Here is a 72,089-nt window from a genome sequence, read left to right on the forward strand (position 1 = left end):
TCCTGAGAAATCAGTACCCAGAACAACCACCCCTCGCCGTAATAACGGCCTTGATACGCCTGGGCATTGAGTCAAACAGAGCTTGGATGGCGTGTAGAGGTACAACACGATACCACTGTTCATCAAGAGTAGTGACTGGCGTATTGTGACGAGGCAGTTGCTCGGCCACCATTGACCAGACGTTTTCAATTGGTGAGAGATCTGGAGAACGTGCTGGCCAGGGCAGCAGTCGAACATTTTCTGTATCCGAAAGGCCCGCACAGGACCTGCAACATGCGGTCGTGTATTATCCTGCTGAAATGCAGGGTTTCGCAGGGATCGAATGAAGGGTAGAGCCACGGGCCATAACACACCTGAAATGTAACGTCCACTGTTCAAAGTGCCGTCAATGCGAACAAGACGTGACCGAGACCTGCAACCAATGGCACCCCATACCATCACGCCGGGTGATACGCCAGTATGACGATGACGAATACACGCTTCCAATGTGCGTTCACCGCGATGTCGCCAAACACGGATGCGACCATCATGATGCTGTAAACAGAACCTGGATTCATCCGAAAAAATGACGTCTTGCCATTCGTGCACCCAGGTTCGTCGTTGAGTACACCATCGCAGGCGTTCCTGTCTGTGATGGAGCGTCAAGGGTAACCGCAGCCATGGTCTCCGAGCTAATAGTCCATGCTGCAGCAAACGTCGTCGAACTGTTCGTGCAGATGGTTGTTGTCTTGCAAACGTCCCCATCTGTTTACTCAGGGTTCGAGACGTGGCTGCACGATCCGTTACAGTCATGCGGATAAGATGCCTGTCATCTCGACTGCTGGTGATACGAGCCCGTTGGAATCCAGCACAGCGTTCCGTATTACCCTCCTGAACCCACCAATTCCATATTCTGCTAACACTCGTTGGATCTCAATCAACGAGGGCAGCAATGTCGCGATGCGATAAGCCGCAATCGCTATAGGCTAGAATCTGACCTTTATCAAAGTCAGAAACGTGATGGTACGCATTTCTCCCCCTTACACGAGGCATCACAATAACTTTTCACCAGGCAACGTCGGTCAACTGCTGTTGGTGTATGAGAAATCGGTTGGAAACTTCCCTCATATCAGCGCGTTGTAGGTGTCGTCACCAATGCCAGCCTTGTGTGAATGCTCTGAAAAGCTAATCATGTGCATATCACAGCATCTTCTTCCTGTCTGCGTCTGTAGTACGTCATCTTCGCGGTGTTGCAATTGTAATGGCCAGTAGTGTATGAGTTTTTGATGACATTTCTTTGTGAAAGAAAATTTGATATTGTAATATCCGACTTAGTAATGTAGGTAAATTGTCAGCCTCAAGAGAAATAAGAATTGATCATCCTTTGATTTGCGATGCACTGAAGTAAACATGTTCCAGACTGATTTTTTTTGTACAAAAAAAAAATGTTCTTCCAAAATTGCAATTCAAATTAGTTTCGGCGCATTAATGGGTCCATATCATTTTGTATATTTGAAGCCACATCTATAACACGAACAAAAATGTGATGTTTTAGGAAGCTAAAGTATTAGAAATGTGAGAAATGTTAAAAAATGGTATGTGCAGTGTTGTTATGTCTCGTTCTCGATGTGGTGACGTTTGTATGAGAAAACACCCCAACATGTTTTTAATGAAAGGGATGAATGTCCCTCAAACCAATCAAGTCAGTAGTTGAGATGTGGAAAAAAATCAGTGACCCATTGATGATGACACCAACGCCTTGGAAACTCGTTTGGATTAGGAAACTTAAAAGAACTTGTTATCTGAAAAACAAGTTTCTGTGTGCGCAGTTCGGGTCCGCGCCTAGACTTTTCGTGAAAACGTAGAAAGAAAATTGTAACTAGTGTTTCTTATTAATACGTGACTTAATTATAAACTTCTTCATTACAGTGGTTAAGCAGAGTGGTATAATGGCCACACAAAACGGGGTGAACATGAGTAGAAACGAAAAACTGCAGAAACGGATTGTTGACTGCAAATTGTGGAAGAAAGATACTACGTGTGACCGGAAATGGACGATGTGGGTGCAACAACAAATCGTCCCCGAACACAGTATAGAGTTGTATCGTATCTACGTCACAACAGACGTTCAAAATGACCTCCATGGGGTTGCAGGTGATAGGGACAGTGGTTGTTATGCAGGATACACATAATCAGTGCTTTTTTTTCTAAAATAAAGTTTGAGGGTACTCCGACATTGGATATAATGCAGCTAAAATTACTTATAACTGAAAGATGGGATACCACCCGTCTACTTTTAGCCATGACGTCATCAACATGTCAAACTAAAAAAAAAAAAAAATGGTGTCGTTCCAGAGTCCAACACTCTGGACGATCATTTAATTTTCTATCATGATCACGTTCGTTCATTGCATTTTCTCACGTAGGTTCAGTGCTCAGGTTTACAGTTTCACTTTCGTCATCCACTGATGTTGAACTTCCTGGCTTTTCACTCGCACACGGATTATTGACAGTTTTTAGTTTTTTAGATGGAGGAGAACAAGTAAAATAGTTTGTTAGTTTTCTGCTTGAAACAGTCAATGACATCGCTTTTATCACCAAAAACGGCACTGATATAGTTCGTATTGCAATTACCAACACGAAAAAATGTAATAAAAAAATTACGTCCTTGGAATAAATCTTTGGCTCTCTTCCAAGTTCTCAACATCGTAAAAAAATTACTTTGTCGACGAAAAAGTTTAGGGGTACGCGACCCCCAGCGTTCCCCCAGAAAAACAGCACTGCACATAATCGTACGTTGGCTTACATCTGGACTTTGTACTAGGTTTCGTCTCGATACCCTGCAGAATCCGGTCCTCCAAATCTGGTGCAGGCAAAGACCGCCGCCTCCCTGCACGTGTCTGTCGGAAAGGACACGTGATCATACAAACGCCAAAAATGAGCTTCAAATGTCGCGTGATGTGGTTGGTGTCTGTGAGGGTACATGTTTTGATATAGCCATCCTGCCTCTCGACAGTTTCCATCTCCTTGGCCGTACACAAACACCATCTCAGCTTGTTCCCGACACGAGTACCGGACCATTCTGCTGGTGCTTACAGTTCGCTGCGTCAATCACACGGCCTGCAACACACAAGGAACACACGGCACGCCGTCAGAAGAACTGTCATTCGCCGGCGCCGTCTACCGTGACAGCGATGCATTTCCGGACCGATGTTCATAGTCATAGGACTTTTTTCCTTCGTTTCCAGTCACGAATCCATCCCTGCAGTTTGTCGCTTTTATTAACGTTCAGCCTAAAGATAATCACAAGTTTGGGCCGTCATAGGCTGCCGTATGCCCGGAGGGCCTGCTACTCGCTCTGCGCTGTTTTATCATTTCCTGTATTTCCACGCTTACTGTAGGTCTCGCATTCGCTCAATAATGCTCTTTTTACGCTTTCTGGATTCTTTTCAAAAATGTTCAAACGTGTGTAAAATCTTATGGGACTTAACTGCGAAGCTCATCAGTCCCTAAGCTTACACACTACTTAACCTAAATTATCCTAAGGACAAACACGCACACCCATGCCCAAGGGAGGACTGGAACCTCCGCCGGCATCAGCGGCACAGTCCATGACTGCAGCGCCTGAGACCGCTCGGCTAATCCCGCGCGGCGATTCATTTCAGCGCGAGCTTTCTTCTGACTTGCGTTTTCCACAGTACCGAGCATATTATTTTACCAGTCATATAAGCCGACCCGGCCGTGGTGGCCGAGCGGTTCTAGGCACTACAGTCTGGAACCGCGCGACCGCTACAGTTGCAGGTTCCAATCCTGCCTCAGGCATGGATGTGTGTGATGTCCTTAGATTAGTTAGGTTTAAGTATTTCTAAGTTCTAGGGGACTGATGACCTCAGATGTTAAGTCCTATAGTGCTCAGAGCCATTTGAGCCATATAAGCCGATATCTTCAATTATTTTTGTAATTTACCGTATGGTACTGATTTTCGCTTAGTCTCTGTACGTCCATCTTTTCTGAGATGGTTGTGAGACCTCGACTGTCCAGCACAGAATCACCAAAAAAACGCCTTTCAGCCGTCTAATTTACAAACTGTAATTTTATTTGGCTACCAGTTTCATTGATATATTTCTCCAGCTTTGGCTGGTTTGGTTTGAATGTTTATCTAACAGTCGGCAGATGATGTTAGAAGTGATCGCTGTATCAAAACTTCATAGACACCAGTCCTTAAATGCTGGTCCCTATTCTGACCGGAACCGAGGTTAGAATCTTCTTACATGTCGGTCAGGGGGGCCTGAATATGGCGTAATACATCGCCGAAACTGATAGCCCAATAAAATAACAGTTTGGAAATTAGACGGCTGAAGGATGTTTGACGTGGCATTCTGATTTTCACTTATGTTCCGACGAATAGCTGTACTTTTTTCTAATTTTGAAACATTTTGTTAACAGGGAACCAGGATCTTTAATACATTTCTTAAGACATTTATTTATGATTCTGTCAACAGTGTCACTATTGGTATTAGGCGATGAGTTTCGAACTTTACAGGTTCATTTTCAATCCAGGCCTACTGAGGCTGCACCGAGAGTGCCTGATCTTAATAATAAACCTCAAAGTGGCAACACATACTTTATAAAGGTTTGCAGAGTGAATGCCAAAATCCACAGGTGTCTCTTACTAAGTAAAAATGAAACTAAAGAGAGTTTGATTTAGACTTGGTAAGAGGCCTTGTGCGGATTGTGGCATTCATTCTGCAAACATTTATAAGATTTATTACTAAGATCAGGCACTTTCGGTGCAGCTTGAGTAGGTCTGACTTGAAACTGAACCTGTAAGATTCGAAACTAATAGCTTAATATAAATACTGCAAATGTTGACAGAATCGTTAATCAACGCTTAAAGAAATATTTTTATTGTCTCACTTTGGGTGCTACTAGTTAGTGCTTCGCAATCGCCTCGCAATGACACCCGTATCAGTGTCCTAGATAATCTCTTTTCTATGCTACGGAAATGTACAGCTTTAGGCAAAACTAATTCATAACAGTCACAAGTCACAACAGTACACTGGTACGAAGACTTCACAGGTAAAACACCTAGTGCGCGATAACACGTACAGGCGTCATCAGTATGTTGTGGAATCAGCCACTGTTTTCCCAGTACTGGTGCCGTAATTATTAGTACCTGCCAGGGTAGCCGACTCGGGTAGGCGTGGCGGCCCCGGATCGAATCCGCCCGGCGGATTAACGACGAGGGCCGGTATGCCGGCCAGCCTGGATGTGGTTTTTAGGCGGTTTTCCACATCCCGCTAGGTGAATACCGGGCTGGTCCCCAAGTTCCGCCTCAGTTACACGACTCACAGACATTTGAAAACGTTCGCACTATTTCATCACTTACACTAGATGCAGACAGGGGGGTTTGGGGTGGCGTCAGGAAGGGCATCCGACTACCCTCTGCCATTAACACTGCCATATCTGTACTAACAAAGCCGACCCCACATTGGAGTTGGACAAGGCCCCGAGAAAGGAAGAAAGAGAGAAATGGTCCCCGCAGAGGTAGGAGTCCTCCCTCGGGCATGGGTGTGTGTGTTTGTCCTTAGGATAATTTAGGTTAAGCGGTGTGTAAGTTTAGGGACTGATGACCTTAGCAGTTAAGTCCCATAAGATTTCACACATATTTGAACATTTTTGAACAAAGAAAGAAAAGTGCCGTAATTATTAGCGATTCAAGTTGCGGTCATTAAGGATGGAGCACAAGCTCAATTGGATGTGCGACAAGGAAAGCACCGACCTTCATCTTGGAAATTTCGTTCGCTTCAAATGATTCGTGGGAACCACGGAAGTCGTAAATCAGGTTGGTGGCAACAGAAGACGGCTTCATTTTTTTACCGGAAAGTGAGCTTGGGGCAGCGGTGAGGTCAATGAAAGTGTGTGATTCGACTGTGGCGATGCTCCCCTGCAGAAGGTGGAGGCTCCGACGGGACACAAACCTGTTCCCCGCGAGGCCGCGCCGAGGTCGAACGACCAGCCGTTGCCGTCGCCGTCGCACCGCTTACAGGAATGCCGCAGTACATAGCCGAGAGGGCCAAGCAGCGCCTAGTACTGCACGCACTCTCCGTTCTTGAAGGAACAAGACTGTCAGATGAGCAGGTAACTTCAGAAGTGCGGCAACAAGCCGCTAGGGCCGCTAGTGTTTAAGTTACGTGCAAATGGCAGAGTACTCAACGGCCGAAGGGGAGACAAGGCTCTTGGAGTTGACGACATTCCCTCAGAATTATTGACTTCCTTGGGTGTGCCAGCCGTGACAAAATCATTCCACCTGGTGTACAAGATATATGAGACGCGCGAAATACCCTCGGAATTGAGGGACAGGGGCGTTCAGTTACTAATGAGACACATTTTTTTTGTGAAAGCAGGTTGATTTCGTTCAGGATTCCAATATACCATATTTTTCTCCTCACTTTTGGTTATAAAACTCTGTTTTTCAAAATAATCTTCGTTCATCAAATTCTTGTCGGGTTTCCAGCCAGATCAAACTGTCATCTGAGCACAATATTTCAGTGGTCCACCTGGCCGCCATCATCAGGTGAGAAAAGCTACGCTGCTCTCGTCGATAACTGATTCCATTCGCAGATGACTGCACCTTTATATGCATCGGAAGTACAACAGCGCATCATTCCTGCCGCCCCCTGGCGCAAAAAGAGTTGCAGCCCCTCCGGTGGTGAATACTGTTGAAAACGACATATCGTTATAAATGATTATTCATAGCCGGCCAATTCAGATACCGTTGTTTCTTCATATATGATAAAACAGGATTCCACGTTTTACTTAGCGGGTATTCATTATCACGATTAATGATATTATCTGCTAGTGTGATTCCGACAGATTCTTTTAAAACACAGTCGCAGTACCGCGAAGCATTTACAACTACTTGCGTCTCATTGTATAGCATCCTGTGTCCCTCTATAAGGCAATGCTCAGCCACCGCTCATTTATCTGGTTATAATAATCGCGTATGGCGATGATGTTCAATATACCTGTCGTTGACAGTACGAATAGTTTGGCCAATGTAAATTTTCCCGCACTCACACGGTATTTTGTAAACGCCAGGCTTCCTCAAACCTAAATCATCTTTGACAGAGCCAAGAAGTACTCGAATCTTAGCTGGCGGTCGAGAAACACATCTTATCTCATATTTCTTCAAAAGTCTACCTATCTTGGTGGACATATTCCCAGCATACGGAGGAAAAGCCACAGACCTAAAGGTGTCTTCAGAAGGTTCAGGTAGAGGTCCAAACTCAAAGGACGTCGAATTTGTCGGTCCATATAGCCGTTAAAAATTGAACACGTCCTTAAGATGTTGCAACTCCTGTGGAAAATGCTCAGCACGAGACAGCATATGCTCGTTTAACCAAGGTCCGAAGGACTCCTGTACGTCGAAAAGGTGGATGGCAGCTAGTAGCATGTAAATACCTGTCGGTATGAGTCGGTTCCCTGTAAACACTGTATCCAAGAGTAGCGTCTTCTTTTCTATAAACTAGTACATCCCAAAAAGGTAACTTTCCCTCCTTTTCAATTTCCATCGTGACTTTGGTGTTCGGATGAAGACAATTAAAATGGTCCAATGACCGGTGCATAGAGTCTATTCCATGTGGCCAAACAAGAAACATATCGTTAACATATCTCAGAAAACACGAAGGCTTCAAAAAAGATGTTTTCAGGGCCATATCCTCAAAGTCCTCCATAAAAAGATTAGCGATTATGGGGGATAAAGGACTCCCCATAGCCACACCGTCGGTTTGGTTCAAATGACTCTGAGCACTGTGGGATTTAACTTCTGAGGTCATCAGTCCCCTAGAACTTAGAACTACTTAAACCCAACTAACTTAAGGACATCACACACATTTATGCCCGAGGCAGGATTCGAGCCTGCGACCGTAGCGGTCGCGTGGTTCCAGACTGTAGTGCCCAGAACCGCTCGGCCACCCCGGCTGGCTCCGTCGGTTTGTTCAACATATTTGTCATCATCAAATAAAAAATAGGTGGACGTCAGAACATGACGGCAGAACTTCGTCATTTCCGTATCAAGTTTTTCATTAATGAAAATCAATGACTCTTCAAGAGGGACTCGAGTAAAAAGTGACACCACATCAAAACTAACAAGTAAATCAGAGGGACCAAGACGAAACAACTTTAAACGCTGAATAAAATCCATGGAGTTTGAAATTTGGTGTTCACATTTACCCACATGAGGGCTGAGAGCCGACGCTAAATATTATGCCAAGTTGTAAGTTGGTGCACCCAAATTAGAAACAATAGGGCGCAATGGGACCCCATCCTTATGGATCTTTGGCAGACCGTACAATCTAGGTGGAACGGCTACACCAGAACGTAGTTTTTTGACGGTGTCCTCAGGTAAGGAACTCTTCTTCAGAAGTGAAATCGTAGTCCGTTTTATGCGATCCGTGGGATCCTTCCGTACTATACGATATGACGGATCCTTAACTAAATCATACATCTTATTCACATAATCTGCCTTTGAGATTAAAACGGTAGCATTACCGTTGTCTGTTGGTAAAAATTAACAATTCAGGGTCCTCTTTAATATACCGAATGGCTGCTCGTTCAGCTGAAGAAATGGTACTTTGTGGGGGCCGAGCCCGACGCAAAAGGTGAGAAACCTCCTGTCTAATCTCTTCCGCCTGTTCTCCGGAAGACGGAACACAGCTTGTTCAACACAAGAAATGAATGCCATGGTGGGAATGCTTCTAGGTGTGGGTGCGAAGTTTAAACCTCCTTCCAACACTGAAACAGTGACATCATCCAGTTCTTTATTTGTAAGATTAATCACAGTCCGTCAACAAGTATCATTTCCCGATATCAAGTGTTGACGACAAAGACATTGAAATTTAGAGCACTGCCGCCGGCCGTTGTGGCCGAGCGGTTCTAGGCGCTTCAGTCCGGAACCGCGCGACTGCTACGGTCGCAAGTTCGAATCCTGCCTCGGGCATGGGTGTGTGTGATGTCCTTAGGTTAGTTAGGTTCAAGTAGTTCTAAGTTCTAGGGGACTAATGACCTCAGATGTTAAGTCCCATAGTGCTCAGAGCCATTTGAACAATTTTTTTAGAGCACTGCCTACTAGAAGCTCTAATGTGCACCCAATCTGATAGAGCCCTGGAAGAGAGATTAACCCACTCTCAAGATATTGTAGATAGCAGTGAAGAAATCTCCAAGTGAAGACAAAATAAATCTTTGGATATAATATTCAATCGTCTACGAGTAAAACGGATACTTTCTCTTAGGCCAAACTAACTCGCCTCTTAATACTATTGGCCGCTTTTGTATTTACGTAATGGACAAATCTGGTAAATTTTGGTATAATACCTTCGTCACGACATCTCAGTAGAAAGGCGAGGGCAGTCAGAAGCTTTTCTTTCTTCTTGCGAAGTTTATCAAATTTACTGACGAGTTGAACTATCTACGCGAGAGCAGCGTAGCTTTTCTCACCTGATGATGGCGGCCAGGTGGACCACTGAAATATTGTGCTCAGATGAAAGTTTGATCCGGTTGGAAACCTGACAACAACTTGATATACTAATACGCCAGGAGAGTCTACATAATATCCGTTCAGTGCCACCGTCTTAGCCGGCCGAAGTGGCCGTGCGGTTAAAGGCGCTGCAGTCTGGAACCGCAAGACCGCTACGGTCGCAGGTTCGAATCCTGCCTCGGGCATGGATATTTGTGATGTCCTTAGGTTAGTTAGGTTTAACTAGTTCTAAGTTCTAGGGGACTAATGACCTCAGCAGTTGAGTCCCATAGTACTCAGAGCCATTTGAACCATTTGAACCACCGTCTTACGCCGCCTTACTGGGAAGGCCAGGATGCGTACCATGTAATGGTCGACGCCGGAGCCAACGTTTTGCTCCATCAAAACCTCCCCACTATCCATTTACTGCTCCAACTGCTCCCCGCAGAGTGCGTTGTTCAGTGGGTCAAACCAGGTGGAAGTCGGAAGGTGCGAGATCCGGGCAGTAGCGTGAAAGAGTGAAACGTCCCCTTAGAAAAATTATAAATTACTGTGCTGGTAAACTTCTACGTTATTTGATACAGAGACAGCTGAATAAAACTGAACGTACTCAGACATTTCTCTCTTTACTTGTTCTGATCATCACTAAACTGACACACAATATTTTTTTAGCGCAACACAATCTGACTTTCAATAATCTCTACAAAAGAATGGTCCTGACTAACAATAACATATACGTTTCATGAATCACTTACCTCACAAAAATCTTCGTTACTGGAACTACTGCAATACAGCGAGCGCCAATACTGCCAGCTAAATAAAAGATTCTAACTACGGAAGGCACTATCTACTGATAGGCGTAGTTAGCAAATGAAAGATTTTGAAAGAGAACAAACAATGTAGTTACTTTAATAATGTTCTATCAGTTCATGATATCCAGTCTTACAAATTTCCTTTTTCTGACGGACACCCGTCCAGATAGTCCGCTCTCAAAACTCTGTCATCTCTCTCCCCACATCCACCACTGCTAGCGGCTCACCTCCAACTGCGCAATGCTACGCGCTGTTCACAACCAACTGCCCAACACTACACAAGTGAATATTCCAAAAATGCCAACCAGCCACAGACTGCACACGGCACAGTCAGTGATTTTCATACAGAGCGCCCGCTACTTGGCGTTACCAACATAAAAACCTAAACAGCCTACCTACATAGCCCCCATGCTCCCCACAAAAAATTTTGCAAATTGTTTTGGGCAGTGCCCAATAATTATTTACTAAAAATTTTTTTATATTAACGATAACAAATATATCAAATGCACACAATGTTGGTCAAAAGCAAAAATTGTTCTCATAAAAACAGTCCTGATCATTCGTCACAGTAGTAATTGCAGTTTTTTTTTCTCAAAGGTTGAGCAGTAAGAGAAAATGCACACGGAAGTAGTGGATTTCCATTCAGTCTTGAAGAAGTAGTGTTGCCCTTCCAACGGAAAGACAGTGCTGACCCTTGACATGCAGGCAGGTAAGGAACCACAACAGAGCAAATCCACAGCAGAGTCAGTTGAAGTATAGTAATAAGAATATTCAGTTATACGTTGGAGTATAGCTAACCAACCACGTCCATGTGTTCTGATGATGAAGAGCTGCTGCGCCCTGCAACATTGACTTGCTGATGTTTTCATAGTGATGTCCAACAGTTGGCGGAACTGATGCATAACGAAAACGTTGAACATTCACAAAAGTTTAAGTCAGATCTCCATTGGGAAAAAATACTTCTGCTGTAGCTAAGACAAGTAAGAGTTAATGTACACAACTGTAGCCAGACGGTCTGAAACATTTTACAGACTACTAGTTACTGTAGAAATTCAGTGTACTGTTCGAAGTGCAAGCAGTTTTCCGTAGCTGCTATGTACAATACTGCTGTGATTTGGTTCGACAAGATAGAAGAATACATAAAACGAAAGCAATGTCCCGTAGAATCATTTGTCATATACATACCGAGATGTTAAATATTGTTAGTGCATAGACTTTACTATCAAAGAATTTTGTATTAAAACACTATTAAAAATTTCAGTCTGAGAAGCTATGTCTTTGTTTTGTTTTAAGAATAAAGTTCAAAGACATGAATGGACGTATATACTGCTATTCTGACGCCGAACAGTGGTAAGGTCGCGCTGGCAAGACCCAAGCAGCTGGGTTTGTGTTTCTGGATGGTGGGGCACAAAGGAATGTTGTTCCAGTTGTGCTTGGCGTAAAACTTCACTTTTACGAACACCTGTATTTGGCGTGTTTCTGCTTAGATTGTGCTAGGTGTTTATACTGCCATAACAGTAACCCAGAATCTATTCTGTAGGAATTAACATGGATTCCGGAAACAGCGATCGTGTGGGACCCAACTCGCTTTATTTGTTCATGAGACCCAGAAAATATTAGATACAGGCTCCCAGGTAGATGCCATTTTCCTTGACTTCCGGAAGGCGTTCGATACAGTTCCGCACTGTCGCCTGATAAACAAAGTAAGAGCCTACGGAATATCAGACCAGCTGTGTGGCTGGATTGAAGAGTTTTTAGCAAACAGAACACAGCATGTTGTTCTCAATGGAGAGACGTCTACAGACGTTAAAGTAACCTCTGGCGTGCCATAGGGGAGTGTTATGGGACCATTGCTTTTCACAATATAAATAAATGACCAAGTAGATAGTGTCGGAACTTCCATGCGGCTTTTCGCGGATGATGCTGTCGTATACAGAGAAGTTGCAGTATTAGAAAATTGTAGCGAAATGCAGGAAGATCTGCAGCGGATAGGCACTTGGTGCGGGGAGTGGTTCTAAATGGTTCAAATGGCTCTGAGCACTATGGGACTCAACTTCTGAGGTCATCAGTCCCCTAGAACTTAGAACTACTTAAACCTAACTAACCTAAGGACATCACACGTATCCATGCCCGAGGCAGTATTCGAACCAGCGACCGTAGCGGTCGCTTGGCTCCAGACTGTAGCGCCCAGAACTGCACGGCCACTCCAGCCGGCCTGACAGTTCAGTTTTAGTGGTTGCCTTCTCTCCGCGATAGAAATATAAATACTATCGATGACAGTACTGCAAAGCAGAGTTGCTAAACACATCCTTCCGAAATTCCTTCGCCAAAGAAGACGAAGTAAGTACTCCAGAATTCGAATCAAGAACAGCTGCTGACATGAATAACTTAGAAGTAGGCATTCTCGGATTAGTGTAGTAACTTATCACTCAATAAAAGAAAGTTCTCCGGTTCTGACTATATACCAGTTAGGTCCCTTTCAGAGTATGCTGATGCAATAGCTCCAAACTTAGCAATCATACACAACCTCTCGCTTGAGGAAATCCGTACCCAAAGACTGGAAAATTTCACAGGTCGCATCAATATTCAAAGAAAGCAACAGGAGTAATTCACTAAATTACAGGTCCATATAATCGAAGTCGATATAACCCGCCAGCGTAGCCGAGAGCGCTAATGCGCTGCTTCCTGAACTCGGGTTGGCGCGCCGGCCCTGGATCGGATTAACGACGAGGGCCAGTGTGCCGGCCAGCCTGCATATGGTTTTTAGGCGGTTTTCCACATCCCTGTAGGTGAATGCCGGGCTGGTCCCCAAGTCCCGTATCAGTTACACGACTCACAGACATTTGAAATACATCTGCACTTTTCCATGATTTACACTTGACGCAGACAGATGGGGTACTCTGATTCCATCCTGGGAGGTACAGGGTGGCGACAGGAAGGGCATCCGGCCACCCCTTCAATTTACCATGCCAAATCCGATTTAACCACGCCAACCCCACGCACAATGCGGGACAAAGGCGCAAGCGACAGAAAAAAAGAATCATCGACATCGATATGCAGCAGGGTTTTGGAATATGTGTTGTATTCGAACATCATGGATTACCTAGAAGAGAACTCTCTATTGACACAGTCAACACGGATTTAGAAAATAGAATTAGTTCCGGCGTTCTCCAAGGTAGTGTTACAGGCCATCTGCTGTTCCTTATCTATATAAACGATTTAGGAGACTGAGCAGCAGTCTTACGTTGTTTTCAGATGACGCTGTCCTTTACCGTCTAGTAAAGTCATCAACAGCTGAAAGTAGATTGCAAAACGAATTAGAAAGTATATATTTATGGTGTGAAAATTAGAAATTAGCCTTAAATTATCAAAAGTGTGAGGTCATCCACATGAGTGCTAAAAGAAATTCGTTAAACTACGGTTACATGATGAATAAGTCAAATCTAGAGACCGTAAATTCAAGTAAATACCTAGGAATTACAATTACGAACAACTTAAATTGGAAGGAATACATGGAAAATGTTGTGGAGAAGGCTAACCAAAGACTGCGATTTATTGGCAGAACACTTAAAAGATTCAACAGGTCTACTAAAGAGAGTGCCTAAGCTAAGCTTGTCCGCCCTCTTGTGGAGTACTGCTGCGCGGTGTGGGATCCTTCCCAGATAGCCGGCCGGAGTGGCCGAGCGGTTCTAGGCGCTTCAGTCTGGAACCGCGCGACCGCTACGGTCGCAGGTTCGAATCCTGCCTCGGCATGGATGTGTGTGATGTACTTAGGTTAGTTAGGTTTAAGTAGTTCTAAGTTCTAGGGGACTGATGACCTCAGGAGTTACGTCCCATAGTGCTCAGAGCCATTTGAACCATTTTTTTGAACCTTCCCAGATAGGGTTAACGGAGTACATCGAGAAAGTTCAAGGACGTTTTGTATTGTCGAGAAATATTGGCGAGAATGTCACGAACATGAAAGAGGATTTGGTGTGGACATCATGAAAACAAAGACGTTTCTCGTTGCGGCAGGATCTCATAACGAAATTTCAATCACCAACTTTCACCTCCGAATGCGAGAATATTTTGTTGGCGCCGACCTGCCTAGGGAGAAACGATCATCATAATAAAATAAGGGAAATCAGAGCTTGCACGGAAAGATAGAGGCGTTCGTTTTTCCCGCGCGGTATTCGAGAGTGTAATAATAAAGAATTATTATGAAGGTGGTTCCAGGAACCCTCTGCCGCACAGTTAAGCAGGATATCCATGTAGATGTAGATGTTGTAAGCTTCTCGTAAATCACTGGAAGGAAACTGATCACGTTCACGGACGTCCACAGACGCCTTGAAACGACCTGTCGTATTTTGGAGTGTCTGCTGGCGGCAGATTACAGGCGGCGGATGCCTGTGGAATGTGGCGAGCTTGCGTCGCGCTTACGCATCGCCTGGCGTCTACAGTAAAGCGTGCCGGCGAGGTCAGCAGCCGCCGGCGGAGAGTGCTGCCTGCAGCGGCGGACCCCGGCCAGGGACGGACGTCTTGTGTCGCAAGTACGAGTCACCTGGGAAAGAGGAGGTACCTCTGTTCGTCTGTTAGTAACCCCCTACAGAGAGTGAGTTTCGTTACATACAACAAAGCTTGGACAGCAGTGTTGTAATTTTGGCACATAACTGAAACATGTATGGCGATTATAACGAAGAATAAAGCAGCTAGGTGGTACCGCTACGTCGGTGATACTTTCGTAGTATGAACACATGGTGCAGAGGAATTGCATGCCTTCCTAATACATCTCAACAGTATCAGTCCGAAAATCCAGTTTGCTAAGGTGACGGAAAATAATGCCCAACTGAATTTTTTGGATATGTCTGTTATCGAACGAGAAGACGAGACGTTGGGCCATAGAGTATATAAAAAGGCCACGCATAAATGAGTCCAACCACCACCCGAGACAAAAACGAGGTGTGATTAAAACATTAGTAGACAGGGCGTACAAAATTTGTGAGCTGACTTATTTAGAAAATGAGGTTGAACATCTGTGATGGACAGTCAAGGAAAATGGTTATTCTAACGAGGAGGTACACTGATCAGCCAGAACATTATGATCACTTACCTAATAGCCTGTAAGTGTACGCCTTTGGTCGGATAACAGCGGTGACGCGTCGTGGCATGGAAGCAAATAGGCCTTTCTAGGTGGCTGGAGCGAGTTGGCTGGCACCACATCTGCACACACAAGTCGCCTATTTCTCCTAAATTCCTTGGAGGGGGCTGTGAGATCTGACGCCACGTTGAAGTACATCCCAGATGTGTTCGATTGGGGTTCAGATCTGACGAGTTGGGGCGCCAACACATCAATTGGAACTCGCCACTATGTTCCTTGAAACACTCCATTACACTCCTGGCCTAGTGACATGTCTACATCTACATCTACATCTACATGGATACTCTGCAAATCACATTTAAGTGCCTAGCAGAGGGTTTATTGAACCACCTTCACAATTCTCTATTATTTCAATCTCGTGTAGCGCGCGGAGTGAATGAACACCTACATCTTTCCGTACGAGCTCTGATTTCCCTTATTTTATCGTGGTGATCATTCCACCCTCTGTAGGCCGATGTCAACAAAATATTTTTGCATTCGGAGGAGAAAGTTGGTGATTGGAATTTCGTGAGAAGATTCAGTCGCAACGAAAAACGCCTTTCTTTTAATGATTTCCACCCCAAATCCTGTATAATTTCTGTGACACTCTCTCACATATTTCGCGATAATACAAAACGTGCTGCCTTTCTTTGAACTTTTTCGACGTACTTCGTAAGTCCTATCTGGTAAGGATCCCACACCGCGCAGCAGTATTCTAAAAGAGGACGGACAAACGTAGTGTAGGCAGTCTCCTTAGTAGGTCTGTTACATTTTCTAAGTGTCCTGCCAATAAAACGCAGCCTTTGGTTAGCCTTCCCCACAATATTTTCTATGTGTTCTCTCCAGTTTAAGTTGTTCGTAATTGTAATACCTAGGTATTTAGTTGAATTTACGGCTTTTAGATTAGACTGATTTATCGTATAACCGAAGTTTAACGAGTTCCTTTGAGCACTCATGTGGATGACCTCACACTTTCCGTTATTTAGGGTCAACTGCCACTTTTCGCACTATTCAGATATTTTTGCTAAATCGTTTTGCAGTTTGTTTTGATCTTTTGATGACTTCATTAGTCGATAAACGACAGCGTCATCTGCAAACAACCGAAGACGGCTGCTCAGATTGTCCCTCAAATCGTTTATGTAGATAAGGAACAGCAAAGGGCCTATAAAACTACCTTGGAGAACGCCTGAAACCGCTTTTGTTTTACTCGATGACTTTCCGTCAATTGCTACGAACTGTGACCTCTCTGACAGGAAATCGGAAATCCAGTCACATAACTGAGACGATATTCCATAAGCCCGCAATTTCACTACGAGCCGCTTGTGTGGTAAAGTGTCAAAAGCCTTCCGGAAATCCAGGAAAACGGAATCGATCTGAAATGGAGCATTATCCTGTTGAAAAATGCTGCTGCCGTCGGTAAACATGATCGTCATGAAGGGGTGTCCGTGGTCCGCAACCAGTGCACGCTACACCTTGGCCGACATGGTGCCTTGCCCGAGCTCCACTGGATCCTTGTATGCCCACGTGAATGTTCCACAGGACATAACGGAGCCGCCGCCAGCTTGTCTTTGTGCCGCAGTGTGGGTGTTAAGGCGCTGTTCTCCTGGAAAACGACTGATTCGCGCCCTCTTTTCGCCATGATGAAGAAGGTATGGGGATTCATCACTGCGCCAACGCCCAGTGCCGACGGTCATCTGCCCATTTCAGTCGTGGTTGCCGTTGTCATGATGTTGACATTGGCACATGCATGAGTCGTAGGCTGCAGAGGCCCATCATTAACAGTGTTCGGTGAATTGTGTGTTCAGACAAACTTGTACTTTGCCCAGCGTTAAAGTCTGATGTTAGTTCTGCCACAGTTCTCCTCCTGTCCTGTTTTACGAGTCTGCCCAGCCTACGACGTCTGACATCTGTAGTGACGGATAGCCGCCCAACTCCAGCACGCCTGGACGTGATTTCACCTTGGTTTTGCCAAGTATTGAATGCCCTCACTACATCTCTCCTCGAACAATCGACAAGTCGTGCAGTTTCAGAAATGCTCGCTTCCAGCCTCTGGGCCATCACAATCTGCCAAACTCAGATAGACTGCGCGCGCCATCCACATTATACACAATGATAGGACGCTGACATACTTTATGCACCGTGCGTGTGTCTGACTAGCAGTCTTTCCTTGTCAGGTGACGTTGCTATCGCAAGGACGGTTCAAATGGCTCTGAGCACTATGGGACTTAACATCTGAGGTCATCAGTCCTCTAGAACTTAGAACTACTTAAACCTAACTAACCGAAGGATATCACTCACACCCATGCCCGAGGCAGGATTCGAACCTGCTATCGTAGCGGTCGCGTGGTTCCAGACTGTAGTGCCTAGAACCGCTCGGCCTCACTGGCCGGCCGCATGGACGGGTTTATATGGATAGTAGGTCGGTGAGCGTAATGTTCAGGCTCAGCAGTGTAGATCGAGCACTTCGCCCTAGGGAGACAATCAGGTCGCCAAAGGAGGAAATTTTCCTTCCGTTCGTCACTAAGTTTACAGATCGTCTTGGGAAAGTGTTGAGCAAGTATGGTATGTAAACTATCTTCCGACTCACCGGGAAGATTATGCTTAAAATCGGCAAGAGATATTCGACTGCCTTTACCTACACCGGTTGTATATAAAATTCCTTGCAGTTGCGAATTGGTTTATACTTGTACCACGAAAAGAATTGTCATCACCGTTCTGGTTGAATAATATAAGGGGAATTGCCGCGTGAGGACATACGGATAAATCGACCGCATAGGAACAATTTTTTGCAGGAGGGTGATCATGAAGTAGAATTCATTGAGACGGGCGTCGTATTGAAAACATCGTATTACTATGCTCTACTGTACAGGGAGGCTATTGAGATTTATAAACACCGTAATAATTGTGACAGAAAAGAGGAAGGTGATAAATTAAATAAAATTTTGATGTCAACGTTGCACCCTAAGAACGTCGATCGATTTCTTTCTATAGAGGATGGTGGCATTACCAGGAATAATACCGTAGCCGACTTCATGTGACGGACTGTGGTGCCCTCTACATTGCCCATATATTTGGGGCTCCCTCGAGTTCTGGTTGCAGTTCGCCGCTTTACCTTTGGCGATATCTCCCGCAATCGGAGAGGAAACGCTGGGAGAATGTTTTGTACATGAAATACGGCTTATGTGCCCGGAAGCTTCAAAGGAAGTGAAGAAAGAATTAAGGAGTTGGGTGTAGCCGTTTGAGAGTAACCGCCGATAGTCTGAGGTGGAGACACATCTTGATCTGTCTGTACCTACACTGTCCGACAGTAAACTAAAACACACAGAAGGGGAGGAGATAACAAAATGAAACTTGACGGGCTGAGAGGATATGTGATGTTATAACGGTGATTACAGTGTCAAGTAGAATTTACACAGAACTTGGCAGAATCAGCCTACTTCTCAGTACGATGATGCACCATCTCTGGCCTGGATGCACGAATTGATTCTGTTGGGAAGAGTGTCATAAGGCTGCTTTATCCTCTTTTCAGGCAAGCTGGTCCACAACTGTTGTAACTGGCCCTTGATATTTTGGATACTGACACTGAGACGCAGCTGACGTCTGATATGGTCCCAAACTTCTACTATTGGGGACAGATCTGGCCATCTTGCTGGCTAGAGCGTACGTTAACGTCACACAGGCAGTTCATAGTGACAAGTACTATGTATGAATGAGTAATGACCTGCTGAAAAATGGCACCACGAAACTGTCACATGGGAGGTAACACATCACGACACAGGATGTCCGTTACGTGCCGTTGTGCTGTCAGAGTTTCTCAGTCACTACCAGCCGTGACTTGAGGACATACTCGGTGACTCACTGGACCATGACACCAGATAGAACACTGATGTGCCTCCGCAACAGACTGGAGGAATGGGATATCTCCCAGGTCGCTGTCATATCCGCCGTCGCCGGTTATCTAGCGTAATGAAGACGAGGGATTTATCGCTGAATGCAACGCGACACTATTTATCAGCAGTCTATGCTTCCCAGTCACATCACAGTCTAAACACCGCCGTTTCTATTGTGTTGTTAACGATAGCCTACGCACAGGACGACAATTCTGTAGTCCAGCTGTTGCTAGTCTCTAACCAGTGGTGCGGGATAACACAGAATGTTGCTGAGAGTTCAACACCTGTTCACGGAAGGCAGACACAGATGTACTTGATGCACACGTACAATATAGCGATCCTCCTTTGTGGTAGATAGACGTGGTCGGCTGGAATCTTGACGACGGATATACCTGCCATCACGTTCCGAAGCAGTCCCACGTCAGGCCGCTGTCACATCTGTATGCTGTACATAATGGACGTTGCGCATTTCGACCAGCCAGCCGAATGGAGACGCACATGGAGGCCCCTTTCAGACTTCTCAGGTGCTGATAATGCTGTCTCACACGAGTCCGGAGCATGTCCGTGTCACTGACAGTGATCACACAACATGTGACACTAGTCACGCCAGTTATACACAGTACCAGGCCTGGTAACAACGCCAAACATGAACAACACTAATGCGCTCTCGTGTCCATTCTACTTGTCACAGGTAACAGGAACACTTATCATTTACATACCCGCCAGTTGTGTGTAAATGTACGGAGATACAGGGGGGATACATTTTGTACCAGAATCATACTCTCCCGTTGCTGCTACTTTCTTGAATAGTACTGGGCAGAAGTACGCTCAGTACACCTCTGTATTGCTTTAATTTTAACCTCTTGCTTACCCTCTAATTACCAGCCAACTAGCATCTTACCGACAGTATTCAAAGATCTGAGATAAACTGTTCACTTAAAAGTGACACAAAACTTAAGCTATTTTAATTTTTATCACAAAGAACAATCCTATTTAGGGTTGCACCAAAGAACAAACTGAAACGTCCCCTTAGAAAAAATTAATGAATTACTGTGCCGATAAACCTCTTACATTACTTGATTTTCAAACAGCTGAGCAGAACTGAACGTACTCAGACATTTCGCTCTTTACATATTCTGATCGACACTAAACTGACACACAATATTTTTAGCGCGACGCAATCTGACTTTCAATAACCCCTACAAGAGAATGACCCTGACTAACATTAACCTATACGTTCCACAAATCACTTACCTCACAAAAATCTTCATTGCTCGAACTACTGCAATACAGCGAGCGCCGCTACTGCCAGCTAAATAAAAGATTCTAACTACTGAAGGCACTAACTACTGATAGGCATAGTTAGCAAATGAAAGATTTTGATAGAGAACAAACAATGAATTTACCTTAATAGTGTTCAAAAGTCATAATATAGCAGTTCATGGCATCCAGTCTTACAACTTTACTGTCTCTGATGGACACACGTCCAGATCGTCCGTCTCAAAATCCCATCATCTCTCTCCCCACATCCACCACTGCTGGCGGCTCACCTCCAACTGTGCAACGCTACGCGCTGTTAACATCCAGCTGCCCAACACTACAATGGCGAATATTACAACAATGCCCACCAGCCACAGACTGCATACAGCACAGTCAGTGATTTTCATACAGAGCACTACGTGGCGTTACCAATATAAAGACCTAAACAGCCTACTTACAAAACATTGCACTATATACGATAAATTACATCCTGAAATATGCCAGAGACAACTGAGGTCGTAATATTGATACAACCACCACTAGATTTCAGCAAAGTATTTCATGCCGTAAACTTTGATATGCTGTCCGGAAAAACGCGACAGCCAGAATTTTCAGATAATGCGCTGAAGTGGTTAAAAAGTTGCTTGAGAAAAAAACAGAACTGCGTTGTCTGTGGGAATGAAAAATCGTCATGTGAGCATGTGCTCTTAGAAACGACACAGTGGTCCGTCCTTCACCGACTACTGTTCTCCTTGAGCGTCGATGACATAAGGCCGGTGTTGTTTCGCTGTAAATACTGCATCTATGCCGACAGCCTCTAGCTTCACTTTTAAGGCCAGACTTGGAGATACCAATACTGCCAGCGTCCACATGTCCTCAGTGGTCAGACGGGTGCAAAACTTGTCTGTTAAACTAAGTGCGAACCTGTCACAATTAATTTCAGTATCCGATAAAAAACTAATTATATCTAACTTACGGGTACAATTATCCCTTATTATTCTCGACGGTATCCCAACACCATACCAGGAAACGGTTAATAACTTGGGTGTGACTTTGCTTAAGCACCTTATGTGGGCAGAAAATACTGGCGCCTCGTGTTGGAAGACTTCCGCTGAGTCCTCCCAATGTTTCGGAGTATATATTCACAGGACATAAACTTGTGAAGTAAGTCATTCTGCCACAGTCCATCTTGGAAAGGAAAGGTTTACTGAACTAACCATGAATTCTTGTGGACTTTACATTCCACAACACCTGTGTTTGACTGTGTCGCAGATGCCTAGCCAAAATGACTGCGACCAGATATTTTACATGGCTATTGCACTCTATATCTACTTCATCGAATCCACAGTGCTTATGCTCTCCAGTACGTAGCTTCAGAGATTAACCACCTACTATCTCATTGTCATCGAATCACAAACTCTAATTTATCTGGTTTCCTAACTGTACACGTTCACAAAACAAAACAAAAACATTCATAATCGTTTCCTCTTTTTGCTGATGTCAGCCTGTGCAACAAGCTACGCTGCTCTGTGTGCACAATTCAGAGCTTAAGCAAAAGCTGAAACAAGTCCATTTATCAGCCTCACATTTTTCACACGTAAAATTAACACGTATGGCCAGTTTCTCTCTGACAAACATAAAGCAAATGCTTCCATCTTCTCCCAGTTATCCTTCTGACTCTCTTAGTTTCTCAATCACTCACCCCACTCTCTTTATTACTTGTGTTTTTACACATTCCTCTTTCCCACCCATTCTATCTTACCCAGTACAGCCACTGCCATCAGTTCGATGCTACCTGCCCGTAATTTGTCTTTATTGTTGTGCTCTTCATGGACGGAATTTTTTCTGCTGTAACTGCTACAGGGAGTACTATATAGCTTATAGCTATTAATTACTGTTGGTTTTGATATTAAATGTATGTTTTATGTAACACGTATGCCGTAACAGTCATAATGTAAAATAAGTAGAATGCCTTGTCAATTAAGAGGCAGGGCTTGTTGTCTCTGATCCCATCAGGATAAGTAAATAAATAAATAAAAATGAGGAGTGGTCGAGGTTCTCTTCAAAGGACGACGCTGTTCTTGCAGCGTTGTTGCAGGTTTACTTTATTGTAAGTGGTACAATACAAAAATGTGACATACTTCAAAGAATCTTGGAAAAAAAATCAAACTACCTTATCTACTTGTGTTTAATGAAACGTTAGCCGTATGTGAAGGTTATTTGTCTTTAAACTATCTTTCTTTTCTCAAATCAGCGACCGTTGGTTTCAGTGCCTCTACACACGAATTCTTTCCAGTGAAGTCCACTCTCAACCGTAGGTAATTATTGAATCGGCAGCTGTAAGTCCACTTTCTCCCTCTTCTTTGTGACAAATGTGCTTTCCTGCAGATCATACACCATTGTATGATTAAGCAGTTAGTTTTCTTTAAAAGAGTATTTTAAGTCAAACAAGATGGCGCCATTGGAAGCGCTGTCTTTTATCGTCAAAACACTGATTCTCGAAAGCATATAATTAGTTCGTTAAGAAGTACAGTAAGATTTCTCTCTGAGAAGAATATTTTCATATATACTACGTGGAACAAATTTATAATTTCTGACACTGATTTGCGTAAGCTGAATATAATCATAAGTAGATTGTTGTAATAAACGATACTGTTGAATGTCAACAGCGTTATCATTAGTTGTAACGTAATGGAGTCCATGTGTTGGCGAAATAGATGACCATCACAAATAAATCTAGTTTACAGATGTTCAAACGCTTCAGCAAGTGCCTTAAAAATAAGAATATTTCTTAGCAGTCATCAAAGATTTACAAAATAGAGGAAAATGGAGTCTCTGACGGTGTGGTGCAACTCTGGAAATCATACCTTCTTGTAAAATTGAAAAAAGAGTAAATAAGGGAAGACAAAAATAAATACTTACCAAAGGATGAAAGAGACTGCTCCGACATGTTCTGCGGTATTCCGAGGCAGTTAATCTCGCACTGGTGGTGCCGATGGAAGAATGAATCTGTGAATGGAAACGGACATTAGCATAAATCAAAATTTACGAAAAATTTGCGTCGCTTCCACCATAAAGCACACAATAAATATAAAATACGGAGCATGTGCAGCTCAAACTACTAAGTTCAGCAACTTTTACTCTTCGGATAGTCTTCAGTTCGCAGACAAACAAATCAACATATTAACATACACTGACGTGATAGAAGTCATACGACAGCGATATGCACATACACAGATGGTGGAAGAATCGCGTACACAAGGTATGAAAGGGCAGCGCATAGGCGGAGCTGTCATTTGTGTTCAGATGATTCACGTGGAAAGTTTTCCAACGTAATTGTGGTCGCACGGCGGGAATTAACAGACTTTGAACGTGGAATGGTAGTTGGCGCTAGACGCAAGGGACATCCCATTTAGGAAATGGTTATGGAACTCAGTATCCAGACATCCACAGAGTCGAGAGTGTGCCGAGAATATCAAATTTCAGACAATGCCTCTCACCACCGACAACGCAGTGGTCGACGGCCTTCACTTAACGACCGAGAGCAGCGGCATTTGCGTGAAATAACCGCAGACAACACTGTGGGGTTATTACGAACGCACCCGTTAGCACAGTGTGGTGAAATGCGGCGTTAATGGGCTATGGCAGCAGACGACCGATGCAAATGCCTTTGCTAACAGCACGACATCACCCGTAGCATCTTTCCCAGGCTCGTGACCATATCGGTTGGACCCTACACGACTGGAAAACCGTGACGCGGTTAGATGAGTCCGGATTTCAGTTGGTAAGAGCTGATGGTAGAGATCGAGTGTGGCGCACACTGCGCGAAGCCATGGACCCGAGTTGTCAACAAGGCACTGAGCAAGATGGTGGTGGCTCCATAATGGTGCCGGCTGTGTTTACATGGGATAGACTGGGTCCTCTGGTTCACATCTACCGTTAGGGTCCAAAACAGCGACGGTGCCACACGTCCTGACTGTAGCCAACCACCACTAAGTCATATTCTCCACGGCAATACAATATCGCCTTAAAGTTTCCCTCTCCTGCAGTAACCATGTACAGAATCTGATAGTCACGTATAGATACTATAACATCTCTAGACATGTCAGAAACAGTTCTTATTTTAATTAGTCCAGATTTAAGTAAATTTGTTTTGAAACTAATGAAATTTCTAATTCGGGAACAGCTTGAAACACTTCGTACCGAAAAACTACTGACCCCAGTGACTCATTTTTCCAAACTTCAGCATCGCATTGTGTATGCTTTTTATGAGCCTTGAGATGCGAATTTTTTTGCAGATTCGTCAGCATATATAACACGCAACAAATATGAAATTTACAGTTCTTAGTATCTATAAAAATGACACGAAAATTGTAAAATTTACATAGGGTGTAGACTTTAAATTTACGTAGGGTGTAGACCTTTCCTGTGCCTCTAAGCATTTCAAGCATTTGTTATTAATTTTAAAATCGGGCCAGAGCCAGATTCTTTCTTGAAATAGTCGAAATTTTACGTCGTGAAAATTTACTACTTGTGACATGCAGGCACAATGCTTTGCGCAGCGGAAGTGACAACGAAGCGTGAGCTGACACAAAGCTCCCATTGTCGTATTTGTGGTGGGCCAGCCAAATTCCAACTGCTATAAATCCGACTATGATAAACGCTGGAATCATCCATATGTACATGAAATTACTTTGTATAATGAAGGTCTACACAAATATTGTATAGTTCTCAGAGAGGAGTTAAAGTCTGTTGATGAAACAGAGCACTGTACATTTTCTCGATAGGACAAATACCCGCAAATCTCATAACTTCGCAGAAACGCGTTGCCTTGAGTGTTCTTGTAGTCTTGGAGAATATCTGTTCCCTCTTTCACCTACTGTGATTTTAATATGCCATTCTCGTGCCCCTGAGTGCCACGGTCTCTGTCTCTAACGACCCCGTTGTCGACGGGTTGTTAAATCCTAATCTTTCTACCTTCCTTCGTTACCGCTCCCCTAACACGCTGTCTGCACAGTTACAGACCGTGTTATTTTGTGTGCACTCCATCGCACGATGCTTCACTTCAGCAATGGGTGGTTCTATTTTCTTTTGTCTCCTCAAACGGCGTGCTGAGATACTGTTGTGCAAGAATTTCAAGGCTTGCGAGAACTGCAAGCATGTACCTGAAAAAAAAAAGATTTCTGTTTTTTGAGACGACAACTAAAATTTTATGACTATCCCTCGCAGATCACTCAAGAACACTAGCGTCGCCTACAGTCGGAATTCGATCAAGTGAGCCAGTGGATCTGATTTGGGACCAAATGTGCCATGTATCTTAAAGTGATAGACTCTACGTAAAACTGTGTCTGAAATATTAGTCTCAGAACTGACCTGCAGCAAATGCTGCATAGTAGATACGAGTATTCTTGAAATAATTTTTTGATTTCTCTTTAATTGTTCGATCATTTGAACTGACTCTTTGACACAGTGCGTTGAAAAATAAATTTTGTGTTAACGGCAGTAGACTAATTATCCCTTATGACATCACAATGTGAATCCCATTGTATTGCAGTAAAGTAACCTTAGATGTGAAATGATTTGCCTTACAAAATCTGCGCTGTAAATTCATCAAACCGCAATTGTAACTCTTAAAAGTACTTCGAATTACGTTCAGTGCACGTTTAAATGTGGCTTTCAAAACAATAATAGAATTATTTATTATCAATATAAACATTACTCCTATTACTTTATCTACACAAGATTTATGACTTTCTAAATCAGCATCTTTTAGTCTGATCCGTTAGTGTTCTTCTTCAAGACATAGCCTAAAACAAATGTAGTTTCTGTGTAATAAGGGAAGTCATAGCTATCAAAATGAAGAAATTGAAAGTTAGAAACACTTCAACGTTTGTGGTGATGGCGGCTAACGGACACAAAGTTAATTCTATTTACTCATAGACTAAAGTAAGTGAAAAAACGACACTAAGAAACAACGTTTCCTGCCCCCGACCGCTACGTTATTGCGTTTCGTTTTCCCACTGCTGACAACATCGATATAGCAGATGCGGCGTTGTAGGTGCACAGTAAACTTGTGTTACTGCAAATGAACTAACTGAGGCGACCATTTCCAAAAAGTTCCTTGTCCAGGGTGTGAAAATTTTGGGAAAACACAAAAAACGTTCTGCTCACAAAACGTTTGTTGTGTGCAAATAATATTTTGTGCACTGATTAGTATTAACTGTTAAAGTCTTTGGGTGGAATTACAGCTCATGGTCCCCAAAGGATATTTGCAAAATAAAATTACTTGGACAAGGTGCCGTTTGGAACTGCATTGTGGGCAAGGGGCATTTTGGAACACACTGAAATGGACAGTGTATCGGTGTCATGGTTCCTTCTCGCCTAACCTCAATTTCAGTGCCTGTTGTTTCTTCCATGATGACCTGTAAGTATTAATGTATATTCTAAATCACAAAAAATAAACGTTAAAGTGTACTAAATCACCATGCAAAACTGTTACGATTACTAACCGGCCTCGAGCCACGGCCGTGCTCGAGCTAATAATTCACGTAAGTATTATGAGCTTCGTGAGTGTTGGAATTCCAATGTTTTTGTTGTAAATGTTTGTGAAAGCAATGCTACCATCAGGACAATATGTATTACTGCATTACAATAAAGCAAAGAATAAATAATTTACCTCTGAGTAAAATCCAATGAAATATATCGCCCTTGATGGACAAGGGTCACTTTGAAACTCAATATTGTATCATGCTTATCCTTGCAATGCGACAAGGAACCATTTGTTGCTGTACATTATTGAGTTCGCCATATTGCATTCGTGACATTGGACAAGGGCCACTTTGGAACTGCATGCAGTATTTCAATGCGTTTTAGACGGGCGTTGGAGCGTTTTGGAAGTGTAAGACACAATACATTTCATAGAGAGCGTACAGATGAAGCCATTGCTACCAAAACATGAAATTGTCAAATTAGTGGACAAGGAACCCTTTGGAAATGATCGCCTCAACTGCAGCATTTAAACACGAGTGTCTGTAGAATGTATTTTTACGGAAAGTAGTTACCTTCATGTGTCATTTCTAGCACAGTACCTGATCAGTACGCAGGACGGAAGTTGCTAGCACTTCAGTTTTCGTTGTTCATGTATTGGAGATTTTAATGCGTGATGGAGAAGGTATCGTCAAAGCTACGATTATGGAAGCACCTCCTCCCTTTTACAACTCTTAACAGGTACGTACGCACATGGTTATTTCTTGTGCACATCTGTGGCAAAGTACTTTAAAATTACGTAAGTTTCATTGGCCTCCTTGTAAGTTTTCATATCCATAGTAATATGATTTTGACACATCTGTCGTTCTCTGCCTGCAATCTATTAGTTACACGCCACTCCAGATTATTAGGGACACATTGCTCATTGGCGAATTTGTGTATTTTCGAAAAAGCAACGCACAACGGCAATTGTTTACGCTGCGGAACACAATTAAAGGGTCATTTTTTCGAATACTGTAATTATCTCCCGTTGCGACGTATAAGTTTTAAATTTGACTCGGAAGTACCTACAAACCTTCCTCAGCAAAGGTTCAAAAGCGTGGCGCCCTTTAACGTAACCTTCGGATACGACGACGCCTCAAACAGAAAGGTGTCGACACAAGGCGAAGGTAAGGCCAGAGCTCAGAAATTCGTGTGCGGTGTAAGGTTGGTTAATGATGTCATATTGGTACCAAAATTCACCACAATCCGGCCCAACGACACCTTCGACGTGTCAGAGGACGGGGAAGGTCGTTAGCCCCTCTTACACACATTTCACCCCTTCTTTTGGCGCCTCTGTGATGTAGGTGAGAACAACAACGCCCAGCTTTAAAATCACGGGGTTTTCTTATGGTCGGCCGAGGACAATATTTCAGACACACCGCTGCTCAGAATGGACACGAAAAGGCCTCAGGAGATGGCACAAAGGGCGGCAATACCCAGACATTTCACGCTACAAAACGACAATTCGCTGTGTGATGTGCCACAGACTACGTTCTTGACAACGTTTGACCCTGCTGGCACCCTTGGACGATTAGGCCCTCTTCTAATGACACTGTGGGGACCCCCAACCCCACTGAATGTGATATGCTCCTTTGCAGTGTAGTGCGACCGCAGTTTTGGTATAAAGGATGGAACCACTAGGGGCCACACTGAAAACCATTCGACGAAACTTGAACGTGATCCGAGGCAGCAAGGGTGTTTATGCTTTTTCAGCCCTCCTGTTTCGTACCCTCTTGTGGTGTGATCATGGTGGGGAGCGAAACTGACACAGGTGTCAATAAAATGACGGAGGGTCCCTCTAAGACCTCCTGGTCAGCAATACCCTCAGTGTCACCTGTGCACCTTTTTTGAGCACTTGATAAATACAGCTGTACAGAGACAGCCAGTCACATATTACCAGGCGCCGGTGTGGCAGGCAGCCATTTCGACATGCTTGAGGCGACTGATGCTGAAGTAGCGCCTGCTGGCCACACCCGAAATCTGAGGGGTGTCAAAAGTGATGCCTGTCACGTCAGCACCTAGTAAGCAGTGACTGGCTCTCTGTACATTTTTAAAGTGTTCAACAAAGGTACGCGGATGGCACCGGGGATGATGCCGAACTGCTTGTGTTAGAGGGACACTTTACCGTTTTATTCACACATGTCATCACGTCGCAGGAAGGTGCGAAGCAGCACACTACTGCCAATTTTACTTTCGTTTCTATAATGAAACTATTACTGAATTTTATCCTAACCTTTCGAACTCTATATAACTTCTTTTGTCTATTCTTACGTCACAGCATCTGACGAGGGAAAATGGAAATATGTGGACTTATACCTACAAGTCCTTACTTTCATGCTGCAGGAAAATGCTTAAGAAACTGATGTGTCATTTTCTACTCTGGAAGCGTTAATTCATATTTAATCACATCCAAAATAAGAAATCGACCAAGGTGTCGCAGTTGTTAAGACACTGTAGTTGTTGTCATTCAGCATTTTAGACTAATTCCAGGATGTTCAACAGGACTACATTCATTTCCTTCCTCTATATATACAGGATGACACAGAAAAACGGGAACATTTCCACAATCGAGTATAACTAGAAGTGACGAAGGAAAGGAATTGCATTCATAGTAATTGAAACCTTACAGCTTTGACATTTACGGAACACTGATGGCATTTACATATTTTTTAAAATTACGTCCTTTAGATGGCATCCTCCGGTACAAATACGTTCGTGATATCTGCTTTTGAGATTCCTCACTGACCGCTGCAACATCTCAGCTGGGATACTGTGGCTTGCACGCCGAATATCTGTTTTATCACATCCAGGGTTCTTGGTCGAGTCGTGTAGACTTTGCTCCTGAGGTAGCCGCCCCCCCCCCCCCCCAAAAAAAAATAAATCACAAACGGATAAATCTGGCGATCTTGGGGGCCAGCGAATGCCACCGAATCGTGAGATCACACGGCTACCAAACAATTCTCGCACATATGCTATTGATTTCCGTGCAGTGTGTGATGTCACTCCGTCCTGTTGCAACCAGGCTTCTTGAATGTTTGGAAAGTTGTTCAATGCAGGTGTATCGACAGTTCGTAGCATCTCTGCGTAACGATTGGCACTGACAGTTATTGTGTTTTCCTGTTCTTTTGCGAAAAAATACGGTCCGATAATACTATGTGATGAAACAGCACACCATACTGTCACTTTAATAGCTTGTAATGGGCACTCATGAACGTCTTTGTCTTTGCTCTGTAACGGTAGTTCTTTTTATTCACATAACCTGTGAGATGGAAATATGCCTCATCTGACGTCCACAACTTGTTAAAAAAAATTCATCGTCATTGTTTATTTTTGTTATCATTTGTTGACAGAACCCTAATCGTAACCGGTAATCGTTGTCCTTCAACTGTTGCACCACCTGTAGTTCGTATGGATGAAATTTTAAATCAAGATGAGGAATTCTGCGAACACTCACCCGGGACATTCCAACCACTGCTGCTTGCTTACGAATTGAAAGTCGTGGGCTCCGTAAGACAGACTCGCGTACAACATCGATGTTAGCTGGTGAACGCACACTTCTTGGTCGTCCTGTTGGTTTCTTCTTGAGGGCAGATCCAGTCTCTTCAAATTTATTAATTCAACATTTTATTGAGGGTCTCGGCGGAGCGGCATCATGACGCCCTAAATTATAAAAACGTCGAAACTCCCTCTGCGCCGCTACCAAGCTATCATTGTTTTTATAAAACATTTTTATGGCTAATGCACGCCGTTGTCCGTTTCACTGATCCATCATCACTGAAATGGCGGACTGTTCACTCGCTCACTGTCACGAACCCGCAGTGCTGCCATCTGCCCATGGCTTCCCTACTCATTTCAAACATTGCCATTACTCTGTGTCACCCTGTATAATCTGCCATTCAGTTGCTACTGAACGTTCACAATATATTAACCACCAGTCTTCCCTGCTTTTCGAATATTACATTCTTCTAAGAATTTCATGCAGAATTGAATTCCTTTCATTATAACTATTTTTTTTCTTTTTCTTCTTTCTCCTGTTTTATCGTGCTATGATGGAAGTGCCCTTATTTTAGTTGGGTGTTTGGTCTGTGGGGCGCTCAGCTGCGCGATCATCAGCACCGGTACAAAGCCCCAATTTTTACACAGTCCAATTCTGACAAAGGCCAATCTAGCCACTGTCACGAATGATGATGATGAAAATGATGATGATGATGACGATGACATGATGAGGACAATACACTCAGTCCTCGGGCAGAGGAAATCCCGAACCGGGCCGGGAATCGCATCCGGGACCCCGTGATGCAGAGGCAGCAACGCTAGCCGCTAGAACACTAGCTGCGGACGACCACAATTTTAGCACAGCTTGTTTTAGAAGGGATTTATCGGAATGATTGATTGCTGTATTCTTCAAATGTTGCGTTAGCTGTCTACCAGCATTTTATCCCGATCTGTTATTAGATCTTATGAAACCATATGTTGATGTGTAGAACCGTTTTGAAATAGCAAAACATTGACGCTAACCTCTGCATAATTAGTATGAAGGAAATACAAGACATAGTAGCAACATAGACATTTAAAACACATAAACTTCGCCCGACAAAAAAAAAAAAAAAAAAAAAAATGAAGCACCTAGAGGACATGGTCTAATGTCGATATAGCTTCGTATACATGTAAAACATTGACAGACATCTGGATCATTAGAGTTGCAATTCCCTGTGACAGGTTCAATGTTCACCATTGTGCATTAGAGTTCTTCGTGTTCAGTTTCGTTACTGGATCTGGTGTATGTAAGAGGGGTGTCCAGCGTCGGATATTGAGGGATCACTGTGAAGGACATGGAGTCAAGGTTCCATTCGACCGGTTCCGACTACCAGAAGGGACGATCGCCATATTGTGTACCAAGCACATGGTAACCATTTCACATCCGAGAACACGTAATAGATTTCTTACTAGGAGTGCATTCTGTGTCGTCCACCCCGAGTGGACATAGAATAGCAGTAGCCGGACTAGGAAACTACCGTCTAATATGCGGCTACTGTTAACACAACACAAACGACTACACTTGGAGTGGTGCTGCGATGAGGAAGCATGAACTGCTCATACATGGCATTCCACTGTGTTCAGCAACGAATAGCATTTCTGCACTATGCCGCATGACATTCACTACGAGTACAGCGGTAAGTTGGAGAAGTCTCCTATTCTTCCACTGTTTTAGAGAAGCACAGTGGTGTTACTTATGGTGTCATGGTAAGAGTAGCCATCGGCTATGAGTTCTGGATACGGTAATAACTGAGAGAACTCTAATGGCGCAACAGTACATCACGAGCATACTGCATCCCCTTGTGTTACCTCTCATGTGACAGTATCGTGGTGTCATTTTTCATCAGGACTGTGCTCGTCTACACATGACACGTACGTCTGCGATCTGGCTATGTAACGTTGACATACTTCCGTGACCACCAAGATCCCCATCTACACTACGTGATCGAAGGTATCCTGACATCCCCCCAAAACATACGTTTTTCATAGTAGGTGCATTGTGCTGCCACCTACTGCCAGGTACTCCATATCAGCAACCTCAGTAGTCATTAGACATCGTGAGAGAGCAGAATGGGGCGCTCCGCGGAACTCACGGACTTCGAAGGTGGTCAGGTGATTGGGTGTCACTTGTGTCATACGGATGTACGCGAGACTCCTAAACATTCCTAGGTTCACTGTTCCCGATTTGATAGTGAAGTGGAATCGCGAAGGGACACGTACAGCACAAAAGCGTCTGGGCCGACCTCGTCTGTTGACTGGCAGAGACCGCCGACAGTTGAAGATGGTCGTAATGTGTAATATGCACACCTCTATCCAGACCATCACATAGGAATTCCAAACTGCATCAGGATCCTCTGCAAGTACTATGTCAGTTAGGCGGGAGGTGATAAAACTTGGATTTCATGGTCGAGTGGCTGCTCAAAAGCCACACATCACGCCGGTAAACGCCAAACGGCGCCTCGCTTGGTGTAAGGAGCGTAAACATTGGACGATTGAACAGCGGAAGAACATTGTGTGGACTGACGAAGCACGGTACGCAATGTGGTGATCCGATGGCAGGGTGTGGGTATGGCGAATGCCCAGTGAACGCCATCTGCCAGCGTATGTAATGCCAACAGTGCAATTCGGAGGCTGTGGTGTTATGGTGTGGTCGTGTTTCTCACGGAGGAGGCTTGCACCCCTTGTTGTTTTGCTTGGCACTATCACAGCACAGTCCTGCATTGACGTTTTAAGCACCTTCTTGCTTCCAACTGTTGAAGATCAATTCGGAGATGGCGATTCCATCTTTCAACACGATCGAGCACCTGTTCATAATGCACTGCCTCTAACTGAATGGTTACACGACGAAAACATCCCTCTAATGGACTGGCCTGCACAGAGTCCTGACCTGAATCATATAGAACACCTTTGGGTTCCAGAATGAGATTTTCACTCTGCAGCGGAGTGAACGCTGATATGAAACTTCCTGGCAGATTAAAACTGTGTGCCCGACCGAGACTCGAATTCGGGACCTTTGCCTTTCGCGGGCGTGAATCGTGCTTCGGTAGCTCAGATGGTAGAGCACTTGCCCGCGAAAGGCAAAGGTCCCGAGTTCGAGTCTCGGTCGGGCACACAGTTTTAATCTGCCAGGAAGTTTCATATCAGCGCACTCTCCGCTGCAGAGTGAAAATCTCATTCTGGAAACATCCCCCAGGCTGTGGCTAAGCCATGTCTCCGCAATATCCTTTCTTTCAGGAGTGCTAGTTCTGCAAGGTTCGCAGGAGAGCTTCTGTAAAGTTTGGAAGGTGGGAGACGAGATACTGGCAGAAGTAAAGCTGTGAGGACCGGGCGTGAGTCGTGCTTCGGTAGCTCAGATAGTAGAGCACTTGCCCGCGAAAGGCAATGTCCCGAGTTCGAGTCTCGGTCGGGCACACAGATTTAATCTGCCAGGAAGTTTCACCTTTGGGTTGTTTTGGAACGCCGACTTCGTGCCAGACATCACCGACAGAAATCAATACCTCTCTATAGTGCAGCACTCCGTGAAGAATGGGCTGCTATTCCGCAAGAAACCTTCCAGCACCTGATTAAACGTATGCCTGCGAAAGCGGAAGGTATAATCAAGGCTAAGGGTGGGCCAACGCCATATTGAATTCCAGCATTACCGATGGAGGGCGCCACGAACTTGTAAGTCATTTTCAGCCAGGTGTCCTCATACTTTCGATCACGTAGTGCACAGGGTATGCCTCGCGGGATTAGCCGAGCAGTTTAAGGCGCTGCAGTCATTGACTGTGCGGTGGTCCCGGCGGAGGTTCGAGTCCTCCCTCGGGCATGGATGTGTGTGTTTGTCCTTAGGATAATTTGGGTTAAGTTGTGTATAAGCTTAGGGACTGATGACCTTAGCAGTTAAGTCCCATAAGATTTCACACACATTTGAACATTGTAAGGGCCTTAGAGGTATAAGTGTAGATGTTTTTATTGGGAACTGAGGAAAGTATATGTTCCGACGTAACATGAAGCGCCGGCACGTCGGCCAGGAACGTTACAGCAGAGAGGGCTGTGAGACGGCGTCAGCCAATTCTGCTCTGACCGACCCCTCTCCAGGACGACAAAGGGACGGCGGCGCCCTATACACCAAGAGAACATAAGCGCCGCTCAGCGTGGCCGCAGCCCGAGCTGAAGACGAGCCGTTCTACGAGTTCGACCGCAGCTACCTAGAAAATGCATTACTGGACTTGTATTGGAATAATATATACTGAAGGACATTGATTATTTGCATGTCGCAATTGCTTGCCGCACACCCATGTAAATTCCCAAAGTTAAGTATTGTCATTTATCTTACTGTAATAAAAAATTCATTAGTACGATTTGCTCAAATTGTTGTCTAGCGATCCGAGAATGCAGGTTTCCTAGGCACCCTACACTAGACGAGTGGGCAGAACACAACACTATACTGAACAACATTACATCGGTATTTACAGGTACTTCATTGGCACAGTACTAGTTAGGAGGAGTATCTTATTGGTTGGCTGGTACTTCAGAACACATGTGGGAAGATCAAGCGATTAATGCTTGCCGGCCGTTGTGGCCGAGCGGTTCTAGGTGCTTCAGTCTGGAACAACGCGACCGCTACGGTCACAGGTTCGAATCCTGCCTCGGGCATGGATGTGTGTGATGTCCTTAGGTTAGTTAGGTTTAAGTAGTTCTAGGGGACTGATAACCTCAGCTGTTAAGTCCCATAGTACTCAGAGCCATTTGAACCATTTTTGATTAATGCTTATTTTCCCCTGGGAAGCGGGTCAGGTGTTGAAGTATAGATGCGTGGACGCAAAGTGGTGACCCTACACTTATGGGCATAGCTCACGTAATGGTGCAGTTACGATCGTTCAGAAAAATCAGATAGTAAAGTGTGACGTGTTATGGGGAAGACCGTTAGAGAAAAATCAACTAACACACGGAAATGCGTACATAGTACGCTACCAATGGTCACAATTTCTGCGTTTTAACCCAAGACAGAACATGTGTGGAACTAAACTGGATATCAAGTTCGTCCCAGTGACAGTATCCGCGATATCAAGGATCGGTTACAACAGCTGTGTGCCAGTTTGCCTCAGGAGAGGACACATCGACTGTACGTCACCCTTCCCAAAAAAATGGTTCAAATGGCTCTGAAGCTGGCCGGAGTGGCCGTGCGGTTCTAGGCGCTACAGTCTGGAACCGAGCGACCGCTACGGTCGCAGGTTCGAATCCTGCCTCGGGCATGGATGTGTGTGATGTCCTTAGGTTAGTTAGGTTTAATTAGTTCTAAGTTCTAGGCGGCTGATGACCTGAGAAGTTAAGTCGCATAGTGCTCAGAGCCATTTGAACCATTTTGAATGGCTCTGAGCACTGTGGGACTTAAATTCTGAGGTCATCAGTCCCCTAGAACTTAGAACTACTTAAACCTAACTAATCTAAGGACATCACACACATCCATACCCGAGGCAGGATTCGAACCTGCCACCGCAGCGGTCGCGCGGTTCAGACTGTAGCGCCTAGAACCGCTCGGCCACTCCGGCCGGCCACCCTTCCCAACCGAACCAGTATATACAGCAGGCCAGAGTGGGCACGACGTCAAGATTAGTGTTCTCACACTGCCAAGATTTTGTAAATTTTATTTGATTTTTAAATCACTGAAATAACATTACATATCCTCTCAACCCGCGAAGTTTCATTGCGTTTGTCTCTCCCCTTCTGGGTGCTTCGCCTCTTTTGTCAGGTATTGTATATTCTTTTCTGGTTGATTTCTTTTTGAAACATTTTCTATGAACAGCACGGCAGAGCCTCGATGTGTCGAAGTAAGGGCCACCTGGTACCAAAGCGAATCCAGTATGTATTTACTTACAGACAACCACCTTCGGTCAAGCGTTGATACATTTGAGTGCCCTTATCGATAGTTATTACGCTCACTTATTTTTGCTCAGAGAATTATGTAACTTCCCTGGCCGGCCGAGAGAGGGCATGGCCGGGGAAGGCGATTTAAGCGGCGAGAAGGAAGTCTCCGACTGCAGTGACTATGGACAATTTTCTTCGTGGCTGGTCGCAACAACAAGAGTAGACTTGGTCGGTGACCGTGTGGGGCTGCGCGGTGGACTTGGATCTACACTGGTGCTGATTTTCAAACGACACTGGTTGTCTCTCAGAAAGAAAGGCAGTCGAGAGTTGTGAATGTTGGTCAACTTCTGTTACGAATGTGCACTGTTTGTCAACGAGAATTTTGGCGAAATGCACATGCAAGTATATTAATTTTAAGATAGTATTCCTTGTACAGGTCAGTCTGGAACCGCGGGACCGCTACGGTGACAGGTTCGAATCCTGCCTCGGGCATGGATGTGTGTGATGTACTTAGGTTAGTTAGGTTTAAGTAGTTCTAAGTTCTAGGGGATTGATGACATCAGAAGTTAAGTCCCATAGTGCTCGGAGCCATTTGAACCTTGCACAGTTGTAACTGAATAACAATGACTTTCATTTAACTAAGAGCATTGAGATGATCATCCTATGTGTTTTCTTTTAATCTGCTTGCGTGTGGGTTAAATTGTTTTGTTATTATGAATGCACTATGGTTAAAAATTACATAAATGTATTATTCTCTGAAAGCAGTAAGTCGCCTTCAGCGCAAGCTTGCCAAATAATGATTGTATAAAAATTGCAGTGCCTTCTGGTTCCTGGTAGCCTTTTGCGAATTCTGTTATCCTGTTCGGAATTTTCTTCCGTAGTTTGAAAAAGGTTATCTAACGATATTTTGACTAAAAATTCATTTGTTAACTGTGTTTTAAAACGCTTTCTGCATTCTCTGTTATCATTTTGGTATTTTCTTCGTTAATTTTAGAACAATTATCTGTTGATTAAAAATTTTTGTAACTGTGTGTCAAACAATTATCAATAAAATCTTTTGCGATGTTCCTGGGAAATAATTTTTTTCCTGTCACTCAGTTTCCACTCCAGTTCTCTCGCCCCCCTCCCCCACCCACCCTCTTATCAATCGTTATTAATATTATGTCATGTTTAGAAAGGATCCTTGGCGTCAAATACGGCCTTGCTGCAGTGGATACACCGGTTGCCGCAAGATCACCGAAGTCAAGCACTGTCGGACGTGGCCATCACTTGGCTGGGTGACCATCCGGACCGCCATGCACTGTTGCCATTTTTCGGGCTGCACTCAGCCTCGTGATGCCAGTTGAGGAGCTACTCGTCCGAACAGTAGCCGCTTCGGTCAAAGAAAACCATCATAACGGCCGGGAGAGCGGTGTGCTGACCACACGCCCCTCCTATCCGCATCTTCAGCTGAGGATGACACGGCGGTCGGATGGTCCTGATAGGCCACTTGTGGCCTGAAGACGGAGAGCTGCTGCTGCTGCTGCTGCCGCTGCTTGGCGTCAAATACATAATTATCAACTACAGTATCCATCAATTATACATGCACCTTCCTTTTATCCGATGTATCATTGATGTGTGACTTACTGAATCTAGTTTTTTGTAAATAAATACAACCTGCAGCAGCTTTTGGTGGTTACAAGTGCTGTTCTTTGATTAATTTTTGTGTCAAAGTATACACTGTTATGCAGTAGCGTTTTGTGTTTAAAAAAGTGTTAGTGAACAAACTAAATCATCATAGACTTTTCAGCCACCCTTTATCTGAGAACAGCGTCCTCTCTTTTCGTAACTGATATGCTTCCGTGAAGTAAAAAACTGAGTTACACCCATGAGCACCATCCATTAGAGTGGTGGTGCAAGAGGAACTTACTGTGCCTCGCAGTCTGCTAGTCTTTGATTGGTACGGATACGTACTGTACAGTCGACCTCTCCCCGTTTGAATGCGGTCGCAGATGCTGAGGTTAACTCAATTTGCGTGCGTCACCGCAACTCTGCTATTGGTCTATATTTGGACAATGAATTGCAGAATTCTACGCCTTAATGTAGGCTGACTTTCGTCTTGTTCGTCGTCGGTAATAGCTTACGTAAGAGAGAGGCGACGGTCATGGACACTGTAACTGATGTAACTGAAGTCTCAGCCCAGCTTTTCCTCTCTCCTCTTTTGGTCCTTTGAGAATAGTTTTACGAAATTGTCAGCCAATTAAAGGTAATATTGTTGCTTCCGTGGTGCTGGATAATTGGGCACAACAGCAGTAAATTATGGTGCACAGGGGCTATTTTCATACAAAGTTTCCGCTCAGCAATGTTTATTGTTTATTTTATTTTATATCTATTTCGAAACCTTTAATGGCTTCATCTTCTGGCACTTACGCATAGATACCGGAATGAAATACACCCGCAAGCACATCTTGTTGCAGTACCACAACGTCCTCTAATATAGTAAGTGCAAGTCGTACATGACGAAGCAAACCGGCTTCCAAAAATATAAAAAACAGGCGCTGAACTGATTGTCAGGTAATAACTTTCATGGCCACTGCTTTTTTAAAATAAGAGAACCTTCATTCCATACAAACCATTTTGTCGCCTAATAAAATATTTTCGGCTGCAAAGGAGTGTGAACTGAATTATGTTTTCCTAATAGTCACAAATGCTTCTGAGCTGTTAGCTGAACATATTCCTCACATGGTCAGCCTGGGGGGGAGGGGGTGATCTGCAATGTATGGTAGCAGAAGAAAACTTAACAAGCCAAGATGGCTAAAAAACATTTTCTTGGATGATCAGTTTCGACAGGGCTATGCTGTAATCACCGGAAAATTGAAAAGCGTAAGATCCGACGATGACAGCACAGCTCTGTCGAAATCAGTCAGCTGATAAAATACTTTTTTAGCGATCTAGGTTCGCGAAGTTTCCTCCAGTTACCTCGTTAATTGAAGTCGGAGGTGTAACACTTTCGGTCGGAGTGGTTATCTTTGTAGTCGACCGTTTCATTCATTCACATTTAAGGGGTACAGAAATACAATCTGCAAAATATGCATACTGTCTGAGTTCTACTGCATTTCATTATGAGCTTTCTATGTCGACACTTTCCAAGTCTTGCACTTAACGAAGCGAAAGTTTCAATACTGTGTTTCATTAGTCAAGAGTTTTCCAAGTTAATATGATCGTGCGATAAGGTTATCATAGGACAGTGTGAGAGTATCTTGATAATCATTCAACAGTGTCGAATGCTCTCCTCATTAAATTCGCCCTTGTATTTACGCAGCTTAGTACCTGTCAAATCTCTAATGTCCTAACCTAGTAACCGCTACGCGAGATAAGAGATGGATCCAGCCGAGAAGCTATAGTCTTTCTTGAAAATAAATTCTCGAATTTTACTCCATTAGGGTTTCGCATTTTTCCAAACATTACCATTTACGATTTCTTAACTTGTCTATTAAGTTTTTGTGTGGAGTATACCGATCCGTTCCAGTTCAGAAATGGCAGTAACTTTCGCAAATAGAAGGGAGTAGAGGTTAAAGGAAACCACTGACAAACGTGCATCAAGGCAGCCAGACGGAAATTTGCATCCTCAACCTCCCCAATATCAGTTCAGTGTTCACACCGTCGCGCAACCTTTCCCGGTACAGAAAATTAACTTTCACCTATGTTGGCGTTCCAGCTACCTTCTGTCGATAAAGTTCCATGGTGATCGCCTTTTCAGCAAAGATACTTTATGTTCTGCAATCTTGATCAAACTCCACACAGGCGTTTCATGAATACAGAAGGGTGTTAGGACACAGTGAAGTCGTATTCCTCCTATACAAGTCGCTGCACCGACCGTTCGTGGAGTCCAGCGCTGCTGTGTGCAAGAACGCAGCGGAATGTCACATCCATCTAATACAGGGTGTCCAAAATCTTGCTGCGGGAATGACGCACGCCCTGGCAGGGGACTTCCCATAGGGCAACTGCAGCATGTTCTTCCCCTCTGTAAGCGTTTCGGGTGACTATGCGGTCCTTTTAGAAGGAAGCAAGGCAGTGCCAGAACCGACATACCCTGGCACTTGGAAACAAAGGCCATAATAATGGCAATATAGGGTGGCCAGATGTGTTGACGATCATATGAATGAAAAACTCCAAGGAAATATGGCAACAGACGAACAATTGGAGAGCACCAGATTATGCACTAAATAAAACAGAAGAAAAGGAAGAAGACTGGACACTTAAACAAAATTGAGGCATTCAGAAGAAGACTATGTACAAAAGACAGCTCAGAAGAATGCCTGTGGGGCTTGAAATGAGAACCGGGGAAAGGTCGTTCCACTACTTTCCCTACTTTCCCTATTTTCCGCCCTCACTGCCTATGGTCTGCATTATTAGCACTGTGAAAAATTAAACTGTACCAGTAGACCTCATTCTCAGCCTTTTCATGTTCCATTGTTAGCTGTTTGTGTTCTTCTAGTTGTATTTTTTACGACCTCATTTCAATCAAGAAACGGGTGGGAGAACCATGTTTTTAACTTAGGGTAGGCCAGGGAGAGGTGGACCACATTTTTTTCAGCGTGTTTTTCAATTTTTTGACATCTGGTAGGACGTTATATAGAGTGACACATAAACTGAAGTACAATATATTACTGAGACACTGACACTTAAAATACAAGAGATACTGAAATGCGTACGTCTCATATGTACCAGCGATGGCGAGGCATGACAGAATCTCTGACCAGAGAGTTATTTATCGTTGCTAGTCTGCGCTTGACCGCGCGAGAGTTCAGCTGCTAGATGCACTCAGTCAGTGCTTGTTGCGTGTAGCGAGCCGGCAGGAACAGTTGTTGTGTGTGAGGAGTCGGCGGGCGTCGACATGGTCACGATTCAGGACGAGGTATATTGTTATCGAAGGTAATGAAGGAGCATTGTGCTCAGCCAATAACATCTGTTAATTGTAATTAATTTGTTCAAGAAATGCCCCAATAATAATTTTGTTTTCAAAGCAATCGTTTTTTTTAAAAAAATAATCATTCCAATTGAAACAATATTTCCTATGCTTTTCCTCCCAGAATCAATTTATCAGATTAATTTTTGCACAGGGCCTAAGGTCAGCGCTGCTGCCCTGTTATTGTGGGTTTAATGATTAATGTTCATTTCTCAATTTTTGTGTCGAGTTTACATTTGGGTCATTATTATTCTATAATTTTTGTGGGGACAAAATATTTGGCTCGTTTACATTATCATAGACTTTTCTTTTATTTCTGCTGGGAGGTTACGTTTAGCACGATGTTCATTAACATTTAAATATAAATCTCTTTTATTTTCACGCAGGGAGGTTACACTTGGCGACCCTGCCAGGATCATATTTCTTTGAGAATCTTCTGAAAAGTAGTCAGATATCTGCTCTTATTTACTTAATATAATTAGCATTTGGTGCAACACTTTTACTAATTTTGTGACTTTCTTTCCTCAGATCATCGGCAATTCGTTGCTCTTTGTTGTATTTGTATTTGTTGGATTTTGTATTGTCTTTGTCTCATTTGTAAATAATTGTGAATGTTGTAAAAATGCCGCGAAAGACTATTAATAGTGCATCGCGAGGTATAATGAGTGAAATAACCGATTTAAATAACTTCACCGATAGTACTTGTGACACACATTGTATTGATGACAATCCTCCGTTTACTGACAATCAGTACGTACCGACCACTAATGTTAATTTTGATCCTAGTGATGAACAGACGAACTCAATTGTGTCCTCTGTTAATTTGACGACAATTGATGACACGGGGCATTCTGTTGCAATGAGCGGTGCCCACCTTAACGCACCTGGTTTGCAGGATTTACGTGACGAACAGACAAACTTTTCTAATGAAAATGACCAGTGTAATCAGAGTACGACAGATTCATTTAATCCCGGTGTAGCGCCTAACAGTGCACATCCAATTAGCAAACATTTTCAAGAATCACAGAATAACGAAATGGTTACACAAAACGTGACAATTGCAGGTATGTCATCAAACAGCACAGAGAATAGAGCCGGTAATATTGACTTGGAACAAATTATGACAAGATTACTACGACAACAATTTAGTGAACAGAACAAAAAATTTAATAAAATTAATGAAAAACTAGACAACAGTGATGAAAATTTCAAACAACTTAGTGAACAGGTCAGACAACAGAGTGAAAATAACAAACAAGATAACGAAAAACTCAAACAATACTTTCATGAAAAATTAGACAACAATTCCAGACAGTTAAATGAAAAATTAGACAACAATTCCAGACAGCTTAGTGAACAAATTAGAGACGTTGCCGCGCAGTGTCATGATACTAAGGAACAGTTACGCGACGAGATTGAGGCTTGTTCAAGAAAAAGTAGCGAAGAAATTAGATCTGTTGCTCAAGAATTAAGGGATATGCAAACAGCTACAACAGAAACACTTAGAGAGGAAATTAGCGCAGTCGGTAAACAATGCTCTGAAAAGGCTACACAATTACGCGACGAGTTTAAATTAATGACAGCAGAACTTTCGCGTACAATGGATGCAAAGATAGACGCGAAATTCGACCAACAGAACACTCAGATTGACGAACGTTTTAATCACCACATACAAAACAGTGATACGCGTTTCCGCAAATTTATTCAGGATCAAAATAAAGTAAAACGTCAAGTCATGGAAACAATCACTGCTCAGAGACAAGAAGACAAACGTAAAATGTTTGCGAAGGCAAAAACATATGTAGACAACAATATTGCTACAGTATCGGAGAAAATTAATACCATCGAATAGTTGAACACCGAATTACGTGATGAGATTTCTGACCTTAAATCAGAAACAGATACACACTCAGTAGATTTTCAAACAGTGACCGAAAGACTCGAACAATTAGAACTAACACAGGATTCCAATGTTGTCAAAGCTGACGTTAAAAAATTGAACGAAACCACACATAAATTACAGAAACAGATTAATGCTTCTGACACTAAGAACGATGATCAGGTAAAAATACTGACTGAAAAATATGATGAATTGGCCAGTCGTATTGACGTTATTGAAAGTAATAATAACAGCAAATCAGACAATACTTCACCGGTTTCATTTAATCAAACACCGGATTTTCAAAATCTACAACAGACAATCAATGAGATCGATTCATCTAATAACACATTACGTAGAAAATTGTCAAGTTTACAGCAAGAGGTAACAGAGATAAAAAATGTTTCAGCATTTAACACATCACAGCAGACGCCACTTTGTGAACATTTCTCAGACTCACGCAGCGCGTATAATTTGGGTAATCTACAGAGAGTACGGGACTTAGATTCCAAACAGACACAGACAAATAGATTCTCTTACAATCCTGAACCTGTTCCATCATACAGAGACGATAATTTTGATTACAAACATTTTCTGTCAGTGAGAAAATTTAAAGTGTTTAAAAATGACAGAACACAGATTCTCCCACTGGATTGGATACAACAATTTAGCTTTGCTTTTCCACCGACTTGGCCTGTAACGCATAAACTTGAGTTTATTTGCAGTTTTTTGGAAGGCGAACCGGCAACTCGTATGAGACCAATCGCGAGACAATGCTATTCGGTAGAAGAGTTTCAGAATGCTTTTCTATCAGCGTATTGGTCGAAGACGACACAGTGTGGAATTAAAGATCAACTAATTAGTTTACCAAATTAAGAGAACACAAATTTTCCAAGTGTCACACAATTTTTTGAACATATGGTCCAACAAAACCAGTACCTAAGTGAACCATATAGTGAATCTGCACTCATTCAATTATGTATTTCTAAATTGCCACGATCATTAAGTGTCACTTTTAACGGGTCAGCAAAAGGAAAATATTTCGACATTCAGGGATCTGTTGCAGCTTTTAGAAGTGCAGCAAGCAGATTATTCCTTCGTGAACAAAAATTTTTCATATAACAACCAAGGCCGACAAACTTACAGTGATTACGATCAACCACGCAATTTCAATAGCAAAGCTAATAGAAGCTTTAGGAACGACAACCACCAGAACTTTAATAGCAGACAAAAGTTTGATTATCAGTATCGACAAAATTATCAGCAGGAACAGGAACCACATTTTAGTAACAATAGAGGTTTTTCACAACAACAACATCAAAGACAGCCGGTTAGTATACCTAACCAACAATGCAGTGTGCAAGGTCAGCCAGGGTTCAATGTTTCGCCGCGTGCACGTATAGTCTCAGCTCCAACAAATAGTAACGCACGCCAGCAAGGAAATAACTATGTACAGAAAACTCAATATTTCAATTCCTATCGCAATGCACCGTATAGGAATGAGCACAATTATCAGCGTACGCATAATAACGGTCGGTCTTACGAGCAGCAAAATGATCAGCAGCAACATATTCTCAGGAACGAACCTGACAGTAGGTATCATCCAGAGCATAATACGTCTGGAAGAAATAATAGAACAGTACAAATAGTGGAAATGCCCCAGCATCCTCCTGAAAATAGTAGCACGTCGGATAGAATCTGACTAGATACTGTACAGGTCGCATCTTCCAGTAACACAAGCACTAGTTTTGACACGCAGAATGTTGTTCACGAAAATGTTATTACTTTTGACGATATCAGAGACACTCTTTTGCAGGAAAGACCAGTTGTTCAAAAAACCATTTCACATCCTGTCATCGAAATTAAAATTGTTTCATCGAAATTTTCAGCAGTAATCGATTCCGGATCACCTATGTCAGTTATAAATGAAGAAACTTTCAACGAGTGCAACAAAGAGAATACGTATCCTACATTACCATTAGGCAAAACGAAAGTAAAACGAGCAGTATCGAGTAAAGGAGTAGATGTTAAATTACAGACGCATTTATCATTTTGTATTGCAGGTCATACTTTTCACTCAAATTTTTGGATTGTTCCTTTATTGACAACAGACGTTATTTTAGGTACTAATTTTCTGGTACAACACGACGCAGTTATTGATTTTCAAAATTCCTATTTAATGTTGAAGGACGAAAATATACAATTGGCTTTAGAATTTCAGCATTCTTTATCTGCGGAAGAACAAACAATTAATCGTACAGAGGTGATTTGTGCATCACGTAACATAGACAGTAATTCCACATTGTTCACGGATACGTACGTTCATAACTATAACACTCCAGACGAAGCTGACTACGACGTAATGCAGATGATTTCTGATAAAGTTAAACAAAGCAGTGCAAATACAGACGACGAACGCATACAACTACACAAAATTCTTTTACAGCAAGCTCCAGTTTTTGGCAATGTTCCTGGTACTATGTCCGGTTTTATGTATGAATTTCAGGTTAAACTGCACGACACATTTAAAGCCAAACATTATCCTATTCCGTATATTCATAGAGAGCAAGTCAAGAAAGAACTGCGAGATATGCTTGACCAAGGGATTATTGAACCGGCAGTTAGTCCGTACATAAATCCGCTCCATATTGTTAAGAAAAAAGATGGTTCACTTAGCCTCGTACTTGATTCACGTCACATCAATGACATAATTATTAATGAAACAGATCGACCACAGACATTAGAGGAACTACTACAGAAATTTCACGGTATTACTATTTATTCTACATTAGATCTGAAATCGGGATTTTGGCAAATTCAGCTCCATCCGAATTTCAGAAAGTACACAGCATTTCTCTGTTTTGACGACTGTTATCAATTTTGCAAATTACCATTCGGTTTAACTATTTCCTCAGCAGCTTTTATTCGCGGTTTGATTACAATACTTCCGACAGAACTTAAAGACAGAATCACGACGTACGTAGACGACATTCTTATCGTAGAAGCTAACTGGTCTTAACACAATGTGATTTTAGAACGACTGTTGCAAACTTTTCATGCACAAGGACTCACAGTTAATCTCAGTAAATCGCACTTTGGTAAAACTTCTATAAAATTTCTTGGGCACGTAATTTCAGCAGAAGGCATTGCGCCTGACCCGGAAAAACTTCAAGCTCTACGTGACATTACTGTTCCTACGACGAAGAAACAACTACGCAGTTTTTTGGGCTTAATTAACTTTTTTCGTAAATTTATTCATTACTCTGCTTTGGACACCCCTAGATTATGTCAATTGACAGGTAAAAACAGTTTTTTGGTCCTGGGATAAGCAAGCACATTCTGAATTTGTGAACCTGAAAGAAGCCTTGTTGAATGCTTCACTTTTATCGCACACAGATGTTACCAGAAATTTTTCCATTGCCACCGACAGTTCTAACACCGCTTTAGGCGTACATATTTTCCAGGAAATTGAAGAAGATGGCTCAACAGTAATTAAAAACATCGCGTTTGCAAGTCGCATTCTATCACCTGCTGAACGTAATTATTCTGTCACAGAACTGGAAACATTATGTGTTGTTTAGGCTTTCACGAGATTTCGGCACTTTCTTTATGGAAGACATACCACCGTTTACACATACCATAGAGCAATACAATTTTTACTTTTGGCTAAATTTACACACGATAGATTAAGCAGATGGAAACTTTATCTGCAAGAATTTAATTTTACAATAGTTCACATTCCAGGAACACAAAATATTGTAGCAGTCGCACTATCTCGTTCTCTCGGCAACAATCAGCAAGACGTCGCAACCAACTTCTGCAACGCAAATTTCAGCGTGATGTACATCCAACAAGTTGCATTTGAAAATTTCATTTCATCGTCATTACAGGACATAGCAAAAGAGCAAAGTAAAGACAGCGTATGGAAAGAAATTAAACTCCCTTGGCAAGATAAGAATAATGTTACGATTAGAAACCACTACACTGTACGCAATGACATTCTGTTTCGCCACTCTCATCCAGACAGCAACAATTGGTTATTATGCATTCCTGACGAGCTTGTTAACAAATTAATCTGGTATACTCATTTAAGTGACGCACATTACGGAGCCAGAAAGTGTTTTCTTATACTGAGACAGAACTGGTATTTTACCAACATGGAGAAACGCATACAACGAGTTTTAGCGTCATGTAAAATCTGCCAGAAAGCTAAGTCAGACACAACTTCACATATTCCTGCATTATATCCCATTGTACCTGTTAAATTAAGATACATGGCCGCTGTAGACATTTTTGGTCCGATTCCTAGAACTAATAGAGGTTTTTGTTACATCTTTGTCGCTGTTGAACTCACTTCAAAATTTGTTACCTTCATTCCGTTACGCAAAGCTACTGCTAAAACTGTCTCGAAAGCATTTGTAAAACATTTTATATTTCATGTAGGGCATGTGATGAAAGTAATTTCCGACAATGGACCACAATTTCGTTCTGCTATATGGACACGCATGTTACGAGCTAGAAACATTTCTCCGATCTATATATCGAAGTACCATGCTTCTTCGAACCCTTGTGAACGATTAATGAAAGAAATTGGTAAACTGTGTAGAATATACTGCCACAAAAGACATATTGATTGGGACACACACATATTCTCATTCCGAGATGTAATTAATTCCATTCCAAATGAATCCACTATGCTATCTCCGTCTGTTATACTGAAAAATGTTGAACCACCTAACAAAATTACAGAATTAGTAAACTTTCCTACATCTCGTCGATTACGACACCACGAAATAATCGACATTACGCTGAACAACATCAAACGTGCCGCAGAGCGCCGGAGAAGACAGCAAAAACAGTTTTGTACACGCCGTGACTTTCACATTGGACAGAAAATATTAGTACGTGCACACTATTTATCCAACAAAGGAAAAGGTAGGTGCAGTAAATTTGAACTTCTATACGCAGGTCCATATCGGATTCGCAGCATTCCTCACCCCAATGTTGTACACGTCGAAACTTTGAGAACCAGAAAATCCAAAGGCAACCACCATTGGTCAAACATCAAGCCTTTTATTGAATGAAGACACTTTATGATTTAACATGCTAAAATGCCACTTGCTAATTTTTATGATCACCTATGCAATTATATTCACATGACTACTTTACTGATGATTATCGTATTTTTTCTTGGCAAGTGCCCGGCAAGGTAAGGTTAGCAGGTCGCTCTTCTTGTCGTTACACATCAGACCGTGCAAATTTTTCCAGATGAAGTTACACATTTTATGACTATTTCTGCAATTATATTCACATGACTACTTACTGATGATTATCGTATTTTTTCTTGGCAAGTGCCCGGCAAGGTAAGGTTAGCAGGTCGCTCTTTTTGTCGTAACACATCAGACCGTGCATATTCTTCCAGATGAATTTACATATTTTATGACCACTTATGCAATTATACACTCCTGGAAATGGAAAAAAGAACACATTGACACCGGTGTGTCAGACCCACCATACTTGCTCCGGACACTGCGAGAGGGCTGTACAAGCAATGATCACACGCACGGCACAGCGGACACACCAGGAACCGCGGTGTTGGCCGTCGAATGGCGCTAGCTGCGCAGCATTTGTGCACCGCCGCCGTCAGTGTCAGCCAGTTTGCCGTGGCATACGGAGCTCCATCGCAGTCTTTAACACTGGTAGCATTTCGCGACAGCGTGGACGTGAACCGTATGTGCAGTTGACGGACTTTGAGCGAGGGCGTATAGTGGGCATGCGGGAGGCCGGGTGGACGTACCGCCGAATTGCTCAACACGTGGGGCGTGAGGTCTCCACAGTACATCGATGTTGTCGCCAGTGGTCGGTGGAAGGTGCACGTGCCCGTCGACCTGGGACCGGACCGCAGCGACGCACGGATGCACGCCAAGACCGTAGGATCCTACGCAGTGCCGTAGGGGACCGCACCGCCACTTCCCAGCAAATTAGGGACACTCTTGCTCCTGGGGTATCGGCGAGGACCATTCGCAACCGTCTCCATGAAGCTGGGCTACGGTTCCGCACACCGTTAGGCCGTCTTCCGCTCACGCCCCAACATCGTGCAGCCCGCCTCCAGTGGTGTCGCGACAGGCGTGAATGGAGGGACGAATGGAGACGTGTCGTCTTCAGCGATGAGAGTCGCTTCTGCCTTGGTGCCAATGATGGTCGTATGCGTGTTTGGCGCCGTGCAGGTGAGCGCCACAATCAGGACTGCATACGACCGAGGCACACAGGGCCAACACCCGGCATCATGGTGTGGGGAGCGATCTCCTATACTGGCCGTACACCACTGGTGATCGTCGAGGGGACACTGAATAGTGCACGGTACATCCAAACCGTCATCGAACCCATCGTTCTACCATTCCTAGACCGGCAAGGGAACTTGCTGTTCCAACAGGACAATGCACGTCCGCATGTATCCCGTGCCACCCAACGTGCTCTAGAAGGTGTAAGTCAACTACCCTGGCCAGCAAGATCTCCGGATCTGTCCCCCATTGAGCATGTTTGGGACTGGATGAAGCGTCGTCTCACGCGGTCTGCACGTCCAGCACGAACGCTGGTCCAACTGAGGCGCCAGGTGGAAATGGCATGGCAAGCCGTTCCACAGGACTACATCCAGCATCTCTACGATCGTCTCCATGGGAGAATAGCAGCCTGCATTGCTGCGAAAGGTGGATATACACTGTACTAGTGCCGACATTGTGCATGCTCTGTTGCCTGTGTCTATGTGTCTGTGGTTCTGTCAGTGTGATCATGTGATGTATCTGACCCCAGGAATGTGTCAATAAAGTTTCCCCTTCCTGGGACAATGAATTCACGGTGTTCTTATTTCAATTTCCAGGAGTGTATTTACATGACTACTTATTGATGATTATCGCATTTTTTCTTGGCAAGTGCCCGACAAGGTAAGGTTAGCAGGTTGCTCTTCTTGTCGTTACATATCAGACTGTGCACATTTTTTCCAGAGAAACTTACGTATCTTATGAATAATTTTGCAATGTTATCTAGTGACATATTAATTTTATTAAATTTTCTCTCCATTAAAGTCTTTAATTCTCGCCTCTATTAACTACACAACATACAAGCTGAACACAACGAACGTCACATTTTTTGTCTTTCTTAGGTATATACGATTGTTTCATGTTTTGTTTGTATGCACTATGAAATAATTAAGATATAGCAAACACCAGTTGACTTTGGCATTTTGCCTTATGATATCTCAACATCGTGACTACTTTACTGTTACGCTGTGATACACTGAGTACATTTTTGCCTCTGAACATTATATAAGTTTTTCATATATTACGTTTTCTGCCATGTTATGCTGTATGCTTAATTATGTTACCATAAACCAGTCATTATTGAATGAGTATATGATTTAGATGCAAGACATTAATCTCTGTTCATCAATTTCAGAAAGAAATGATGCGTGAAAGAAATAAATTAAACAGAAATGGGAATTTCACCTTCGGAATGATCGAAAGAAGATGCAAACCTCATGAGGAAGAGTAAATGGATCAGGATTAACAATCATTAACAAGAATATACTATACACATCGTAGAATAGCAGTCTTAACTAATTTTTTCTTTCAGAATACAAGGCGATTGATGCAGGCTGTCAGACAGAACTACACATCTTAGTTTTAGTGATGAAATATGCTAGAGATAAGGAATAGTTGAGTAATGAGTAAAGAAGTGATTTTTTTTGCAGATGATAAGGAATGCTGATGAATAATGATGAAGAATATACTAATATGGATAATGAAGTTTTTTTCTTTACAGGTGATGATAATAATGGTGTTACGATAACATAAGTAATGAAGTGATGGATAATGGTGGTTTCTTCTTTACAGATGAGAATATTGTTGACGTTATGTATTTATGTCATGTAGTTATTTAAGTATTTGTTGCAGTTCATTTTGACAGAAGGTATTATACTGCATAGTATAATGACTGAAGGTTTTGGAAAGGACAGCTATGGAACACATTTTTTATAGACATTTCACCACCTGTTAATTCGAAGTTCACTACTTTTCAGCATAAAATGCGTTTCTTCTTTCAGTTTAATAATCCATTTTAGTATATTTTTTGCAGGAGAAATTATTCATGAAATTAATGTGGTATAAATAGTTGTTTATTAAACCTATGTCATTTATGAATGTGATTACATATACTCTACTTATTTCATAATCTTGCTACAGCTGACTCATGACGAATGACGTTACACATTTTCATTTACAGCAACAACCCAAAAGCAATTTCTTTTCTATCCCCTGTAATTACCCAACACAATGCATTGCTAGCACAAAAAAAAAGAGGAAACTATTACCAGTCCCAAATAATTCTACCAATTTAAAAGAGTTATGAATAATACTGAATGATGTTTTGCCATCACAGACTTTGAGTAATAGTTACAGTATAATAATAATGGTTTGTAACTGGGAAATGAATGCTACTGATTACCGTATGGAGATGACCAATGATTCTGTAATATCATGTTATTGACTACCTCTTGTTTCTCTGTAAATGACTTTTGATGATTAGTAATTAGTCTATGAATGCCAATGTTCTGTGTAAATGACTTCTGATGATTGTAATTGGGCAATGAATGCAGGTGTTCTCTGTAAATGACTTTTGATGATTTGTAATTAGTCTATGAATGCCAATGTTCTGTGTAAATGACTTTTGATGATTGTAATTGGGCAATGAATGCCAGTGTTCTCTGTAAATGACTTTTGATGATTTGTAATTAGTCTATGAATGCCAATGTTCTGTGTAAATGACTTTTGATGATTGTAATTGGGCAATGAATGCCAATGTTCTCTGTAAATGACCTTTGATGATTTGTAATTAGTCTATGAATGCCAATGTTCTGTGTAAATGACTTCTGATGATTGTAGTTGGGCAATGAATGCCAATGTTCTCTGTAAATGACCTTTGATGATTTGTAATTAGTCTATGAATGCCAATGTTCTGTGTAAATGACTTCTGATGATTGTAATTGGGCAATGAATGCCAATGTTCTCTGTAAAGCAATTTATGAACATTATTCTGTAATACTACATACATGGTACAGAAATGCTCAATAACTGGGCACTGAATGCCAGCAACTACTAATGTAATTCCCAATGAAGACTAGTATGTGACTTAATGTCCTTCACCTTCTGGCCTAACTATCCTGGAATTACTGCAATATCTGTTGTCCTGTATATCCTCTTGATCATGGAGCACTATATTTGGTTTTGCACTAATTCTACGTTGGTGTACCTTACAAGAGCGTGGTGTTGACACAACATGCTGTCCACCACCGTGAGCGATGGAGACATTATTGTGGTCCCACTGTTTGGTGTACCTAATGTACTGCCAAAATGATACCATGGAATATTACTACGACATTTCAGTGTCTTGGCTACGCTGATAAATACTTCTGGGAAAAGAACTTCAGATTGTTTCACTTGGTGTTGTACTATAGTAGAAAGATATGGACTTTCAGTGCAGCTGCATGCAACCTAAACTGCTACAACCATGATGCAATCCTTCCCTTTCCTATCCTAATTCTTGTAACATAATGAAAATCATTTTTGCTAACATGATTTGTATTCATGGCCTATACATTTTCGATTTGCTGATATATTCTGAACTATAGTGCGTGTGCACTCTTGTCATTTTTCTAACATGATTTATACTCATTGTATGGACATTTTGATTTGCTGATCTATTCTGAATTACAATGCGTGTGCACTTTTGTCATTTTTCTAACATGATCTCTACTCAATGTATGTACATTTTTTTGCACTACAGTACATGTGCACTTATGTCATTTGTCAATGTGATTTGTAATCATTGTGTTTATTTGTTGTGAAAACGCTAAAGAGTTTTTCAGTGCGTGTGCACCCTTGTCATTTATCAATATGATTTGTACACTCCTGGAAATGGAAAAAAGAACACATTGACATCGGTGTGTCAGACCCACCATACTTGCTCCGGACACTGCGAGAGGGCTGTACAAGCAATGATCACACGCACGGCACAGCGGACACACCAGGAACCGCGGTGTTGGCCGTCGAATGGCGCTAGCTGCGCAGCATTTGTGCACCGCCGCCGTCAGTGTCAGCCAGTTTGCCGTGGCATACGGAGCTCCATCGCAGTCTTTAACACTGGTAGCATGCCGCGACAGCGTGGACGTGAACCGTATGTGCAGCTGACGGACTTTGAGCGAGGGCGTATAGTGGGCATGCGGGAGGCCGGGTGGACGTACCGCCGAATTGCTCAACACGTGGGGCGTGAGGTCTCCACAGTACATCGATGTTGTCGCCAGTGGTCGGCGGAAGGTGCACGTGCCCGTCGACCTGGGACCGGACCGCAGCGACGCACGGATGCACGCCAAGACCGTAGGATCCTACGCAGTGCCGTAGGGGACCGCACCGCCACTTCCCAGCAAATTAGGGACACTCTTGCTCCTGGGGTATCGGCGAGGACCATTCGCAACCGTCTCCATGAAGCTGAGCTACGGTCCCGCACACCGTTAGGCCGTCTTCCGTTCACGCCCCAACATCGTGCAGCCCGCCTCCAGTAGTGTCGCGACAGGCGCGAATGGAGACGTGTCGTCTTCAGCGATGAGAGTCGCTTCTGCCTTGGTGCCAATGATGGTCGTATGCGTGTTTGGCGCCGTGCAGGTGAGCGCCACAATCAGGACTGCATACGACCGAGGCACACAGGGCCAACACCCGGCATCATGGTGTGGGGAGCGATCTCCTACACTGGCCGTACACCACTGGTGATCGTCGAGGGGACACTGAATAGTTCACGGTACATCCAAACCGTCATCGAACCATTCCTAGACCGGCAAGGGAACTTGCTGTTCCAACAGGACAATGCACGTCCGCATGTATCCCGTGCCACCCAACGTGCTCTAGAAGGTGTAAGTCAACTACCCTGGCCAGCAAGATCTCCGGATCTGTCCCCCATTGAGCATGTTTGGGACTGGATGAAGCGTCGTCTCACGCGGTCTGCACGTCCAGCACGAACACTGGTCCAACTGAGGCGCCAGGTGGAAATGGCATGGCAAGCCGTTCCACAGGACTACATCCAGCATCTCTACGATCGTCTCCATGGGAGAATAGCAGCCTGCATTGCTGCGAAAGGTGGATATACACTGTACTAGTGCCGACATTGTGCATGCTCTGTTGCCTGTGTCTATGTGCCTGTGGTTCTGTCAGTGTGATCATGTGATGTATCTGACCCCAGGAATGTGTCAATAAAGTTTCCCCTTCCTGGGACAATGAATTCACGGTGTTCTTATTTCAATTTCCAGGAGTGTATATACATTTTTCTGATTTGCTAATGTGATCTGTACATTGTATATATTTTTTGTCATTGTCTGAAATGTTTTGTACTCGGTGCATGTGCACCACATTTAATTCATGTTCTACATCTGAATATTCTGTGATCGTAAAAGTTTATTAGTTAAGAAAAAATTTGTTGCTCATAGCAAGTCCAAATGACTCACCATCGCTGCCAAATTTTTGCCCCCCCAGTGGAGGGTTATGAAACGCGTACGTCTCATATGTACCAGCGATGGCGAGGCATGACAGAACTCTGACCAGAGAGTTATTTATCTTTGCTAGTCTGCGCTTGACCGCGCGAGAGTTCAGTTGTTAGTTGCACTTAGTCAGTGCTAGTTGCGTGTAGCGAGCCGGCAGGAACAGTTGTTGTGTGTGAGGAGTCGGCGGGCGTCGACATGGGTCTCTGGTCACGATTCAGGACGAGGTATATTGTTATCGAAGGTAATGAAGCAGCATTGCGCTCAACCAATAACATCTGTTAATTGTAATTAATTTGTTCAAGAAATGCCCCAATAATAATTTTGCTTTCAAAGCAATCGTTTTTTTTTTTAAAAAATAATCATTCCAATTGAAACAATATTTCCCATGCTTTTCCTCCCAGAATCAATTTATCAGATTAATTATTGCACAGGGCCTAAGTTCAGCGCTGCTGCCCTATTACTGTGGGTTTAATGATTAATGTTCATTTCTCAATTTTTGTGTCGAGTTTATATTTGGGTCATTATTATTCTATAATTTTTGTGGGGACAAAATATTTGGCTCATTTACTTTATCATAGACTTTCCTTTTATTTCTGCTGGGAGGTTACGTTTAGCACGATGTCCATTAACATTTAAATATAAATCTCTTTTATTTTCACGCGGGAGGTTACAATACCATATACAGAAAATACAGATGAGTGGTCCATCTCACTCATAGGTGTACTAATAAGATGGACCAGTGTACAGGGAGAGATGGACCATATAAAAATGACTATATATGAAGAAAATACTCAATAAAAATTACAATTTTTATTTGGAATAAGTCGTAATGAATACAGAATTATACTACTTAATATTGTTATACTTATTATATGAAAAATTGATTGTGTCTTCGTATATTGATCCCCATAAAATCACTAAATGCTCGGGTTAATTCCGAGAGTCCTGATAATAGTCACACAGGTTTTACAGACGGCCTTCAGAAAAAGCAATCCTCAGAAGTTTAGAACTGTAAAATCGAGTGTATAGTTACAGAACAGGAGAGGCATTGAAGACGGATCGCATCAAACGAGTCAGAAAACTGATGACTCAAAAAAAAAAATCTATACTACGATAATAGCTAAAAGTCGTAGCGAGGTCACGCTATTACCGGATGTGACGAGCCAGTCGTGAATTATCGATACAGTGTAAGCGTCAAATAGCAGAGCAAAACTTTTATTTCATTTTGATTTCCCTCCTGTTATTAATTTTCATAGGGAAAACACTAAAGCTGAGTCTGAATGGTTCCTGATCCAGTTGTAAATACTGGCACTGTCATATAGTAGAAAATGCTAAGACATAAGATTATAAGTCTTAATTGAACATTGGCTTTTCTAATGAGTTGTTGGTTTTGTTCAAACATTTTTCTAATGAGTTGTTGGTTTTGTTCAAACATTAGCCTGTTGGTCTCTCACCACAGCAATTACATTTATTACCAGATGCTGAACAACATTCAAGTGTCCATCGCGAACAGGTAATACGCTGAATCCAATCGCAATTTTTCTTAGTTTCGTAACAGATTTCACTGCACCCAGCACATTCACCTTCATCTCATTCATGAAAGCTATTTTCATAATCTACAATCTACAATGTCCGCATCTGATGACCACAGTGAACTATTTGCTGTATTTTTGTTTTTAGCTTGTTCAGTCTGTTTTTATCTTCATTAGTGATCTTTTTGTGACTTCTTTCTTTCCGTTATTTCTCTTTTTCAGTACAGTTTCAATGTTTTCAGCAGAGTTTAGCCCTTTAGATGCGACTGCTGCCTTCCTCTTACAGTTCGTGGTTGTATCAATAGAAGGAACAAGTGGTATTTCTTCCACTTGTTTGTCTCTCTTTGTTTAGGAGCAGTCACTTTTGTTACATCTAGGAGGTTATAGATTTAGGACGAGTGGAGTGCGAGGTTACGTCATCGAAGGAATGCGATTTGAGCAGAAAACTCTGCTTCTTCGATGTGCTTGGGATTAACAGGTCTTTTGAAGAGCTTTGGAGTGGTTGGTTGGCCTGAGCTGCGTGTGAGACTCTGTTCTGTAATTTTTTGGCACAGACGTATCTTCCGACGAATAAACATAGTCCGGCACTGCGGCCATCTTCAGAGATTCTACATGCCTTAAATCTAAATTTATTAGTTCTCCATCTCTCCACATTAAAACAAGTGGACCATCTGTCTCAAATAATGCTGGTCCATCTCTCCCGATTGTGTGGGAGAGATGGACCACCCAACTTCTATCTACAGGTGGCGAACACATTTTACGTTAGTTTCATGCCTACACCTTTGCCAAACTCGCAGTACAAGAACTGCTTCAGTACTGAGCAAACTAAGCCTTGATACGAGGGTTGAATGAAAAGTAATGCCTCCACCTTCGTTAATTGGGTTTGGATAGCAATATTTTAATAAATCAAACGCAGAAATAATCCTTGGAATGTGATTTTTAACTACCAATATTCACTTTTCCTCATAATCACCAGCCAATTTGATACATTTCTGCCAATGACGAACAAGTTCTGAAGTCGTCACGGAAGAAGTCGACACTCTGTTTCCGCAACCACAGTCCCACAGTTCTCTCGACGTCTTCGTCAAAAGCATAATGACGTCCCCGCAGATCGTCTTTCGTAATCGTGAACAGATGGAAATCAGACGGTGCTAAATCTGCACAGTATGGAGGATGCCGTACTGTTATGAGATTCGGTCTCTGAAGTTCTGCTGTGGTTTGGCATTGTCATGCCGCAGGAAAACATTTCCCTTTTCCTTTCGGACCCTTGTTAGCCGTCGTGTTCAGGGTTCGCAGCGTTGTGATATAACGCTCTGAATTTATTTTTGTTCCACGATCTGCGTCCCAGAACACTATGGCCATGATTTTTCCAGCTGAGGGTTGCGTCTTGAATTTCTTTTTCTGGGGCGAGTCTTTGTGTCGATATTCCATAGACTGACGTTTCGTGAGATAAACCATAAACTGCTTTCATTCTCTGATGGATCTCCTTTGGGGTGACACCTTCTGCTGTCAAGAATTCAATGACTGCACGTTGCTTAAACCGCACTGACCGACCGTCTGCGCAGGGTTCCATATTTACACTGTAACAACACAACCGTTCAATGCTGAGGTTTCCCGCCAACTGGAGCTGTAGAGAACAGGCTCGGAACAAGCCAGTACCTGCCGCATACCACTGCTGCCAACTGTTGAAGAGTTACGAAGGTGGAGGCATAGTCAACTCTCGTATTAAAATTATGTAACTACTCGATAAAACTTTTGAGCTAACCAAAACAGAGATTGTGATTTTTCTCCAGTAATATTTTTTTCATCACGTTTTTTCTTAAAAGAGCTTCCTCACAAGTAAATGGAAGCTGCTCCGTTGTGGCCCATTTGTGAAATACGCCACTGGCTCTTCTCACCCAGTGGTCCAACTCTCCCGGCCTTACCCTAATAAAAATAAATGTGTACCATAACTAAAGGACGTATTTCAGTAGTTAATAAAATCCAGTAGTTAATAAAATCATTCTGGAAACATCCCCCAGGCTGTGGCTAAGCCATGTCTCCGCAGTATCCTTTCTTTCAGGAGTGCTAGTTCTGCAAGGTTCGCAGGAGAGCTTCTGTAAAGTTTGGAAGGTAGGAGACGAGGTACTGGCAGAAGTAAAACTGTGTGTACCGGGCGTGAGTCGTGCTTCGGTAGCTCAGATGGTAGAGCACTTGCCCGCGAAAGGCAAAGGTCCCGAGTTCGAGTCTCGGTCGGGCACACAGTTTTAATCTGCCAGGAAGTTTCAGTTAATAAAATGTTTGTACAACTTCTAGTGATACTAGGTATTCAAAAATGAAGAATTCGACTGATATTATTCGGAAGTCTCCTAATTAACCATGTACCTCACCGAAGTGGCGTGGTTTGCCTGCTTCATCAATACAGGTAGCCGTACTGTACGCGCAACCGTAAAGGAAGGGTATCCTGAAGAGTTGCAGCAACCCTTTCAGGCGCAATAATCTAAATGGCTGACTGATCTTGTAATATTACTTCTGATAACTTTTCTTATGTCTTGACCACATTTTTATTTTTGCAACTGGCATAACACTGCCCGTGAAAATGACGTAAAGCCGAAACGCGTAAGGATGTTGGACAAATAAAAGTGTGGTCAAGACACACTTTTATTTTTGCAACTGGCATAACACTGCCCGTGAAAGTGACGTAAAGCCGAAACGCGTAAGGATGTTGGACAAATAAAAGTGTGGTCAAGACATAAGAAAAGTTATCAAAAGTGCATCCAAATGGTCGCGTCCTCTCACAGCATTTTCATGCAAATTGCAGGTTTTAATATTAGCCGATTACTCATGCTATGTTTGTACCGAGAATAGCTGAAGCCAAAAGTAAATTACAGCCCCAATTTATTTCCCGATGGCATGCAACTTGCGCTACCACTCTTAAACTGACTGCCACAGTTCTAGTATCCCAGGCAATCTGAATGGGCGAGATAAATATTTATAGGCCATCGGGATCTCATGTTATTATTCTACCCATTAACAGATAGTAGAAGGCATGCAGCGAGCCACTGATTTGAATGGATACTGGGGAAAGCTGGTAGAAACCGCAACACAAATGAAAGATTTAGAAACTAGTACAACGAAATTTATTCCGAAATTAGTACAGAACAATGTACTCTTAACCAAGGGCAGCTTCCACTAACATAAGCACATTCACAGAATGAGATAATACAAGTAGCGACCACGTATAGCTACACAAATTTAACTGAGAACTCTACAGAGAGAGAATCCTGAACCATGAGAAATATGTGTCGGCAACAAGAGGGGAGGGGTAGGGAGGGTAGCATAATTCGGTGAACCTTACCGCATGGCGGGTGCTGCTGCTCTCCCGCAATTTCGCGAAATACTCACGATCGCCAAACAGCCGAAACGGCTATCGAATCCGAGCGTCATTATTAGACTATGCCCGAAGTGACGAACCGAGCGAGGTGGCGCAGCCATTAGCGCATTGGACTAGCATTCGAGAGGACGACAGGTCATATCCGCATCAGGCCATCCAGATTTAGGTTTCCCGTGATTACCCTAAATCGCTCCAGGCAAACGGGGGGATGGTTCTTTTGAAAGGGCACGGCCGATTTCCGTCCACATTCTTGATACGGTCCCTGCTTGTGCTCTCTTTCTAGTGACCTCGATGTTGACGGGACTTTGAATCCAATCTTCCTTCCTTCCTCCCCGAAGTCACGAACCGTTAATATTTTCCGTTGCATGGCGGTCACGGTCACGACAGCAGCTAGTAGACCTTCCAAGAAGACGTTCCGGAATATCCCGGAGTAGCGATGCTCAAGGCTTATGTTAGCTGGTCGGCAACTCACACTAGTGTGTCTATGGCTGAACAAAGTAGTTCCGCTGCCAGCTTGCTGGGTGGTCAAGTGGCTAGCTGTCGTCTCCTGGGCCATAGACCTGGCCCCTTCCTTTATGCCCCACCTATTAAAGGACAGCTTTTAATGGACATTATATTGGGCCTCCCACCCTTCGCCTTTTGGCGGATTGGACCCTGCTGGGAAGAATTCCAAAGAAGTGTCTGAATGTCTGTGCAGAAACGGGGGTCTATTTTTTCTCAAGAGCAGAAACCAGAGAAGATAGTAATGTAACACGCCCGGGTTTGGAGCGACTTCAATGTTCTGTCTCATCTCAAAGGTGTTCCAGTACGCTCAATTCGGGACTCTAGACAGGCTAGTTTACTTCAGGAATGTCGCTGTCCATAAACCATTGCCGCAGGGATGCTGCTTTATGACAGGGTGCACTATGATACTGATACAAACAGTCATCGTCTTAAAACTGATCCTCTACTATACGCAGTGCACAATGCTGTAAAACGTGTTTCTATCCTTTTGCATTTATCGCAGTAAGGGATCCACATCTTAACCAAGAAAATCCCCAAATATGGAGACATCATCTCCTCTGCAGTACACTGCTGGCGCTACCCGTCATGGCAGGTGACGTTCTCCAGGATTTCCCGAAATACAAACACTTCCATCGAACTGCCAGGGGATATAGCGTGATTTGTCGCTCCAAATCACTCATTTCCAGTCATCCAATAGGCAATGATGTTGCTCTTTAAATAATCTGAAGTGTCGCTTATCATTGACCACAGAACTGAGTTACTAGTTCATCATTGAGCCCCATTCTTTTTAACTCCATACGAACAGTCATTGTACTAGCTGTACCCTTTCTAAGTCACAAATGTTTCCTTCCGCTGATTCATGAAAGATTTTACAAGAAACCCTGTCCTTTAGTACACGAAGTTTGCCTGCTCTTGGTTTAGTTGGGGTTATTCCTCTACGTTTCTACTTGACATTCACATCACCAATAGTCAGGCTGCCTCAGAAGGATGGAAATGTTCCTAATGGGTTTATTTCTCAGATAACACCCAATGACTAGCCCACGTTCGAAGTCACTGAGCTCTACTTACCGACTGATTCTGGCCACCTAGATGTCAGTCCCACACTGCTTAGGGGTATGAGGATATTTTGATGAGATAGTGTATGTCGCATATCTCTCATCAGGTTAGTCAAAATTACCTTCTGCTCTATGTACCTTGCACAGTAACAATGTAAACATAATGGCATCCACGAAAATATATTCTGCTTCACAGTAAGTCACACAGCAAATCCGACTCCCTGCTATGTTCCTGTGTCGTGCACTCTTCTTGTCCGTGAACAGAAAGGATTTCGCAGTTTGAGGTTGTATTCTCTCTCAAATGCGGTTGCCAGGATTTGGTATACGTTAGAGATCCACTGAGGTGTCAAGTATCCTGGTGTAACCAATGACTCTACAAGATCAACCCTTCCAAAACCCAGGTAATAGTTGTGGGACGCACCACCCCCACCTTCCATCTCTATGACTTCTAGCATACCATTTATGACGGTCCCATCCTGCTAACTAATACACTAAAATATCTTGGACTAACAATCGACCAGCAACTAAAGTGGAAACCTCATCTACTAACCATCCAACAGAAAACCCACAATAGACTAAAACTACTAAAACTATTAACTAGCGGAACTCGAGGATAGCACACCTGCACTGTCCTTCACATCTATAAATCCTTAATCTGTCCCAACTTTTGTTATGTGAATGTTGCATTGACCTCCGCCCCTCCCAAGTTCTATCAGTCCCTCAAGATCTTGTTTCGCTTTCCGCATACGTTTATTTTCACCCACGAGGATCCTTTACCAACAATTCCCGCCTCTCCTCACTCACACTGAACACCTCCAGACGATATACACCATCTGAAAATACGACTCCAATAAGCCTATCATCACTCCTCTGCACGCCAGTCCTCATATGGTGCTGCTCCTTTACAACACATCACATCCGCTATATGCTCTCCCAAAGGAACTTCAACCGTCTCCCCCTCCCAGTCATGAACTTTGCCCTGACATTTACCCACCCTACCAGCTAGAGGTCCTGGCCGGCCGAAGTGGCCGTGCGGTTAAAGACACTGCGGTCTGGAACCGCAAGACCGCTACGGTCGCAGGTTCGAATCCTGCCTCGGGCATGGATGTTTGTGATGTCCTTAGGTTAGTTAGGTTTAACTAGTTCTAAGTTCTAGGGGACTAATGACCTCAGCAGTTGAGTCCCATAGTGCTCAGAGCCAGCCAGCTAGAGGTCCACCCCACCCAGTCCACTTTATTATAGCTTCCTTTCCCTCCCCTCCCCACATTTCCTTACTCCCTTTTTTCCCCATCTGACTTTCTTTCCCCTACCCATTTTCACAATAACTATTAGTGTCACGAATCCGCCTCCTCACCTTTATTCCACAGCTTCTTCTGCCCCGACAGCCACTCCTACCTCATCGCTGCTGTACCCCAGACCTCCATCCTTATACCATCACTTTTCTACTCTCCTCACCAGCCCACCCTTTCTTCAACAACTGATCCCACCTTCCAGCTTCTAGTGACAGAAATGTGCTTCTTTTAACCATCAGTGATTCGGTAACATGTTTTAAATGATTTAAATGTGCGCTTATTGTATTTCATTTTACCTTTTTATTGTTACTGTTTTTTACCTACTAGTGCTGCAATCTGACTTTCATTTTATTTTTCGTCTTTAAAAAGTTTGAATTCAGTGCAAATATCTCCACTACCAGTTCTTTTTTTTATTTTTTTATTTTATTTTATTCTTTTTTTTTTTTTGCGCCGACAGCTCGCTCACCTACCCCTACGGACGTGGGGGGATAAAATAACTACACTACTGGCCATTAAAATTGCTACACCACGAAAATGACGTGCTACAGACGCGAAATTCAACAGACAGGAAGAAGATGCTGTGATATGCAAATGATTAGATTTCAGAGCATTCACACAAAATTGGCGCCGATGGCGACACCTACAACGTGCTGACATGAGGAAAGTTGCCAACCGATTTCTCATACACAAACAGCAGTTGACCTGCGTTGCCTGGTGAAACGTTGTTGTGATGCCTCGTGTAAGGAGGAAAAATGCGTACCATCACGTTTCCGACTTTGATAAAGGTCGGATTGTAGCCTATCGCGATTGCGATTTATCGTATCGCGACATTGCTGCTCGCGTTGGTCGAGATCTAATGACTGTTGGCAGAATCGGTGGGGCCGGCCGGAGTGGCCGTGCGGTTCTAGGCGCTACAGTCTGGAGCCGAGCGACCGCTACGGTCGCAGGTTCGAATGCTGCCTCGGGCATGGATGTGTGTGATGTCCTTAGGTTAGTTAGGTTTAATTAGTTCTAAGTTCTAGGTGACTTATGACCTCAGAAGTTAAGTCGCATAGTGCTCAGAGCCATTTGAACCTATTTTTTTTGGAATCGGTGGGTTCAGGAGGGTAATACGGAACGCCTTGCTGGATCCCAACGGCCTCGTATCACTAGCAGTCGAGGTGACAGGCATCTTATGCGCATGGCTGTAACGGATAGTGCAGCCACGTCTCGATCCCTGAGTAAACAGATGGGGACGTTTGCAAGACAACAACCATCTGGACGAACAGTTCGACGACGTTTGCAGCAGCATGGACTATCAGCTCGGAGACCATGGCTGCGGTTACCCTTGACGCTGCATCACAGACAGGAGCGCCTGCGATGGTGTACTCAACGACGAACCTGGGTGCACGAATGGCAAAACGTCATTTTTTCGGATGAATCCAGGTTCTGTTTACAGCATCATGATGGTCGCATCCGTGTTTGGCGACATCGCGGTGAACGCGCATTGGAAACTTGTATTCGTCGTCGCCATACTGGCGTATCACCCGGTGTGATACTATGGGGTGCCATTGGTTACACGTCTCGGTCAGCTCTTGTTCGCATTAACGGCACTTTGAACAGTGTACGTTACTTTTCAGATGTGTTACGACCCGTGGCTCTACCCCTCATTCGATCCCTGCGAAACCCTACATTTCAGCAGGATAATGCGCGACTGCATGTTGCAGGTCCTGTACGGGCCTTTCTGGATACAGAAAACGTTCGACTGCTGCCCTGGCAAGCACATTCTCGAGATCTCTCACCAACTGAAACCGTCTGGTCAGTGGTGGCCGAGCAACTGGCTCGTCACAATACGCCAGTACTCTTGATGAACTGTGGTATCGTGTTGAAGCTGCATGGGCAGCTGTACCTGTATGCGCCATCCAAGCTCTGTTTGACTCAATGCCCAGGCGTATCAAGGCCGTTGTTACGGCCGGAGGTGGTTGTTCTGGGTACTGATTTCTCAGGATCTATGCACCCAAATTGCGTGAAAATGTAATGACATGTCAGTTCTAGTATAATATACACGTTTGTCATCTGCATTTCTTCTTGGTTTAGAAATTTTAATGGCTAGTAGTGTATAAAGAAAAAAAGAAATGTTTCAAGTGCTGTGTAGAGCTTTTAGTGAAATGCCGACAAGCAAATCTTTTAATTGCCGGCCAGAGTGGCCGTGCGGTTCTAGGCGCTACAGTCTGGAACCGAGTGACCGCTACGGTCGCAGGTTCGAATTCTGCCTCGAGCATGGATGGGTGTGATGTCCTTAGGTTAGTTAGGTCTAATTAGTTCTTAGTTCTAGGCGACTGATGACCTCAGAAGTTAAGTCGCATAGCGCTCAGAGCCATTTGAGCCAAATGTTTTAATTGACAAGAGCTGCTGCTGCTGAGGGATGGTAGTAATCGTCGGTGCACGTCATCTCCAATCTGCCTTGTCCGACACTGGTGGGCGATACTGCGTAGCCGACATTTTCTTAAAGAGATGGCTACGCGCCGCCAATAAACGCGGGCCCGTCGCTTAAGCGGCAGAACTGCGCAGTTCTGACGCACCGGCGTTGTCGCCAGGCCGTGAACAGAGCGCCTCGCGCTATTGGAGTCAAGTGGGCGATTGACACGGAGACGCTCTACGGGGCCGTCATCCCGCCACGCGCGGTCCACTCCGCTGGCGGGTGACGGGGGGGGGGGGGGGGGGTGACGGATGCCTCGACTCGTCGTCGCGACACGTCGAAAATAGCGGCGCCGATCTCTGGGACCTGCGACCTCCAGCACCCGGCCGATCTGATTAGGGTGCCGGAGTGAGCTGTTACGCGCGTATATTTAGGGTGGAGTGCGATGTCGCAACGGCCGGCATCGGAATTGGGCGTCGTTGCTCCTTCGGCCCTGGACGTTCACGCGTCTGCCGAGTGACTGGAAGCTGTCACGCTGTGGATGGGGCTGCTTTATTGGCCATTACAGCGATGGCCCGATGACACATCTCGACGAATTGACCGAGATGGAAGTGTGACACCACGTAGCCTATTGATAAAAATGTACATCTTTTTAGTTTGCTGTAATAGCAACAATGGTCTAACCAAAAGTTTGATGAATCATCGAGTTTTGTTAACTTGGTCATGAACTTTACATGAACCGAAACGACTGAGCCAACGGCCTTGCCACTGTGGCACCATCGGTTGCCCTCAGATTACCGAAGTTAAGCGCTTTCGGGCTTGGCTGGCTCTTGTAGGGTGACCGTTTGGGCCTGCCGAGCGCTGTTTGGCAAGCGGGGTGTACTCAGCGGCTCTGGTCACGAAAACACAACGGCCGGGGGAGCGGTGTGCTGATCACATCCAGTGACGCCTATCGGCTTAAGATCTTACGGCGGAGGACTGTACCGTTGAGCCATCCGATGCCTGTTCGGAGAGAGAGAGAGAGAGAGAGAGAGAAACGACTGAAAGTACTTTATTATCCATTCCTTTAGACATTATTATATTTGCACATGCTTTATAATAATTCAGACGTGATTATAATAGTGGCCATAGCGGTATTTTCACGAATCGTTTTCTAAACCTGTAGTGCGATGCCTTCACAGTATTTGATAAGGTTTAAGTGTCTATAAACACAAAAAATGGCAACACTGCGGTCTAATAACGAAAACAATTTACTTTTTTGTGGATGAAGTAGTGGCTTATCGCTCGGTTCAAGAACAGGAGGAAACAGCTCCACAATACACCATTTAGCACTACACTCAATTAATGCTTGAAACGTCTCCTTTGGAAAAATTTATGAATGACTGCCCTGGTAAACATCTTACCTTATTTGATTTTCAAACAGCTGAGCAAAAATGAACGTACTAAGACATTTCTCTCTTTAGTGTTGCGTATTAATTAGATCCTGATTTTGTTTGAATTTCCTAATTTGTTCGGACTCTTCTGTGTCTTTAAAGACTACCGGTCTTGTGTCAGTCAGATTATCATCTACCTTCGTAGATAAATTATTTAGCTGATCCGAAAGTTCGTCTACTTTCTCTGCTAATGAACTAATTTCCTCCATGTGGCTTTCTGAACCAATTTTCAGAGTATCTGCTATGTCCTTTAAGTTTTCTTGAGTTTTTCCAAGTTGCGTAACCGAATCGGTAGATGCAACTGAGTCAATTTTAGCCTGCAAGGTCTCATGATTTTCATTAACAATAGTTTGCATATCTTTTATGGCTGCTTCGTGATTCGTTAATGCATTTTCATGCCGCGAAAAAAGAGATTGAAAATGCTTACAAATTTGTGTTTTTACGTCATTACTGTTTTTTTGACATTTCGATTCGATGTTATGTAACTCAGTAGTTCAAAATGGTTAAAATGGCTCTGAGCACTATGGGACTCAACTGCTGAGGTCATTAGTCCCCTAGAACTTAGAACTAGTTAAACCTAACTAACCTAAGGACATCACAAACATCCATGCCCGAGGCAGGATTCGAACCTGCGACCGTAGTGGTCTTGCGGTTCCAGACTGCAGCGCCTTTAACCGCGCGGCCACTTCGGCCGGCAACTCAGTAGTTAAATCTTCACGTGTTTGTTGAAGTTTTTCTTAAATTTGTTTCTGATTTTGTTCCATTTGTTGCTGTGGCTGTTTTTGATTTTGTTCCATTTTCTCTAAATGTTGCTGTGTTTGTCTCTGGTGTTGTCCCATTGTGTCTAACTTTTGAAGCTGTTGCTGTGTTTGTCTCTGATTTTGTTTGATTTGTTGCATTAATTGCAATAATAATGTATTAGTGTCTGGAATCTGTTCCTCTACGCTTTTCGGCAGTGCATTTACACCGGCAACATTCGCATTTTGAAAAGCAGAAAATGTGTCTTGACTTAACTGAGAAAAAGGTGAGGACGCAAAACCTGAATCTACAGTATTTGGAAAATTTTGTCCTGTCATTTCGGAATCCTGAGGCGAACTGTTGCCGACCGATCGATCGACAATGCTTCCCTGTTCACCAATTGTTTCACTGTCTACACGATTATTTGCCGCCTGGTCCATTTTCCTATGTACAATTACCAAATTACTATGTTGAACCTTAATTAATTCATTACACGGTGACGCTAACACACTACTCTCGTCTTCACCGTCCTTCCTCAGTTTACTTTGGAGCCTAGTATTACGTTTTTCACACGCCGTAATTGTCACAATATTTCACATGATAACACAGAAAAGCACAATTTGTAGAGTAAAATAAGAAAATACATTAAAATAGCACTGAAAATAATATATAATTAATTGCAAGCACAGCTGCGAAATATTTGGTGCAAATCTACATGCATGCCACGACTGTTTTACTGTACAACAATGAAAAACTGCAACTACAAATAAGATTCTCTCTACAATTATGCGCTAGCAATAAACAATAGCTACACTAATCACACAAACTGCAAGAAAAAATCAGAAGATTCCAGTGAGGTATCCTGGGCTAAGGGCGACATATGAAACATCCCCTTAGAAGAATTAAGAATGACAGTGCTGGTAAACCTCTTACGTTATTTGATTTTCAAACAGCTGAGCAAAACTGAACTTACTCAGACATTTCTCTCTTTACTTATTCTGATGAACAGTAAACTGACACACACTATTTTTTTTAGCGCAACGCAATCTGACTTTCAATAATCCCTACAAAAGAATGGTCCTGACTAACAATAACCTACATCTTTCATGCTCTACAAACTTGAACGTGAAACATCACCGTGCAGTTCCGTATTCTCAGATTTATTGTTGCCAAAATCTAGTACTGAGATCACTCATACCTTCTCTGTAATTAGGATCTCTCTCACAAATAGGGCTTTTTTTCGAAACTTGTAGGTTTATGGCTCACGTAGCACAGAAATGCCATTTACAGTGGTCGCTAGAAGAAAAGTTTACTCCCTTGATTCAAAGCAATTCCAACAGACCGTCACCAAACTAAAAGTAGACAGAAAGTAATTGAAAGTCGAGCTATTGTGAAGCCGTTAGATGAAATTTGATCACTGCAGACCTTCTCCTGTAGAATATAAAATTACAGTTAAACTGTCTTCAGTTACAATAAGTAAACAGTAGCTCTGTTTCCGCAACGAAAATGAAGCGCTATCGAAAATAAAGGGTATCTCATGGAACTACTACTACGTTACAACCCCTCTCATCTATCACAGATCCGCCGAAATACACAAATTCAGGATTGTATTATACCTAGTATTTTTCATATTACTCATTTCCTGTAACAAAATACTCAACTTCTGAGTATTCGTATTAACCCATTTCAACAGCAAGTTTGCCAACATTCCACAAAATGCGGACGGAAATTGAAATTGTTCGTATGCATCCATTACAGTATTCAAAGCGATAAGATCACCAGAAAACAAGACAGGGGTACAACCTTTGTGTTTTCGAATTAACAAAGCAGCGCACATTACCAAACAGTCTCCGAACAGTATGTTGCAATAATGACCTAACGCACTTTTTATGGAGTAAGTGCATAAAAATGACGTTCACTCTATATTAAAATATTATTACGAAAATCTAATAGATGAGTTAAAATGTCCTCAGGAAAAAAAACAGAAAAACAAGTTTAGTGATTTTTCAGTAGGGCTACATTGACGAGCATTGCGCTCTCATTTAGATATATGTCGTTGAGGACCATGTGCCACAAAGGGCGCAGATCCACCACGATATGGGGAAACTCACAGGCGTCTATTGACTATTGAGGCCTAAGCGCTGTAGTGTGCGAGTGAGACAGAGGAGAACCTACGTCATAGTTTCCCAGTAGAAGCCATTCATGGCCGAGGAGACGTAGCAGTGTTACATATGACGGACCTAAGATAGGCTATAAAGGGAAACATTTATGGAAAATATTTAATTCTGTAGCAATGCAGGGAATGAAGCCATAGTAATTTTAATCTGCCATCCTCCATAAATTTCCATGGTGATCCCAATAAAACTTGAATAATGACCATATCTATAACAGTTTAGGATTTACTGTTAAAGTGAAATGAACAATTTTTGTAACAAAGACCTGAATGCTAAAATCTGAACGCTTTGGTCGATCTTAACGATCGACATTTCATATAGAAGCGTATCATTAAAATGGCAAACTTTGTAAATATCAAGTCTGTAACTTTATTTGTTTAAAATTTAAATTATCAGAATATTTAGTTAAGCATGAGATCATCATTTCCTCCACACAAAACTCACTGAACGATGTCATCATGACACCTTATTGAATCATTAGGTAACAGAATATTTGTTGTAAAGTTTAGTGCACGATAGTTATTTTTGTTCCTTATTTATTTATCAGAAAGCACACTGGTGCAAGACTATTGGCCGTGACGTTCAAAGTTAAGAAGGAAATTGTATTGGTTTTATGTAACGTTTATTATGTAATGGATATTATTGTTACTTTATTTAGAACGTGAAAGTGGTCAGGCTTTGATTATTTAAGTATGTGAAAATGTAAAGCAATGTAGAATAAGCTGTAGCCAATCAGATGGACGGCTTCAGGAAAGGGAACTGCGCTAGTCAGTTCGGCGCGCGGTAAACGCAGTCGGAGACGGGCAGAGGGCAGTTCTGGTCGAGACACCAAAGATTCAAAAGGGTTCAAATGGCTCTGAGCACCATGGGACTTAACATCGGAAATCATCAGTCCCCTAGAACTTAGAACTACTTAAACCTAACTAACCTAAGGACATCACACACACCCATGCCCGATGCAGGATTCGTACCTGCGACCGTAGCAGTCGCGTGGTTCCGGGCTGAAGCGTCTAGAACCGCTCGGCCACCGCGGCCGGCAGACACCAAAGGTACAGTTCGGATGCAAACGCGAAAGCGGACGGTCGGTCTTTAGGCAGCTAGGAAGTGAAACAACTTAGAAAATTTTGCCTTGTGTGGTATCGCGGGACTTAGTCTCTGAGCGGTGAGCAGCCACGCGCGTGGAGTGAACTCTAATTTTTCGCTAGACAACTTGTACTTCGCGATGAGATTGTGAATGATCGAACTGTGTCAAATGGATATGCGCTAGAGTGTAACAGTAACTCTAAATACGAACACTTTCGCTATTAGTTTGCTTTCTGAATAAACATTATTCTAACCAAATCGCATCTGTGTGGCTTACATCATTTATGGGTCGTTAATTTAGTTCCCGATATTATTATTACTGTTATTATATGTTATGTTAACTTTGTATTTCCAAACTTGCCATCAGCCAGACAATTTAACCAAAGGGTCACAAGTGTCTAACTTAGGGCGCGTAATGCGACCCGTGCGGTTCAACCCCTAGACGAGTTCGAGCCAAGACATTTCGACAAAAAGAAACCGCATGTGAGCCCCAACATCTTTGGTATGTTAGCTCACACTGCGCAAAAGAGTTCACTTTATGAAACCCCGTTATTTTCCCTCATTACAATGCAGCGGTGTGAAATTTGGTTCAGCGGTGCCTCCTTTATGCAAAAGCGTAACGCCCTGCGACGTCAACCACGGGCCCAGCGACGCTTGAGACTTCAAGGTGCCGACACATGCGAAACAAATGTCAGAGCTCAGAACTTCGTGTTAGGTGCAAGACGGGTTAATTATCTCACATCGGCGCCAAATTTCATAGCAGTTCGGCCCAACACCATCGTGGACGTGTCAAACGATGTGAGGTCGTCACACATCCATCTTGCCCATGTCTGACCCCTTCTCTTGACGCCTCTGCGATGAACATCAGAAACGCGACATCCAGCGTTGAAATCACGCGGGTTTCTTGTGGGTGGCCGAGGAAAGCATTTAAGATACGCCGCCGCTCAGAATCAACACGAGAAGGTCTTAGAAGTTGGCAAGAGGGCGTCAAGGAAGTCATCTCTTCCTCTGAGACTTTCATTTAAACACTTTTCGTATTCGCAATCGACAATGTACAGAGTGGTGTGCAACAGAACGACTTTGTTGACAACCTTTGACATCGCCGACACCACCCACCCCTCCTCTCGGACGAGTCAACTCTTCTCTGAAGACATCGTGGGCCTGCAACAACGTAAACATGTTTTGATCCATCTGGAGTGTAAACGACTGCAATTTTTGCTCTCGTGGTACCAGTAGGGACCGTTGAAAACGATTCGATATAATTTGAAAGTGATATGAAACAGCAAACGGTATTTGTGCTTCTTCGGTGTTCCTGTGCCATGACAACAGGAGGATGTGACAGTAACAATAGTAAATAGAATAGCAACGGATCGGTCTCAGACCTCACAGTTCGACAACATCCTTAGTACCACGCACGCACTTCTGTTGAGCACTTAAAAAAATGTACTCTTACGGAGAAATGTTTGACTGATTCTGAGGCATCTGCGAGCAGGCAACCCCTCAACACCCTTCAGCTGTGTGGCACTACACTGCTGCTCTAGCATCTGCTTATGGGCATACAAAATCGGAGACGGTGAAGTGTGGTGCTAATGTGACATTAACCTACCATA

Source organism: Schistocerca serialis, chromosome 5, assembly GCF_023864345.2.
Source record: "Schistocerca serialis cubense isolate TAMUIC-IGC-003099 chromosome 5, iqSchSeri2.2, whole genome shotgun sequence".
In the NCBI taxonomy this organism is placed as follows: Eukaryota; Metazoa; Arthropoda; class Insecta; order Orthoptera; family Acrididae; genus Schistocerca; species Schistocerca serialis.